This window comes from Choloepus didactylus, chromosome 2 (assembly GCF_015220235.1).
Source record: "Choloepus didactylus isolate mChoDid1 chromosome 2, mChoDid1.pri, whole genome shotgun sequence".
Lineage (NCBI taxonomy): Eukaryota > Metazoa > Chordata > Mammalia > Pilosa > Megalonychidae > Choloepus > Choloepus didactylus.
This window is the reverse complement of record NC_051308.1, coordinates 1,416,117-1,473,727: the sequence shown is the minus strand read 5'-3', so window position 1 is coordinate 1,473,727 and position 57,611 is coordinate 1,416,117. Positions and strand designations below refer to the sequence as shown.

Below are 57,611 nucleotides of genomic sequence, written 5' to 3'. Positions count from 1 at the left end.
GGGTAGAATTGACATCTTAATGACATTTAGCCTTCCTATCCATGAACATGGAATATTTTTCCATCTTTTAAGGTCCCCTTCTATTTCTTTTAGTAGAGTTATGTAGTTTTCTTTGTATAGGTCTTTTACATCTTTGGTTAAGTTTATTCCTAGGTACTTGATTTTTTTAGTTGCTATTGAAAATGGTATCTTTTTCTTGAGTGTCTCTTCAGTTTGTTCATTTCTAGCATATAGAAACATTACTGACTTATGTGCATTAATCTTGTATCTCGCTACTTTGCTAAATTTGTTTATTAGCTCTAGTAGGTGTATCGTTGATTTCTCAGGGTTTTCTAGATATAAGATCATATCATCTGCAAACAATGACAGTTTTACTTCTTCTTTTCCAATTTGGATGCCTTTTATTTCTTTGTCTTCCCAGATTGCCCTGGCTAGCACTTCCAGCACAATGTTGAATAACAGTGGTGACAGCGGGCATCCTTGTCTTGTTCCTGATCTTAGAGGGAAGGCTTTCAGTCTCTCACCATTGAGTACTATGCTGGCTGTGGGTTTTTCATATATGCTCTTTATCATGTTGAGGAAGTTTCCTTCAATTCCTACCTTTTGAAGTGTTTTTATCAAAAAGGGATGTTGGATTTTGTCAAATGCTTTTTCAGCATCTATTGAGATGATCAATTGATTTTTCCCTTTCGAGTTTTTAATGTGTTGTAATACATTGATTGTTTTTCTTATGTTGAACCATCCTTGCATGCCTGGAATGAACCCCACTTGGTCATGGTGTATGATTTTTTTAATGTGTCTTTGGATTCGATTTGCAAGTATTTTGTTGAGGATTTTTGCATCTATATTCATTAGGGAGATTGGCCGGTAGTTTTCCTTTTTTGTAGCATCTTTGCCTGGTTTGGGTATTAGATTGATGTTAGCTTCATAAAATGAGTTAGGTAGTGTTCCATTTTCTTCAATGTTTTGAAAGAGTTTGAGTAAGATTGGTGTCAGTTCTTTCTGGAAAGTTTGGTAGAATTCCCCTGTGAAGCCATCTGGCCCTGGGCATTTATTTGTGGGAAGATTTTTGATGACTGATTGGATCTCTTTGCTTGTGATGGGTTGGTTGAGGTCTTCTATTTCTTCTCTGGTCAGTCTAGGTTGTTCATATGTTTCCAGGAAATTGTCCATTTCTTCTACATTATCCAGTTTGTTGCCATACAGTTGTTCATAATATCCTCTTATAATTTTTTTAATTTCTTCAGGATCTGCAGTTATGTCACCTTTTTCATTCATTATTTTGTTTATATGGGTCTTCTCTCTTTTTGATTTTGTCAGTCTAGCTAGGGGCTTGTCAATCTTGTTGATCTTCTCAAAGAACCAACTTTTGGTGATATTTATCCTTTCTATTGTTTTTTTGTTCTCTATGTCATTTATTTCTGCTTTAATCCTTGTTATTTCTTTTCTTGTACTTGGTTTAGGATTGGTTTGCTGTTCATTTTCTAGCTTCTTCAGTTGATCCATTAGTTCTTTGATTTTGGCTCTTTCTTCCTTTTTAATATATGCGTTTAGTGCTATAAATTTCCCCCTTAGCACTGCTTTTGCTGCATCCCATAGGTTTTGGTATGTTGTGTTCTCATTTTCATTCGTCTCTATATATTTAGCAATTTCTCTTGCTATTTCTTCTTTAACCCACTGATTGTTTAGGAGTGTGTTGTTTAACCTCCAGGTATTTGTGAATTTTCTAAGTCTCTGATGGTTATTGACTTCTAATTGTATTCCATTGTGGTCAGAGAATGTGCTTTGAATAATTTCAATCTTTTTAAATTTATTGAGGCTTGTTTTATGTCCCAGCATATGATCTATTCTGGAGAAAGTTCCGTGAGCACTAGAAAAGTATGTGTATCCTGGTGATTTGGGATGTAATGTCCTGTAGATGTCTGTTAAATCTAATTCATTGATCAGATTGTTTAGGTTTTCAATTTCCTTATTGGTCTTCTGTCTGGTTGATCTATCTATAGGAGAGAGTGATGTGTTGAAGTCTCCCACAATTATTGTGGAAACATCAATTGCTTCCTTTAGTTTTGCCAATGTTTCTCTCATGTATTTTGTGGCACCTTGATTGGGTGCATAGACATTTACGATTGTTATTTCTTCTTGCTGAATTGCCCCTTTTATTAGTATGTAGTGGCCTTCTTTGTCTCTCAAAACATCCCTGCATTTGAAGTCTATTTTATCTGAGATTAATATTGCTACACCTGCTTTCTTTTGGCTGTGGCTTGCATGAAATATTTTTTTCCATCCTTTCACTTTCAGTTTCTTTGTGTCCCTGTGTCTAAGATGAGTCTCTTGTATGCAACATATTGATGGTTCATTTTTTTTGATCCATTCTGCGAATCTATATCTTTTAATTGGGGAGTTTAATCCATTTACATTCAACGTTAAAACCGTGAAGGCATTTCTTGAATCGGCCATCTTATCCTTTGGATTATGTTTGCCATATTTTTCCCTCTCTCTATTAATATCCTTTATTGTACCCATACCGAATCTCTTTAGTACTGAACCTTTCTCCAAGTCTCTCTGTCCTGTCTTTGTTTCTCTGTCTGTAGGGCTCCCTTTAGTATCTCCAGTAGGGCAGGTCTCTTGTTAGCAAATTCTCTCAGCATTTCTTTGTCTGTGAAAAATTTAAGCTCTCCCTCAAATTTGAAGGAGAGCTTTGCTGGATAAAGTATTCTTGGCTGGAAATTCCTCTCACTGAGAATTTTAAATATATCGTGCCACTGCTTTCTCGCCTCCATGGTGGCTGCTGAGTAGTCACTACTTAGTCTTATGCTGTTTCCTTTGTATGTGGTGAATTGCTTTCTCTTGCTGCTTTCAGAACTTGCTCCTTCTCTTCTATGTTTGACAGTGTGATCAGTATATGTCTCGGAGTGGGTTTTTTTGGATTTATTCTATTTGGAGTTCGCTGAGCATTTATGATTTGTGTATTTATGTTGTTTAGAAGATTTGGGAAGTTTTCCCCAACAATTTCTTTGAATACTCTTCCTAGACCTTTACCCTTTTCTTCCCCTTCTGGGACACCAATGAGTCTTATATTCGGACGTTTCATATTATCTATCATATCCCTGAGGTCCATTTCGAGTTTTTCAATTTTTTTCCCCATTCTTTCTTTTATGCTTTCATTTTCCATTCTGTCATCTTCCAGGCCACTGATTCGTTGTTCAACTTCCTCTAGTCTTGTACTATGAGTGTCCAGAATCTTTTTAATTTGGTCAACAGTTTCTTTAATTTCCATAAGATCATCCATTTTTTTATTTAGTCTTGCAATGTCTTCTTTATGCTCTTCTAGGGTCTTCTTGATTTCCTTCATATCCCGTACTAGGGTCTCATTGTTCATCTTTAGTTCTTTGAGTAGCTGCTCTAGGTGGTGTGTCTCTTCTGGTCTTTTGATTTGGGTGCTTGGGCTTGGGTTATCCATATCGTCTGGTTTTTTCATATGCTTTATAATTTTCTGTTGTTTTTGGCCTCGTGGCATTTGCTGAACTTGATAGGGTTCTTTTAGGGTTTGTAGACCAGTTGAAGTCCTTATCTCTAATTTATCAGATCTACAGCTTCGTGGAGTACACTTTCTCTAACTAACCAGCAGATGGCGTCCACGAGCCACCTGTTCTCCACAAGCCAGATCTCCCCTGCTTAGCCTTTTTGGTGAGTGGGGGAGTGAGTCTTGTGGGGCCCAATTGGTGTACCAAGCTTGCGTGTGTAGTTGGTGTTGCCTGCCCTGTATGTGGGGCGTGTTTCTGGGCAGTCGGGGAGGGGGGGTGGCCCTAACAATCAAATCTCCCTGATGATCCTAGAGTTTTAAAGCTGCTGCAATAGTCTAATCCTTCAGTTCAGTCCTGCCACAGTTTGTCTCTGCCACTGACCCCCAAGTCTTTGGTATTGGCGTATGGCTCCTGAGACTTGCAAGTGGGCCCCTCTTCCAGGCTGTGCACCCCGGGTCCTCTGTTGAGGGATGACTGTGCTATGTCACAGGTGAGTGCCGTCCCCCCAGGGCAGTTCTGGGCTGCTGGGCTGTGTTGGGAGGCTCCCAGTCTGCTCAAATGATGGCTGAATGGGGCTCTGTTAATTCACACTGCTCCCCCTTCCCAGCTCTGGGACATTCAGCTGAGGTTGCAGGGAAGGCTAATGTCCACGCCCAGTTTTGTGGTGTGTGCCTGTTATTTGAAGCACTTCCGTCACACTGGGTTGTCTGGGGCAGCTCTGGGCTATGGGGCTGGCGATGGGCAGGAGTGTTTCCTGTCCACCAGGATGGTGGCTGTGAGCGGACACCCCCCTTTTCTTGGGAAGTTGTGTTGTTTAGTGAATTTTCTCAGCCACTGGAATATTGCCTTTTGTCTCAGAGCTCTCTTAGTTCTGCTCTTGACTTGACGTGCCCAAATTTCAATTCTTTGAAGCTTTCTGTATTGAGCTTCTTAGAGTAATTGTTTTAGAAAAAGCAAAAAGGATTTAAAAAAAAAAAAAAAAAAAAAAACGGCCCTCCTCAGAGATCTAATGGGTTATTGAGATGCTAATAGACAAAGCAACCAGGGCCATTAAGGAAAGGTGTACAGGGCAGAGAGATCAGCTTTGCTTCGGGATTTGCATATGCGCCTCAAGGCCTGATCTCCGCCCTTCCCCTTTCTGTGTTCACCAGAACTCGAAAAATCCTCTGCTTTTATTTTGGAGTTTTTCGTGTTGTTTTTTTTCTATGTCTGTCTCCTCTCTGCTGGGCTGGCTGCTCTCAGAGTCTCTGGTGTCTGGTCTCAGTCTATCTATGGTTGGAGATTGAATCAGTAGAATGAGTTTCCGATAAGAGCAGTCACTGCAATTCTCCCTTCTCCTTCCCGGAGCTGACAGCCCCTCCTCCCCCGGGACTGAGCCTGGCAGGGAGGGGCGCGGGTCCCCTGGCCGCAAAAACTTACAGATTTCGCTGATCTCAGCAGTTCCACGTTTTCATGAGTGTTGTATGAAGTATGCCCAAAGACAGATTGCTCTGTGGTGTCCAGTCCACGCAGTTCCTGGCTTTTTACCTACTTTCCTGGAGGAGTAACTAAAACATACAGCTCACCAGTCTGCCATCTTGCCCCGCCTCCCCCTTTATCTCTTTTGTCATACTCTCTCTCACCTCGTTGATTCAGTTTAAAAGATTTGTTTGAACATCTATACTTAGTTGTTTCAACTCCTGAATCTCAGTTGAAATGTTAGTTTCTTCCTTTGACTGGGCCATATCTTCCCATTTCCTGATATGGCTTGTGATTTTCTGCTGTCTTGGCATGTGGTTTTCTTGATCGGTTTATTTTGGAGGTTGTTTTATCTCTTGCATAAAGTTTTCTTGTTAGTTGACTTTCATTTCTATCTTTTCTTTGTTTTTCTCTCTGGCCCATTGTCAGATTGGCTCTGCCCCCCAGTCTTCTCCCCAAAGTCAGGTGCCCACCATGGCCTGCCACAGGGATGAGAGACAGGCACTGGGCACCCCAGCAAGTCCACTGTGTGTGATAATACAAATCTGCTGGCTTCTAATGGTGCTCTATTTTGCACCAGCTGGAAAGACCTGGGTTTGCTCTGGAGCCCTGCTTTAACAGTTGGGTCTTCCCTTTTTCTCACCCAAGACAGGGCTGGGTTTCCTTACTCTTTCTCAGCACTTTGAAGATACTATTCTTTTGACTTCTGTTGTTGCTGTGGAGAAGTCTGTTGTCAATCCACATGTCATTCCTTTGGAGGTAATGTTTTTTTTTTTTTGTTTCTTTTTTCTTTTTGGCTGCTTTTGCTGCTAGTGGCGGCAATTAAATTTTTAGTTTTAAAAATAACTTAATTTTTGTGCTGCAACCTGTAGATGCACATGGAGTTTTAAAAAATAATACAGAGATCCTATATATCCTTTATCAAGTTTCCGCCAGTGGTAAAATCTTGCAAAATTATAGTGTAATATCACAACCAGGATATTGACACAGTGAAGACACAGAACATTTCCATCACCACAAGGATGTTGCCCTTTTATAGCCACATCCACTTCCCTCCTACCCTCACTGCCCTCATAACCCCTGGCAACCACTAATCTCCGTTCCAATAATTTTGTCATTTTAAGTATGTTACATAAATGGAATCATTCAGTGTGTAACCTTTTGAGATTGGCTTTTTTCACTCACCATAATTCTCAGGTGATTTATCTGGGTTGTTTTATATATCGATAGTTCATTCCTTTTTATGACTAAGTAGTATTCCACAGTGTAGATTACCACAGTTTGTTTAATCATTCATCTATTGAAGAACATACAGGTTGTTTCGAGATTGGGGCTATAATGAATAAAGCTTCTATAGGTTTTTGTGTGAATGTAAGTCTTTATTGCTCTTGGATAAACACCCAGGAGTACAGTTACTGGGACGTATAATAATTACATTTTTGTATTTTTAAGAAACTGCCAAACTGTTTTCCTGCGTGGCTGTTTTAGTTTCCTAGGCTACTTAAAGCAAATACCGTGAAATGGGTCCAGCTAGACAATGGGAAATTATTAGCTTACAGTTTTGAGGCTGGGAAAATGTCCGAATCAAGGCATCATCAAGGTGACGCTTTCTTCCCAAAGGCCAGCTGCCAGCGATCCTTGTCTCCTCTGTCACATGGCAAGGCCCATGGTGGCATCTCGTCGTCCTCCTCCCAGTTTCATTGTCTTCAGCTTCCTGCTCCCATGGCTTTCTTTTTTCCTCTCTCTATTAATTACATTTACAAAGGACTCCAGTAAGAGAATTAAGACCCAGCCTGAATGAGGTGGGTCATACCTTGACTGAAGTAGCCTTGTCAAAGGGTCCTGCTTAAAATGGGTCCACACCTACAGGAATGAATTAAACTTAAGAACATGCTTTTCTGGGGTACATACAGCTTCAAACCACCATAGTGCCTGTAATAGTTTACATTCCCACCAGCAATTCACGAGTGATCTAGTTTCTCTAAGTTCTTGCCAGTATTTGGTGTTGCTGCTAATTTTTTCCCTTGAGTTCATTCTTTGTGTTGTCGAGTTCTGTGGTTTTTGTTTTTGTTTTTTTTCTGGTAACTTACGTGCAATCTAAAATTCCCCATTTTTCCACTTTTAGATATACAATTCAGTGATGTTAATTACATTCACAGAGCTATGCCTCCATCATCATCCATTGCCAAAACTTCCATCCCAAACAAACTCTATATCAATTAAATATTAGCTCCCCACTTCCCACCCCCACATTACCATTTTTTATTTCACCTATTCTGTTAGGTGTATAGTGGTATCTCATTGGGGTTTCATTTTGCATTTTCCTAATTGTAATGATGTTAAACAACATCTCACTTATTTGCCAACTGCATATCCTATTCAGTGAAATGTCTCCATGTCTTTGGCCACTTTCTAATTATATTGTTTAGTTTTTTGTGCTGTTGAGAGTTGGACCATGCTTTTGGTGACAAGGGTAAGAACTCTGCCTAACCTTAGATCCTGAACTTTTTCTCTCTTTCTTTTTTTTCTAAAAGGTTTAGAATTTCACATTTAAATCTGTGATTCATTTTGAGTTGTTTTTGAGTAACGTGTGATACTTAGGTTGAAGGTCTTTTCTTTTTTTCCTTCCCTCTATGGATGTCCACTTGCTCTAACACCATTTGTTGAAAAAGCTTTGGCTCCTTTTAAGGTTTTTCTTTGTCTTTGGTGTTCCAGAGCTTCATTATGACTTGTCTAGATTTGAATTTCCTGTTACTACTTTCACTTGGTTTAGCATTTCCTGTGTTTGATGATGGCTTCGTGTTTTTTTATTCTGCTGGAAGCTTCTCTGCCATTTTCTCTTCAAATATTGCCCCATCCCTGTTCTTTCCTTTACAACTCCAGTCAGTTTTATAGTAGGCCTCCTCCTTCAGTTCTTTGTATCTTAACTTTCATATTTTCCAGCTAGTGCATTCTGAGTAATTGCTTCAGTTCCGTATCCCAGGCTACCTATTTTTTCTTTCTTCATCTGACCCTAATCTGCTATTTAACCCATCCACTGATCTTTTTTTTTTCAAATTTTCTGGTTATTTTGGTTTTCTATTGTTCCTTGCTCATTTACTTCCATTCTGTCTTATTTAATAGTTATTTCATATTGTTTTTTATAATTCCAATATCTTAAGATATTGAGAACTTAAAATCTTTTTTTTTTTTTTTTCCTGCTGACTGGTGCATAGTAGCTTCTTTCCTTGTGTGTTTATGTTTTTTTTTTTTTAATTGGGAGTACATAATTTGGGACTCCTAAGGTCCTAAATTGAGGCTGCTTTTCTCCAGAGAGGATTTATATTTACCTCTGCCAGTCTCCAGGTGATGCTGCCTGTGGCTACTTTGTTGTCTTGACTTGGAGTTCCCATTCATGCGTGCTTAGTGTACTTCTGAACCCTAGGCCTTTGTGAGAGTTGACTATGTATCAGGGTAGACAAATCTGTTAATAAAGTTTGCCATCCCACCCCCACTATTGCAGAGCCAGTAAACATGCCTGCAGATTTTTTTTTTTCCTAGCCTAGCCTTTCTCTAGTGGTGAGCCCTTCTAGTATCTTGCCTTATGTGGAGATCTTAAATGCTGCTCCCCAACTCTCTTTCAGGCCCAAACTAGTCTCCATCGGCACCCCTCATCCCTGTAGGCTGAGGCCCTTAGTTACCAAATTTTACATTCAGGGCCATTCTAGCTGGTAGAATTTGCTTACCATTCTGTTAATAATATATTTTTGTTCTTGAGGAATTTCTGTGTCTTGCAATCTCAACAGTGCATTTAAATGATTGCTGTAATTTATCTGGCATGTCTGCAATTCAAGACACCCATCCACCATACTGCTAAGAACAGAGATCTCTCCATTATTGTACATAATTCTTGACCACCAAAGAAAAAAATTTTAGTGACATTACATAACAGAAAAATAAATATTGTCCACACAAAAGTTTCTAAAATGTGGTCTGAAAGACTGAATAAGCAAGAGAGAAATGATGTTTGTTTGTGATAGGAGCGTTGAGAAGAACTAACTACTGACAACTGAAATTTGAATTCAATAGTTTCCATGGGAAAAATAAAAGTAGTAAAAATTTCTGAGCATAGACTTTCAAGGAAAAACTGATATTTTAGTTGAGAAACTAATTTTAACAACGATGTGTATATAGAGAAACAATGATATATATTAATGAGGAAGTGATTCTAGTTAAGTGTTCATCAGGTATCCTTGATTGGATACAGGGCAGTTTTGGCTCTAGGTTACTCTTATCTTGGAGAAAGTGACCATGTTTCCTGTTTCTTCTGTTTTGCCTCTCTGGCTTTTAGGTGAACTTTTAAAATCAGGCTCCAGTGGTACATCCCTCCGAGTTTTTCTAAAACTGAACAAAATTGAGTGAGCTATTGATAGTCACATTTTTTGTTGTTGTTGTTAAATGGTTGTTTTCAGACTAACACTGTTCATTAGTTATAACTTTGCTGTCAAGTTTCAGGTTGATCTCTCTTACCAGTTGAATTTTCAAAGATTTTGATCAGAACTATTAAAGGCTAAAAGTGGAGAAACTTTAAATAAGCTCAGCAATTATACTCACACTAATGTCTTTTAATAAATTGGGTTGATTTTTAGTTACTGAAAGGTATATTTTATATGTGTTTTCCACTCATAAAAATTTTTACTCTCAAGTTAAACATTTCTTGCCCATCTAGATTGAGTTGCAAAAAATGCATTATTGATAGTAAAATCGAAATCACAGAAGCCTTACCTTCTGGTTGCTGTTGCTATGAAACCATGTTTTGATGGGAAATTTTAGAGAAGCTTATTCTTCCTGTTGTTAAATGATAGAATATGGAGATCCCCTTACTTTTCAAAAATGTCTTTTTTCTTTTTTAAAGCAAGTAATCTCAATTATTATTCTTACCAATGGGACAATCTTTATTCCTACCCTATCTCACCTACACAGGACTGCTAATTAAGGTTAATTAATTTTGCTATGGGCTATACCAAGAATTAAAAGTTTTATGTTTTGCCTTTTTCCTTATTCCCAGTTCTTTGAATGGGTGGATGAGCAGGGCTTTTGAGAGATGTTCTATGTGCAGTTAAAATGTTGTATTGCTGCTATTTATTTTGCCTAGGACATTAGGAAAAAGGATTGCAAATAGGTTAACACACTAGCAAGAAAGCTTAAATAAAAGGAGCAGTTAGGAAAGTGCCGCTTCTGTGCTTTGTTGCCATGAATCTAGAAAAAGACTGCAACAGCCTTTGGTTCCTGAAAAGGGGCAAAGTTTTGCTTTGTTTCCTTCAAAGACAGCTCAGTCTGGTGGAAAGAGAGCTTGGGATTCTGAGTCAAGAAACTTGAGTTCAAGATCTGGTTCAGCCTGATACCATCTGGGTTAGCTCAGAAAGTCGCCAAACCTCTGTCTTGGTTTCTTTTCTATAGAATGGAGTAATGCTTCCTCCACCTGTCTCAGAGGGCTGTTGTGAAAGTCAAATGAAAAAATATGAGAGTAATTTAAAAATGTAAAAAACAAATCCTCACATTTAGCCTCACTGGTAGAGAAGATAGAAATTGGAATTAGTACCTTCAGAATAGGGCATTTACCTAACTTTCCACTGTGGACTCAAGAAAGACTGAAATGCTGGTGACATTGGTATCTCTGTCTCAGTCACCAGCTGTATGTACACCAGACTCTGGCTGGGTAGATGAAAGAGCAAAAATTCCATAAAAATGCACAGATCTTCTGCTATGCTGGTTGATATGTTAGTTAAAAAGATAATTAAGAAACCGTCTTATGAGGAGACGGCCTTGCACAGGAACCTGAATACTTCCCTGAGCATACAGTGAGATGGGGTGATGCAGGAAAGAAATACACAGGTAGAAATAGGTTCCAAAACTACTTCATCAAATAATTGCCAAATGGTATTTAGACCATGTGTATTAGTGTCCTGTGGCTACCATAACAAATTACCACATACTTGGTGGTTTAAAACAACAGAAACTTATTCTACCACGATTCTGGAGGCCAGAAATCCAAAATCATTGCTGGGCCCTACTGTGTCATCAGGGCTGCTCTTCTTCCAGAAGCCCTAGGGAAGAGTCCATTCCTCGGCTCTTCCAGCTTCTGGTGGCTGCCAACATTTCTTGGCTTGTGGCTACATCACTCCAGTCTCTGCCTCCATGGTCACATCAGCTTCTCCTTCATGTCTGTGTTAAATCTCCCTCTGCCTCCATATTGTAAGGATAAATGTGATGGCACTTAGGGCCCACCCAGATAATCCAGGACAGCCTTCCCGTCTCAAGATCCTTAATCACATCTGCAAAGTTCCTTTTGCCGTATGAGGTAACATTCACAGGTTCCAGGGATTAGGATGTGGTTATCTTTTGGGGAGCCATTTTCAGCCTACCCTTTGGCTCTCAAAGATTCACATCCATCCCAACAACCCCCAAAGTCTCAATCCATTATGGCATCAGCTCAGGTCCAAAATCTCATCTAAATATCATCAGCACACAAGTCCAAATTCTCATCATCTGTGCTGGTTTGTATATATATTATGTCCCCCAATAAATAAGCTAGCAAGAAACCATATTCCTTGGTGTCGTCTTTTGGGGGCAGACATATTGGTGTTTATTAAGTTGGAACATTTGGATTGGGTTGTTTCCATGGAGATGCACCCCACCCAACTGTGGGTGATAACTCTGGTTGGATGGTTTCCATGGAGGTGTGGCCCCGCCCATTCAGCATGGGCCTTGATGAGTTCACTGGAGCACTATATAAGCTCAGACAGAAGGAGCGAGCTTGCTACAGCCAAGAGGGACACTTGGAAGAACACACAGGAGCTGAGAGAGGAGCTTCAGCTTACAGAGACATTTTGGAGATGGCCTTTGAAAGCAGACTTTTGCTCTGGAGAAGCTAAGAGAGGACAAATGCCCCAAGAGCAACTAAGAGTGACGTTTTTGAGGAGCTAAAGCCTAGGGAGGAAGGTCCTGGGAGGAAGCCATTTTGAAACCAGAACTCCAGAGCAAATGCCAGCCACGTGCCTTCCCAGCTAGCAGAGGTTTTCTGGACACCACTGGCCATCCCCCAGTGAAGCATTAGCAAACTGGAACATCATCTAAATCAGGTACAGGTGAGAGACACTTGGTGTGATCCCTTCTGGGGCAAAATTCCTCTGTATATGTGGAGCTGTGAAACTAGAAAACAAGTTGTCTGCTTCTGAAATATAATGGTGAAACGGGCATAGGATAACAGTTAGTGACATTCCTATTCCAAAAGGGAGAAAATGGAAGGAGGAAAGGAGTCACCAGTCCCAAACAATTTTGAAATCCAGCAGGGCAAATTCCATTAGGTTTCAAGGCCTGGAAATAATCCTCTACACCCACATCTCCTGCCCCTGTGCCTGCTGCTGTGCCCTTGGAGACATCCTTCCTTTTTCTTGGAGGGTAACATATTTGTAGCTGAGTAGTTTTATCAGCCTGTTTCCTGCTTGTAGAATTTTGGAAGTTTGACAGCTTTCTTTCATTTCATCCCATCTCTGTCCCTTTCAGTCCAAGCTAGCAGTGTTTATGCTGATATAACATTCTCAAAAACTTCGTAGGTCTCCCGGGTATGTCTCAGGAATCTAGACTATTAGACAATATGTTGTTTTAGTTTCCTGGCTGCTAAAGCATATAACATGCAAAGGGTTGGCTTAAACAATGGGAATTTATTGGCTCATGGTTTGAGGCTAGAAGTCCAAAATCAAGGTGTCATCAAAGTGATACTTTCTCCCAGAAAACTGGCATTCTGTGTCTGGCTGCTGGCAACGCTTGGTTCTTGGCTTTTCTGTCACATGGTGCTGCATATAGTGGCCTCTCCTGGCTTCTCTAGGTTCTGTTGACTTCCAGCTCTTTCCCATGGCTTTCTCTCTGTGTGCCTGAATTATATTCTGCTTATAAAGGACTCTAATAATAGGATTAAGACCCATTCTGATTCAGTTAGGCCAAACCTTAACTGAAGTAACCTCATCAAAAGGTCCTATTTACGATGGGTTCACTCCCACAGGAATGGAGTAAGCTTAAGAACATGTTTTTCTGGGGTACATAGCTCAAGCCACCACAGTGGTCCTCCACTGATCTTTCCTGGATAATCCCAGCTCTCTTCCTGGCTTCGGCTGAGATGGTTAAGGGTATCCATGAGTCATATGCTTAATCTCTTTGGCACTAGCAAAAGGTTGTCCAGCCACACCCTTGACTTTTTCTCTGGAGCACACTTTCCTAAAGGTGAATCTCCAAATTTTAGCATGTTTTCAGTCTGAGTAGGCTGAAACTTCCCAAATCTTCAAATCCTGACTCCTTTTTGCCTAAAACTCCTTCCCTCAATTTATTTCTTTTCTCTTACACTTTACTATAAGCAGCGAGAAGAAACCAGACCACACCTTCAACACTTCACACAAAATCTCGGCTAAATATTCAGGTTCATTGCTTACAAGTTCTGCTGTCTGCACAGCTATAGGACACAATTCAGCTAAGTTTTCTACCACCATATAACAAGGATCTCCTTTCCTCCAGTTTCCAATAACATGCTCATCATCCCTTCCGAGCCCACACCAGCCACACCTTTAACACCTGTATTTATACAACAGTCAGTTTAAGGCAGTCTAAGCTGCGCCTATCATGAGTCTCCGAATTCTTCCAGCCTCTACTCATTATCCAACTCCAAAGCCACTTCCACAATTTTTAGGTATTCTTTTGTAACAGCACCCCATTTCCTGGTACCAAAATTTGCATCAGCATTTCAACCAGAGAAACAGACCTGGTAAGCCATATATTAAGAGATTTATTGCAAGGAATTGGCTTGTGCAATTGTGGCGACTGGCGAGGCAAGTATGAAATCCTTAGACAAGGCCACCAAGAAGGGCAGGTGGCAGCTCTCAAACCACTATCCACAGGCAGAATTTCTTCTTCAGTTCTGCTCGTAAGGCCTTTCAATGGACTGAATCCAGTTTACCCAGGTTATCTAGGATAATCTCCTTTAACGTCAATTGACCATAGCCATCAATCAAATCTTCAAAAATACCTTCACAGCAACTCTTAAGATTAGTGTTTGATTGAATAACTAAGGTCTATAACCTAGCTAAGTTGATACATAAAATTGATTATCTCACTCATAGCTGAGAGACTATGGAATAATGAGGTTAGGAAATATATTTTTAAGAGATCATTCTTGATTTGTGCCCTAAAAAGAACAATGGGCAAAGGGCTTGGTGGAGGTGTCAACAGCAAAGGCATTTTGCTCTTGAAGATGACCCAAGCAAGCAGTAGAGGGGAGGGCAATATGATGGTCTGACTAAAGCAAAGAGCAGTGAAGAGTAATGAGGGTAGAAAGGGAGGAGGACATTGAGGACAGGGGGCATGGAATGTGAAATTGGGAAGATTGGGTTTGGTTTGCTGGGCAGTAGAAAATGAGAGCCTGGAAGGTGGTGGCCAGGCTCTCCCCATTCCTCGGGAAATGTGCTCCACCCTCTCTGAGGCCTGGGGTAGCAGCATTCTTCCTGAGCATCTAGGTGGAAGGCCCACCCTCTGCCTCTGGGGCAAACTTGCCCTTTCCATGTGCATGGGTTGCTCTGCTCTCCTTGCCCGAGATTTCTTGGCTTCAGATCTTGGCTCCCATGGTTCTGCCTTCTCTGAAGAAATTTTTCCTTCAATCTGTCCCTTTTCTGTTCCTTTTAGTCCAGACTGGCAGTGGTTCTGTCTATACAGATCTCACAAAAATTTGTTGGCTTGGCATGCAGCACACAGGGGTCAAAACTATCAGACAATAGGACTTTCCACAAATCCTTTCTGGATAACTCCATCTCTGATCCTGGCTTGTACTGAAATGGCTGGCTGGTTCCAGGGTTCATTAAATCCTCACATGAGGCTGTAGCCTCTGGGGTTTCACTTTCTGGAAGCCCAGAGTTTTCCAGACCATCAATTTCTGATTTCTTTGAATGCAAGAGTTCAGTTCTCAGTTTATCTCTTTTCTCTTGAATTTTGCTAAAAGCTGCAAGAAGCCAGGCTACATTTTTGATATTTAGTTTGGAGATCTCTTCAGCTAAGTATCCCAGCTCATCACTTTCAAATTCTGCCTTCCATCCGACACCAGGACTCAATTTTGCCAAATTCTCTGCCACTTTAAAACAAGGATTGCCTTCCTTCCAGTTGGCAATGACACATTCATCATTTATGTTTGAGCCCTCATCAGAAGTATTTTTAGAGTCCATATTTCTACCACAGTCTCTTCAAAGCAATCTAGGCCTTTTCTATCAAGCTCCTCACAATTCTTCCAGAATCATCCCCTTATCCATTTAAAACGCCGTTCCAACATGTTTGGTATTTGCAAACTGAGCAGTACCGCACTCCTGGTACCAAAATCTGTTTCAGTTTGCTAATGTGCTGTTATGCAAATTACCAAAAATTGTTGGGGACGATTAAGGTAGCATGTATAAAATCCACCCTCAGCGATGCCGGGGATATGCAACATGGCCTCTGGGGCTGATGCAATAACGGCTTAAGTTGCCCTCAGCCTTCTTTACGGAAGTGATAGCCGTTCGTGCCTAAGATTCGCGCCTAGAGTGCTAGCTTTACTACCTGCCTTCTACCCCAGCAACAGTAGCCACCAATCCTGTGCTAGCCTTACATCTGCCATACGCCCTAGCAACAGCAGCCACCAATCCTAGACCGCCACCCGCCCTTGCTAGCCACTCCCCCTCTCTCCTAGAGTATATATGCTCTGCCCCCTCAATAAAGATTTGCAGCTTGATCAGAAACCTGTCTTGCTGTCATTCCTCGTGTCTCTTGTCCCATACCATTCCTCCCTCACAGGACTCGGAGCCTCTGATGAATGTCCCGCGGGCCGGGACAAAAAATTGATTGGCTTTTATAAAGGGGGTTTATTAGGTTACAAATTTGCAGTTCTAAGGCCATGAAAGTGTTCAAAGTAAGGCATCAAAAGAAGATAACTTCATTGAAGAATGGCCAATGCTGTCTGGAATACCTTTGTCAGCTGGGAAGGCATGTGGCTGGCGTCTGCTGATTCCAGGTTGTGTTTCAGCTCCTCTCTCAGCTCCTGTGTGTCCTTAGCTTAGCATCTCCAAACATCTCCAAGCATCTCCAAGTGTCCACTCTCAAGCTTCTCTCCAAAATTCTCTCTCACCTGCTCTTGGGGTGTTTTGTCCTCTCTTCGCATCTCCAGAGCAAACTCTGGGCCAGCATCTCAAAGCATCTCTCTCAGCTGCTCTCTGTGTGAGCTCCCTTTGAAGGACTCCAGTAAACTAATCAAGACCTACCATGATGGGCGGGGTCAAATCTCCATGGAGACATTCAGTCAAGAGGTCAAACCCTAATCAAAAAGATTAATAAATCTGCCCCACACAAGATTGTATTAAAGAACATGGCTTTTCCTGGGGGACATAATATAGGCAAACTGGCACAGGCACCAAATTCCTCAGGTGGCACTGCATGCAATTCATCCAACACCCTTTCCACATGTAATCCCCAACCAGATTTCCCTCAGAGCAGGCTTTCCAGAGGAGATGCTGTAAAAGCTGCATTTGCCTCCCAGCTGGGTACAGTGCTAGAACACAGCTGGGTGTCAACAACAATACAAGATTTCAAAGCCATACAGTCTTTGCTCCATAACCACTCATTTGGCATGATAAAAAATAGTTAAGATATATTTGGAATGATCATGGATGGACCTGCTTCTAGTAGAACTTCTTTGATATGGTGACATGGTTGGCGGGAGCTCACCTTGGCCACGTGAGTGGGTGAGCAGCAGAGGGTAATTCTGGAAGCACCTTGATGACAGGCCCTGTTCTTGTCTGGTGTGCAGGAGATGCCTCACCCATGGCAGGAAACTGGCCTTGCAGATTCTGCAAGCTCAGCGGGGGGCAGTAGTATACATATTTTTAACTTCATTGTAAGTAATGTTTCATTATTACATGGATAACACTTTTATAGACTACTCATTCTCTGAAAACAAGCACAAAACATACTCATGACCTTTCTCCCTAGCAAATGCTTATGGGAAATAACACGAAGGGCTTCACCATAAAACTTGCTTAATTTTCAGGTCCATCCTCAATGTCCTTCTCACTGCACAGCCCCCATTGTGTGCCAGCATAGCCAATGCTCTGTCACATGCAACCTTCAGGCACAGCATTCGCCCAAAAGTTCCTCAGCCTCCCTTCCTGTCGCCCCACTATGTAGTAAGAGTGTGCTTATTGGAGGGGAAAGTGTTACCAGAACCAGAGGGTGTTCAAAGAGCTCTGAAGGAAAGGTGTTTGGGGGTTGCAGGGTGAGCTGTTTGCAGAACTGAGAGAAGCCTGAGTCCAGCCTGACTGGCGGGCAGAATGCTGAGCTGAGCCTTAGAACTGCATTTCTAAACCTAGACTCTGCGAGGGGTCAAGTGTGACCACTTAGAATTTGGCCCAGGAGTAGGTCCAGATCATATCACGTGTATCAGCACCCATCCTTTTTCTTTGCCCTCAACCTAGATTCCTCTCCCTGTTTCCCATAGCCCTCATGTCTTTTGATTCATAATCTCTTTTCCTATGAATAGATATAGACCATCCCATCTCCCCCTTGGGGCTTTTGTGAGAGAACTGCAGAAAAGCCGGGTCCCCCAGCATCCATTTCCCATAGGGACTGTGCGTGGGAGCAGCTTTGGGGATATGGTCCCAGGTGCCAACTTATTTAGTTTCTGCCAACACAGGGTCACGAAGTAGAGAAGTCTGCCTGGCCAAATACAAAGCAGGCATTTGAGCCCTAGTCTCCAAATCAGACACTAAGTAATAGGCAGTGGTGATGGTGTACACAAATAAACATGAATTGTATACTTGAAATGGTTATAGATGGCAAATTTTAAGGGATATATGTTACCACAAAATTTTTTTAAAATTAAAAACTTTAAAACATGAAAGAAAATGTAGGAAAATATCTTTACAACTTCAGCATAAGAATTTCTTAAACAAGACACAAAAAGTAAAAAGAATGAAGAGATTTACCATTTTGACTACCCAAAAGTCAAAACATCCATAGGCCCAAAGACCTCATAAACAAAGTTAAAAGGCAAGTGTTAGATGGGAAGAAGCTATTTGCCTCATATATGAAAGACAAAGGATTAATAGGTATTGGTAAAAGGTTTCTACAAATCAATAAGGAAAAGGCCACACAGGAAAATGGGCAATGGATTTGAAGAGGAAAATTGCACAGCCAATAAGGAAGATCCTCAAGATACCTATGCAGGGAAATAAAAATGAAATAATTGTGATCTACCATTTCTCACACAGCAGATTGGAAAAAAGCAACGTCTCAAAGTCCCAAATTTCAGTGAGGTTATGGAGTGATGGGAACTCTCATGGTCCACTGGTGGGAGAGTAAATTAGAGAGCAGTTTGGCAGTAGCTGGTCAGGCTGAACACGTGCATATCCATGGGGTACTGCGAGTGATGGGTGTCTTAGTGTGCCACAGCTGCTGTAACAAAGACCACACACTGGTTTCACTTAAACAGCATGAATGTATTGTCTCACGGTTTTGGAAGCTAGAAGTCCAACATCAAGGTGTCGGCAGGATCAGGCTTTCTCTGAAGTCTGTAGCGTTCGGGTGGGGGTTTGCAGGCAATCTGTAACAGCCTCTGTCTCCATCACATGGCACACGGCTGCCTGTCTCCCAGACTGTCTCCTACTACTGTGTCCAACTTTGCTTACAGTGATTCCAGTCATAATGAGTTAAGGCCTTCCCTGATTCGGTTTGGCCTCATCTTAACTAACAACATCTTCAAAGATCCTACTTACAGATGGATTCACACTCACAGGACCAGGGGTTAGGACATGCCTCAGTCCAAAACAACTCTACCGTTTTATCTTATTTGTTGAGAACATGGAACAGACAACCTAAGACTGTTTGTGTTTCTTCCTGTTGCTGCAGATGGAGGGGAGGACACTAGGCCAGGGGTTCCTAACTGGGTCCGTGGACAGGCTCCCAGGCCTCCATGACCACTGAGACACGGTATGTTTGGGCATCTCTCCATGATGAGACGTTTGGGGTCCACAGTCTCGACAGCTCCCACACTTCTTCCTCAAAGCACAGACCACAAGGGCCGGAATGGGCAGAGAGCTGAGGGGCAGATCCAATGCTCAGTCTAGACAGCGCAGAAGAAGAAGGGTGCTGGGCTGTTGTCCCACTCCCTTCAAGTATTCTGATAGCTTTTAGTTATATGTAGACATGACCCAATCACCATGCAACTAGCAAGCTGCTGCCTTCTCCAAGGTCTCAGGGACAGTGGCAGTTTCAGGTCAGCGAGGTTGTAACTAAAATTGTTGCCTGTAGCAGACTTTATTTCTTTTTGAGTGGGCAATAAATAGCCTAAAGAGTGGTTCAATTCTTTTGGCTTCTGAGTTATGGCTGCAAATCAAGACGAGGTTACTCTACAGACACTTGTACACCAATGTTTATAGCAGCACTATTCACAGTAGCCAAAGGTTGAAACAACCCAAGTGTCTATGGACAAATGAATGGGTAAACAAAATGTGGTACATATGCAAAATGGAATATTATTCAGCTATAAAGAAGAATAAAGTCCTGATACCTGCTACAACATGGGCGAACCTTGAAGACATCATGCTGACTAAAATAAGTCAGACACAGAGGGACAGATAGTGTATGATTCCACTTATATGAAATAGCTAAAATAAGCAAATTCGTGGAGACAAATAGTAGATTACAGGTTGCCAAGGGACAGCAGGGTGGGGTAGTGGGGAAGGAGGGAATAGTTACTTAACAGGTGCAGAGTTTCTGTTTGAGATGAAAATGTTTGGGTAATGGATGTTGGTGATAGTAGCACAATATTTGGAATGGAATTAATACCACTGAATTGCACATGTGAAAGTGGTTAAAATGGGAAGTACAGAAATTTGGAATTGTATATATGTTACAACAATAAAAAGTCCCCCCCCCCGAAAAAAAGATGAGGTTACTCTAAATCAGATGTCTTAAAGGGACTGTACCAGTTTGTATGTATTATGTCCCCCAGAGAAAGCTATGTTCTTTTTTTTTTTTTTTTAATTCAGTTTTATTGAAATACATTCACACACCATACAATCATCCATGGTATACAATCCACTGTCCACAGTATGATAACATAGTTATGCGTTCATCACCACAATCTATCTCTGAACATTTTCCTTACATCAGAAAGAACCAGAACAAGAATAAAAAATAAAAGTGAAAAAAAAAACACCCAAATCATCCCCCCATCCCACCCCATTTGTCCTTTAGTTTTATCCCCATTCCTCCACTCATCCATACACTAGATAAAGGGGGTGTGATCCACAAGGTCTTCACAATCACACTGTCACCCCTTGTAATCTACATTATTATATAATTGTCTTCAGGAGTCCAGGCTGCTGGGTTGGAGTTTGGTAGTGTCAGGTATTTACTTCTAGCTATTCCAATACATTAAAGCCTAAGAGGTGTTATCTATATAGTGCATAAGAATGTCCACCAGAGTGACCTCTCGACTCCATTTGGAATCTCTCAGCCACTGAAACTATTTCGTCTCATTTTGCATCCCCCTTTTGGTCAAGAAGGTACTCTCAGTCCCACGATGCCGGGTCTACATTCATAAAGCTATGTTCTTTAATGTAATCTTGTGGGGCCAGAGGTATTAATGTTGATTGGGTTGGAACTTACTGAGTATTTCCATGGAGATGTGAATCAATCAACTGTGGGCAAGGCTTTGATTGGATAATTTCCATGGAGGTGTTACTCCGCCCATTTGGGGTAAGTCTGAATTAAATGATGGAGCCATATGAACGAGCTGACAGAGAGCTGCAGCTGAGAGACACATTTTGAAGACAGCTGTTGTAAGCTGACACTGACATTTTGGAGATTTTGAAACTAGAACTCTGGAGCAGACACAAGTCATGTGCCTTCCCAGCTAACAGGGGTTTTCCGGGTGCCACTCACCTTTCTCCAGTGAAGGTACCGGATTGTTGATGCCTTACCTTGGACACTTGATGGTCTTAAGACTGTAACTGTGTAACCAAATAAACCCCCTTTATAAAAGCCAATCCATTTCTGGTGTTTTGCATAATGGCAGCATTAGCAAACCGGAACAGACACCTTTTTTACATATCTTTTTCTTATGGAAATAACCAGATAATGATTTTTCTGGTCTAAATAATGTCTCCAAGATTTAAGACACCCCAGAGTTCTGAGGCCTCCCCTCCCTCCACCGTCCCTTTCCCTTCCCTCCTCTTCTATTTTGTTAAGCCACTTCTAACTCTGGGCTCAAATTGAGCTCCTCTCCCGGCTACCTTGTCTCCTAACCACAGCGAAGTGGTAGCAGTGCAGTGACCAGTTTTGTTGAAATTGTAAGAACTTGGGAGGAGACTTGGAAGATTTTCAGTGTCACTAATCATCTGTGCTATTTGTGACTTCCAGTCAAGATTGAGGAAGAAAATGGAAATGAAATTATTCACACTTTCAGGTCTTAAAAATAGAAAGAAAAAAGAAGCTGCCAGCAGCCCCAAAGCCTTTGTATCTGAAAGGGAGGGTGTGACCCGGGGCTGGGAGGCCCTTGTTTCTCCCTTATTTAGAAGACTTCTAAAAGGAAATGAAGTTGAGTTTAAAATCTCTGAAGTAGGTGCATTCTTCAGTTAATTTTTTTGTAAAAACAGCCCTTCTGTCCCACACACAACCTTTCAAAAGTCTCAGAAAGGGAACTCTGAGCTGTAACTTGAGGGTTCTGCAGAAAGCTGAGTGGACAAGGGCACCAGCAGGTCGCGGAAAGCCACCCTCCTTCCCAACCCCAGGTAAAATCCCAATGTGTTTTCATTTTGAAAACGTCCATGCGCGCCCTGCCAGAAGGCAAAGCTACAAAATAAGTGCAGATTCTTTTGTGACCAAAGAGAAGTCACCTGACCCATTTATACATTGGTTTTTCCATTTCTGCAGTCACAAGATGCTGCCTCTCTCCTCAGTTCGTGAAAAAACTCAAATCGAATTATCGTAAACACTTACTCTGCGTCAGCCTCCGCCATGTATGAGCTGTGTAACCTGTTCGAGCCGACCAGACTCTCTGAGCCTCAGTGCGTCACCTGTGAAAGGGGAATAATTCTGTCCCATCACCAGGGCTAACGGGAAGTTACAACAAGAGTCTCTACATGAAAGCCAAGAACCCTGTGAACATGAGCTTTTATTCTCATGTCGTCTGTTACTGTCGTTCTTTTCTTCCCTTCTTGGGAAGACATGGCATCTTTGGGGAAACACGGGGTTTTTGAGGCAATGTGGGCTCTTTCGTCAATGCGGTAGCATGATTGCAGTTGTTGTTCTGAAATTCCTGGGTGGGAGTGGGGTGGAAGGACAGCAGTGGGAGACATGAGGGCTGTCTGGAAGCCATCACTGGATGGACAGGTGCAACGCGGGGCTGGAGGGTGGGGGTCACCATCTGGCAAAAGCCAGCTCTGTGAGGTGTTTTCTGGCCCTTTCTGTCCCCTCGAAGGAAGATAAGGCATTCCTTCACCTGTATTTTGAGAGCACATTTTGCAAATCAAAAGTATTGAACTTATCATCATGATTTATCATTTGTTGCTGACATTGTTTGGCCTGTTGTCCTGAATTTATTGTGAACAAACTGAAATTGGACTGAGTATTATTGATTTTTTATAAAACTGCATCCAGCATAGTACCTGGTGCAGTAAATGTTTAAGTGAATGAATGAATGAATGAACTAGATAGTGGTGATGTGAATGTACAGGAAAGGGAGGTTATGGAAAATGTCCAGGAAATAGAATTAAGGGAAGCAGAGGAGTCGAGGGTGAGATTCCTGATTTGAGCTCCCAGGTGAGGCCATTCAATGAGATCAGGCACCTAAGAAAAAGTATTTGAAGGGAGAGAGAACTTCAGATTTGGACATTTATTAAAGCAGAACGTTTTAACCCCCTCCTACATCCTAGGCACCATGCCCAGTGTTGGATAGTAGGAGGCAAAGAGGTCAGAATGCTGGAGTAATTCAGTCTCATGAGAAATAGAAAAAGGACAATTCCACATGCATACCAGGCTGTGAGCACAGTGGTGTGGTAGCTGAGAGGACAAAGCCACACTTTCTGTCCATGGGGACAGGGATGGCCACTTTGAGTGGACTTGGAGTCAAATCTTGAAGTTTGCCAGGCCAAAAAGAACATTCCAGGTAGAGTGGAAAGTGTATGGAGAAGCACAACCATGAGAAAGTTCTAGAATGCTTAGGGAACAGCAGGAGATTCAGCGTGGCTTTAGAGGAAGAGCTGGGTGGCTGGTGGTGGGTGGCGAGGGGAGCCGAGTCAGAACCACACTGTAGCACAGCTTGGCAGCTGCTCAGGAATTTGGCTTAGAAGGGCAGAGGAGATTTCTAAGCAAGTGGGTGACATGGTGTTCCAGTTTGCTAATGCTGCCAGAATGCAAAACACCAGAAATGGATTGGCTTTTAAAAAAGGGAGTTTATTTGGTTACACAGTTACAGTCTTAAGGCCATGAGGTGTTCAAGGTAACGCATTAACTTTCGGGTACCTTCACTGGAGGATGGCCAAAGCATCTGGAAAACCTCTGTTAGCTCAGAAGGCACATGGCTGGCATCTCCTTGCTCCCAGGTTGCATTTCAAAACAGCATTCTCCAAAATGTTGCTTTTGGGGCATTTGTCCTCTCTTATCTTCTCCAGAGCAAAAGTCTGCTTTCTACGGCCATCTTCAAACTGTCTCTCATCTGCAGCTCCTCTCTCAGCTCCTGTGTGTTCTTCAAAGTGTCCCTCTTGGCTGTAGCAAGCTCACTCCTTCTGTCTAAACCTATATAGTGCTCTAGTAATTTAATTCAGACCCACGCTGAATGGGCAGGGCCACACCTCCGTGGAAATTATGTAATCAGAGTTATCACTTACAGTTGGGTGGGTTGCATCTCCATGGAAACAATCAAAGAATTACAATCTAATCAACACCAATATGTCCACCCACACAAGATGGCATCAAAGATAATGGTGTTTTGGGGGACATGATACATTCAAACTGGCACACATGGTCAGACTTGTTTTTAGAAAGACAGGTGCGGGAAGGTACAGGGGAGAGTAAGGAAGCGAGATCCCTTCAAAGCTTCTGCAATGAATTAGATGTGGAACTGAGGAATGGGTGGGCAGTAGGAGAGGGGCTTGAGAGGGGCTGGGCGGAAGGAAGGAGGACACTGGGAGCTATTGGCTGTGGACATTGACATACCTGCTAGAAAAGCTCTGGTAAGTCCTGGAGTTAAGAAAAAACGTTTTGGTCTCAGTACTTTTTTAAACTCCCAAAATTTATTGAGGACCCCAAAGAGCTTTTGTTTATGAGGGTTATAGCTATCCATCCATATCCAAATATCCATCCATCCATATTTCTGATTAGAAATTAAAACTAAGACATTAAAAATTTAGATATTAATTTATTTTAAAATAATAAATTAATTACCTTAACACAAACAACATTTTTTTTTAGTGAAAAATAACTATATTTTTCCAAAACAAAAAAATAGCTAGATGCAGTTGTAGGCTGTGGAGGGCTTGAGGGTGGGGAGAAGAGGCCAGGACCCAATACTGGGGAGGGGACAGAGGCCAAGGAAAGAGATGGAAAGACTTAGGAGCAGAATCTGGCTAAGCAGAGTGTTCCAAGAAGGGGGCTGTCCCAAATGTTTGGATTTAAAATGACAAGGGAGTGGTCTAGTGCCCAAAGCTGCAGGGAGGTTGTATAAGGCAAAGAATGCAAAAGGCTATTGGGTTTGGCAGCTCCAAAGCTGCTCGCATCCTTGGTGGAAGTTTCCATATTTCTGTTGCACTCCAGGTCACCTGTGCTCTGGGCCACCTGGGGAAGGAAGGGAGGTGTGTCTGTGCAGGAGGTGGATGCCAAGGGACCTTCCCCAGCCGGACCTCCTTGTGGTAACTGCTCCCACCCCAGCACCACAGGGAGAGGCCCTGCAAGAGAGTGAGAAGCCAAACCGGGAGACTAGAAGCAAGACGTGGACCCTGTGGAGGACCCAGATAGGAGAATAAAGAACCTAAAATACTGAGATGACAGATAAAAAGGCAGGTGTGCAAGAATGCTAGTTGAGCATTATTTGTAGCAGTGAAAAATGGGAAACAGCTTGAATTCCCATGGTTTGGCGTGTGGCTAACCACTGGAGAACACTATTATCCACCCATCCATCCGTCCCTCCATCCTTTCATCCCCCCCACCTACCTATCCATCCATTCATTCATTTATCCACCCCCATCCATCCATCCATCCATCCATCCACCCACCCACCCCCATCCAACCACCTATCCATCCATCCATCCATCCATCCATTCATCAATATGTGCCAAGTTCCAACTGTGTCAGGCCCTGTTTTCGGGGCTGATGATACAGTGGGCAGGAGACAGATAACCAGGCATTTTAAATATGAAAAGCAAGTTGCTGGAAAATACAGATAGTTTGACACCATTTATGTAAAATCCAAACCAGAAAAGCCAAACCATGAAACAGTCTATGTGGGAAACTTTTGGACAAGCCAGTAAATGAGCAGGGAAAACGCTGGCAGCCGTGAACAAGTAGCAGGGGAGGCAGGTGGGATTTGGGCTGTGGAAGAGGAGGCATTTTATCTGTTTATTCTTTATACTTCTGCATTGTTTGCATTTTTCACAGCTCCTCTTCATGATTCTTTCTGTTTTCTAAAACGTTTAATGAAAAGATGGGGGTCGTTGCGGGCAGAAAGGAAAGAGGGTCCTAAGCGCGCCTGCTGGGTTCATTGCCCCCTTTCTTTTGGAAGCGGGTCCGGCTGTCTCGCCCACCGCCACCAGGCAGTGTCGCCCGCTGGAAAGGACCAGATGCAGAGAGGCCCTGGAGTGTAGAGGTTGGGTGCCGTCTGAGTTACCTGGAGGAGGGGGTGCTGGGGAGCTCAGGCGCATTTGGGGGATGGGGGTGGGTGGGAGGGAAGCTGTGTCTCTGGCGGCTCCCGCGGGGTGCGGGGCACGCCCCCCAGATGCTCTAGGGACAATCGCGAGCTTGCCTCTGCAGCACCCCGGCCCCACTGAGCCCCAAAAATCCCCGGGCCCGACCGCGACGTGATTTCCTGCCCTCGGATGGGGCGGGCGGGAGCGGGCGCGGCGCGGGGCCCTGCTGGGGGCCCTTCCTCTTTGGCTGCTCGGAGGAGGAAGCCGGGCCGGCCGGTGCGCCATGGAGCGCCCGGGCGGCAGGGCCGAGCTCTTCCAGAAGCTGGGCTACGGCCCCGAGGACGTGGCCAGGGCTCTGGGGAAGCTGGGCGAGGGCGCACTGGTCAACGACGTGCTGCAGGAGCTGCTGCTGACGGGCCGTCCCCGGGCCCCAGGCGACCCCGCGCCCGTGCTCGTCCCCCGGGGCTCCTGCGGCCTCCTGGGCGCGGCTCCAGACCCCCAGGAGGAGGACGCTGGCCCCGCCGGCTCCCTGAGACCCATTGTGATCGACGGCAGCAACGTGGCCATGAGGTAGCTTACCTTCACCCTGGGGCCCGGGGTCGCGCATCAAGAGTCGGGGGTCTGTCTCGCTCTGCCGGCGACCAAAAAGCTCTGGGGCGCGTGGGTCGGGTTGGAATCCCTCTTGGTAGTTAGCTGTGTGGCCTTAAGTAAGTCCCTTAGCCTCTCTGAGTCTCGCTTTCCCCAGCTGGGAAGGGGGCATGAAGACTCCCCTGCAGACGGTAAGCTCAGGGCCCAGGGCAGTGCCTGACAGCCTGGGGCTTTAACAATTTGTAGCTATTACTGTATTAAGCCCAGAGAAATGCCCCTCTGGGGGAAGGTAACTGGGAAGGAGCCCAGGCTGGCCGTTTGCAGAAAAGCCCCTTGTCTGCAGTCTGTCCCTGGCCGGTGGCACGACCCTGGGAAAGTCGCAGCATCTCAACTTGCTTTCCTGTGAGACCCTCTTCTCCCCTCTTCCCAACTTTGAGAATTGGATAGGAAATGAACTTGAACTCCGCTGGGGGTTGTGGGGGGTGGACTGCGGTTCCCTAGTTAGGTGTGCCGAGGCTTCGGCTGTTAATATTTATCTGGCATCTTGGCGCGTTTTGTGCCGGGAGCTCCCTGCACCGTTGCCCTCTCCCCGACTGGTCACACCCGGCCGGTGCAAAGCGCAAAGCCATGGCGAATTGTTCCCTCGCAGATGTAAATATGCAAAGGCCGAACGCCATGGGGGAACGCAGCAAGTGTAGCAGAGCATCTGGAATACTGGCTGTCCTGTGTTCCCTGGGGACTTGGGCGCGCTGCGGGTTTGGCGAAGCACGTCCGAGTTCAGAATGGCTCAACCAGCATCGCCGGTTTGAGGGTTCTCCCTAGCCCACCGCGTGGGTTACACCGCGAGTGCTCACCCCGACTTCAGCCTCTCTTCTCACCGTAGCGGGCGGTAGCTTCCCCGGGGCCCTGGGGCTCTCACACTTGCTCCCAGGTGGCTCCAGATAGGGAGCCTTTGAAATCCGGACTGAGTGAAGATCCCTGCGGAGTTAAAGGGATTTTAAAGAACCCAGTAGGTTCTGACACATTCATTGCTTGTGGGAAGGTAAAATGGTGCAGCCGCTGTGGAAGACAGTTTGGTGGTTCTTCAGAAAGCTAAGTATAGAATTGCCATATGACCCGGCAATCCAGCTTCTAGGTGTATACTTAGAAGAAGCAATTGAAAGCAGGGACTCAAAGAGATTCTTGCACAACCGTGTTCATAGCAGCCTTATTCACAAATGTGGAAGCAACCCAAGACTCCATTAACAGATGAATGAATAAACAAAATGAGGTAGATACACGCAATGGAATATTATTCAGCCATGAAAAGGAACGAAGTTCTGAAACATCAGTGAACCTTGAAGACATCATGTTGAGTGAAACAAGTCAGGCACAAAAGGGCAAGTATTGTATGATTCCACTTAAATGAAATGTCTAGAATAAACAAATTCGTAGAGACAGAAAGTAGATTAGAGGCAACCAGGGGCTGGGGTTAGGATAGGAAATGGGGAGTTATTGCTTAAGTGGTACAGAATTTCTGTTTAGGATGTTGGATAAGTTTTGGTAATGGATGGTAGTGACAGTAACATAACATTGTGAATGTAATCAACACCACTGAATTATATATTTGAATGTGGTTCAAAGGGGAAATTTTAGGTTGTATATATATTACTAGAGTAATATATATACTCTCTCTATATATTATATATATATAATATATATAGAGTAATATATATATACCTTTCATTTGAAAGGTGAAATCACTGCCCTCCCCACTATGTGGGATCAGACACCCAGGGGAGTGAATCTCCCTGGCAACGTGGAATATGACTCCCGGGGAGGAATGTAGACCTGGCATCGTGGGACGGAGAACATCTTCTTGACCAAAAGGGGGATGTGAAAGGAAATGAAATAAGCTTCAGTGGCAGAGAGAATCCAAAAGGAGCCGAGAGGTCACTCTGGTGGGCACTCTTACGCACAATTTAGACAACCCTTTTTAGGTTCTAAAGAATTGGGGTAGCTGGTGGTGGATACCTGAAACTATCAAACTACAACCCAGAACCCATGAATCTCGAGGACAATTGTATAAAAATGTAGCTTATGAGGGGTGACAGTGGGATTGGGAAAGCCATGAGGACCACACTCCACTTTGTCTAGTTTATGGATGGATGAGTAGAAAAATAGGGGAAGGAAACAAACAAACAAACAGGCAAAGGTACCCAGTGTTCTTTTTTACTTCAATTGCTCTTATTCACTTTAATTATTATTCTTGTTATTTTTGTGTGTGTGCTAATGAAGGTGTCAGGGATTGATTTAGGTGATGAATGTACAACTATTTAATGGTACTGTGAACAATCAAATGTATGATTCGTTTTGTATGACTGCATGGTATGTGAATATATCGCAATAAAATGAAGATTAAAAAAAATAGAACTGTACAACACATACAGTGGACCCTAATGTAAACCATGGACTACGGTTAATAGTATAATTATAATAATATTCTTTCATCAATTTTAACAAAGTTACCACGCTAGTGCAAGGTATTAATAATAGGGTGGTGGAGCAGGGGGCAAATGGGAACTCTGTACTTTCTGCACGATCTTTCTATAAACCTACAACTTCTTAATACAAGAAAAAAAAATATATTTTAAAAACCCAGAAGGTTCCAAGGGTCCTGGAGAAAAGGTCTGAGACGAATTGTGACAGATGGGCGAGGTGCTTCTCTCTCTGGGCATCCGTAAAGAGAGGGCTTTGAATTTAAGATGGCATTGCTTGAATCACAGACCTTTCCAGCATTATAGGAGCATTGTGATTCCAAATCAGACAGCAGAATGGCTGTGTAGGGTTAAAAGACTACTTTCAGGGGCACCAGGACAATGCCTTGGAGATCAGGGGGCATGCAGTCCCCAGGCTACCTGAGAGTGTTCCTGGCTCTGAGTCTTCTGTGTGAGAAGGGAGAAAGCTTATAAGCTAATGGGTGGAACACCAGGGACAAAAACGAGCCTCAGGGAAGACAAAATTCCATTGTGGGGTGTATGTGGGTGGTGGGGTGGGGGGTACATCCCAGCAGATATCTCTTCACCCAGAGGCGGGTAGGGGGCATGCCATCTCCTCTTAACCTTTTGGGGGTCAACGCTCCCTTTGATAATCTGACAAAAGACCCTGTGGTGGACTGATGGGTGGCCCCAAGGATATCAGGTCGTAAGCCCTGGGATGTGTGAGTGGAAACTCAAGTTTGCAAAATCTTTGCAGATGTGATAAAATGATATGATTTCATCTTGAGATGAGGTGATCATCTTGGGATCCCTGGTTGGGGCCCTAAATGCCATCACAAGTGTCCTTATAGGAGAGAGGCACAGGGAGATTTCACACACACCCTGGGGAGATAGAGGCAGGGAAGTGTGGGACGTGGCCGTGAACCAAAGAACTGCCAGAAGCTGGAACCGGCAAGGAAGGCTTCTCCCCAGAACCTCCCTCCGGAGGGAGCACGGCCCTGCTGACACTTGATTTCAGAGTTCAGGCCTCCAGAACTGTGAGACCATAAATTCCTGTTGTTTTAAGCCACCCAGTGCATGGTAATTTGTTATAGCAGCTCCTGGGAGCTAATATGGCCGTGATCTTCTTCCTGGAAAAGTCCACTGGCATGCAAATCTTCACAGTTTTCCAGGGGGAAACCACTGAAACCCTGATATTGATAATACTTGTAGGGGTTCATGAACTTGGGATTTTATAAAGAATGGGGATAAAAAGGAATTGTTGCAAATGTGGGTGCCCAAACCCTATAGCGAGAACTGCATGCTCTGCTCTAGACCCTTAGAGAGGACATGCTTTCCAGAACTTGCTGCAGGCTCCCATCCCACCTCCAAATGCTTCCTAACAATCAGTGGGCCGTGCTCCCCATGATGGCTGAGTGCTCTAGCTCCTTGGGGTTCTCCTCTGGGCGAGTGACCTTTTCTTCAGGGATCTTACTATTTGGTTTTAGTATTTGCACAAAGGCCCAGTGTTCGGAGACTCTAGAAGGCGTCTCTTGCCTCTAAAATGTTCTGCCGAATTCTAACATGGCTCTCCTTTCTTCAGCATGAGGGTTGCTCATCAGGGTTCTCCCAGAGCATTTTTTTAGGAATTATTATGATAGGGCGCTATCAAAGGGTGGAGGGCTTCCTTTGGATGGAAGTCTTTACTGCTGCTTGGAGTCAAACTGCAGCCACCTCCTCTGAGTGCCCACGACTCTGGTGTATCCTGGATAAATCCATAATGCCCCCATCCCTCTTCAGTTTTTTCTGTTTTTTTAACTTTTAAACTTTTTAAATTTTTTAAACAAATGAATTTTTAAATGCAATTGTATTGAGATATATTCACACACCATATAATCCATCCAAAGTATACAGTGGCTCACAGTATCATCATATAGTTGTACATTCATCACCACAATCAATTTTAGAACATTTTCTCCAGAATAAAGAAAAATAAAATAAAATAAAAAAGAACACCCAACATATCCCATATCCCTTTTCCCCCTATTATTTATATATATATTTGCCTTTATTTTATTACCCATCTGCCCATCTGTAATCAGTTTAATCTTTTCATGCTCAATCTGCCTGGGTTACAAATGGAAAGTCACTCAGACTAAGGAGTACTTTGTCAGGACATAAATGCTGTCACTCACTTGCCACCTACAGTGTGTGTGCTGTATGTGTACATAGAGTATACACACCCATGAATGGCTACACACACCCAAACACCCCTTTCCTGCCCCCTGGGTTACAGTAGTCAGGAAACAGGGTCAGTGCACAAAGACAAGCTGATAGTGGGACTTATTTGTTCCTTTTAAAGGTAAGTTCAGGGGATGGTTGGGGTCTGAGCTTCAGCTCCATCCCTGCCCTTCTTTCTAAGTAAAGGTCTGCTGTGTCCTCCAGGAAGAGTTCCAGTAGGTCCTGTGGCCCTCAGCCCTGCCGGACCCTCAGCTGTGACAGGCAGATCCAAATATGGAGCCCCCCTATGGAGAGGATGCATGGGTGAAACCCAAAGTGGTGCCTAATTAACCTGAAACTTCAATTACCCTCGACACACTGTTTCTGAAAATTCCCCTTCACCGAGGCGTTGCAGTCCCATAAACACTGCTGCTGTCGATGCCACTTTACAAGCTGTCCCATGCTGGAGCTGCCAACAGCCATTGGACACTGAGTCTTCTAAACCCTGAGCAGATGAGAAGCGCATCTTCTGTGGGCAGCTGTAGCATCTGGGGTGCCTGCTTCCCCCGGCCCCATGTGACCCTGTCCCCTGGAGCTGGGGGCAGCCTGAGCCTTGGCGCACTGAGAAGAATGGCTGGGCTTTTCAGCTGCAGCTTTTTTTTCAGTAACTCCTTACAGAGAAAAATCTGTCTTAGTGTCCTGTGGCTGCTGAAACACATTACTACAAACTTGGTGGCTTAAAACCAGCAGGGTTGGTTCATTCTGGAGGCTCCAGGGGAATATCCCTTTCTTTGCCTTTTCCAGCTTCCAGACACTGCCTGAATTCCTTGGCTGGTGGCATCTTTAAAGCCAGCACTGGCCTAAAAAGATGCAAAAGAAAGGATGGGTTTACATATATGCATTTTACTGGGGAGAAGACCCATAGCTTTCATTAGATACTTAAAACATCAGTGATCCCCAAAATGTTAACTGCTGGTGTGCAATGAGAAATTACAGATTTCTTTCTCCGCTGCCTTTCGGAGAGCACAGAGAATGCTCAAGCTGTCCTTAGCTCTGTGCACCTGACATTCTCAGGGGAGACAGGAGGAAGAGCAGAAAGGGTTTGGCCAAGGTCAGCAGCTGGCTTGAGTAGACTCTGGCTGCCATGGTCCTGCTGCAACCACAAGCAGAAGTTCTGTGGGCTTCTGGGATGTTTTGCCTGAGACTGTTTGTAATGGCTGAGCTCGGGACTGCTCTGTGGGAGTTGACAGTGGGGGTCACTGGCCAAGTGATTTTAAAGGAAATGAGAATGTCTTTGTTCAGAGCACATAGGAGTTGGCCTGTTTTATTAAACAATTCTGTCCTCAAGCCATTTAAACAGAGAGAACTAAGTTTGCAGAGCTACCATGAAATGAACCATTATAACAACACAAGGAGTACATTTGGATGGCATAAGCAGAATGAATGGCTTCTGTGGTGCTTTGAAGTTGTATTTACCCCAGAAAAGCATGTTCCTAAAGTTAATCCATTCCTATGGGTGTGGACCCATTGTAAGTACAATCTTTTGATGAGGCTGCTTCAGTTGAAGAATGAATCACCTTGTTCAGGATGGGTCTCGATTCTTTTACTGGAATCCTTTATGAATGGAATAAATACAGAGATAGAAAGCCACGGAAGCAAGAAGCTGAAATCAACAAAACTGGAAGAGAAGGGACAGACCAGCAGATGCTGCCACTTGCCTTGCCATGTGACAGAGGAGCCAAGGATCACCGACAGCCAGTCTTCGGCAAGAAAGCATCGCCCTGATGATGCCTTGATTTGGAAATGTTTTTGGCCTCAAACTGTAAACTAATAAATTTCCATTGTTAAAAGCCCAACCTATTTTGTGGCATCTACTTTCCACAGCCTAACAAACTAAAACAGCTTCCTTTATCATTTCATAAGCACTGGGTCAACATTAGTAAGAATTATTAGATGTAATGTGGGGAGTGCATGTGAAAGGGAGCTGAAGACCCATGGCATAACTGCTGGATATTTTTTTGTGAGGTAGGAGCAGGGGACAGAACATGGGGCTTAGAGCATGAAGATCTGAATTCCAAGCCCCAACCCAGGGCTACCCAACAGAACACTCTGTGATGATGAGAATGTCCTAGAATTTTCTAGGGTGGTCTGTGACAGCAGCCACTCACCACATGAGGCGCCTGAGCACTTGAAATGGTGAAGGAACCAAATAATTAATTGTACTTAATTTTCATTAATTCACATTTAAATGTAGATAGCCACGTGTGGCAAATTGACCACAATGGGCCAATCAGCCGTGTGAGGTTATGCCAGTCACCAGTCTCTTTTGAGCCCTATTTATACAATTAGGCAGTTGGAATAAAAATCTTGAGTGGCTTTTCCATCTCTAGAAGTTGAGGTGATTATTTGATGCATGCTCAAAAGAAATAAATGCATTGTTTTTCCTGTAAAGGAATCTCTCTTCTTGCCCAGAGGTCCAAGGAAAGAATGGAACTTGCCCAGCGTCCTCGACAGTGAGTGCCGTGCTCCAGATTCAGCACTCTTGTCCATGCCCATGTTTTCCCCTGCAGTTCCCAAACCTTGTACCTGCCCAAGTCTCACCCTGGAAAGGGTGGCAGAGGGGAGACCCTGACCTCACAGGCCTCCGTCCTGGGGCCAGTGCCTGCTGGTGCTGAGCATAGGCCTCCCCAAGCAGGATGAGCCCTGGACTTGCTCACTCCCTCTCCTGGGCCCTCCTGGGCTCTCTGCCACACAGGTGCCCAGGACCCATCTGTGGGAGCCCATCAGGGGGACGCATGAGCCCTGCAAGCCTGCTCAACTCTGATTTTTGAGTAGCACAGACACTGATTTCCAAGCCGAATCCCCAAACTTTCCAGATGTGTATGTGTATGTGCAAGAGAGAAAGATGGGTGCTTGGTTCACTCTGTACTCCTGGCCCTTAGAAAAATGTCCAGCAGGTTTTCAAAAGACCAAGGCTTTCACTGAAAGTTAAAAGTTGTCTTGTGGTGTCTGGGAAAAACATGAACCCTCACATGCCAGCTGCCACCAGCATTTCCTTGCCTGGAGCAGGCAAATGCAGAAGTAAATTTAGAAAATGCGTGATTTGGAGTGCTTAAGCTTGGGGGAAAACCACCTGGTAATTTCACATCCTCTTACGGCCCCAGACAAGAGTTCCAGTTAATTGTGTCCTCATTTTGCGGGTGTACAGAGTTTTGTTTGTTTGTTTGTTTTGATTGTTGCAGTATATGTTTTTAAACTTGGAAAAAACTCAGCAGAATCTGCTTTATTCTGGAGTAACAGATTTTCAGTAGAGATAGCTCAGGATTGAGGAGGGTTTTAGTACTAAAAATTTTTTTTTTTTTATTTTATTGTGGTAAAATATACATAAAACATAGAATGTGCCACTTTAACCATTTTTAAGTGTACACTTCAGTGGCATTAGTTACATTTGCAATATTGTGCTGCTGTCACCACCACCCATTACCAAAACTCTTTCATCTCGCCAGACAGAAACTTGGTACCCATTAAGCAGTAATTCCTCATTCCCGTCTCCTCCTGACCCTGGTAACCGGTACTCCACTTTCTGTCTCTGAATTTGCATTTTCTCACTATTCCGTATAAGCGGAATCATACAATATTTGTTCTTTCGTGTCTGGCTTATTTCACTCAACATGATGTCTTCAAGGTCCATCCATGTTGTAGCATGTATCAGAACTTCATTCCTTTCTAAGGCTGACTAGTATTCCATCATATGTATATACCACATTTTGTTTATCTATCATCGGCTGGTGGACACTGGGCTGCTTCCACCTTCTGGCTACTGTGGATAAGGCTGCTGTGAATATCGGTTTGCAGGTGAGAGGTCTTTATCCTGGCCCTCCCAGTAGGCAGTAAGGAGGAGGGGTTTACATCTGTCTGGGGGGTCTGCCCTGCCCCAGAGCCCCTGAGTCTGCTCCAACCCACTAGGGCCTGAGCCCCAGCCTCAGTCAGTCCTCTGCCGAGACCAGTGTGCCTCAAGCAGCCGCTCACCCTCCCGCTTCCCCTGGCTGGAGCTGCGGAGGCGTCTCTGGGTGAGAAGGGCTATAAACTCTAGATTCAGAGTTCTCACCCTTGAACCCAAACAAGAATCAGTCCAAACCGTGGCATCGCTTGGCATCTCCTTGCCCTCCTGTCCCCCCAGCCCACAGCTGCTGTCCGTGAGCCCCTAATTTCTGCAGAGACCTCTGGGAACCAGTCAGCGGTGCAGAGGCCTTCCGGGTAGGCAGGCTGGCTGACGTATACTGTGGCTGCGCAGGCACAACTGTCACCGAGGCAAATTAGCCTTAGGCACGACCCACTTCCTCTCCATCCTCCTATGTCCTTTCCGCCCCTGCACGCTGCTCGCAGAGCCCGTTAACAGCGCTGAAGTCTTCGCCCAGGGCCGCGGGACATCTATGGCAGGAAACCCTGCTGCCGAGGAGCTGCGTGGAGGCCGGGACTGGGGTCCAAGATCAAAGATCTCTGGAGCGGGGGAGGCAGGGAGGGAGATCTGACAGCCCGATGAATGAGCTTTGGGATCTGCACCTCGATGCCTGCGCTGGGTACTTATCTCTGCTTAGGTCTCTTCAAGGGTGCAATGGGGCAGAGGTAACTTCCTCCAGGGATCGTATGATGATGAAATGAGCCCTGCCCCTCCCGCTCCCTGCAAATACTAACCAGGTGCTCCAAAAAGCGGGCGGGGTCCTGCTCTCGGCCCCTTTCCCAGCACCCAGCTTTTCTAGCAGCTGCTTGTAAATTGATGTTGAGTTGATGAAGGAACCCGCGAATGAATGAATGCTCAACTTCTGTAGTTTTCTACTGCAGGCCTGCGGGGCGCTCCCAGGGGGGCTGAGCCTTTCTTGCTTTCTTTCTTTCTTTTTACTATTGTTATTATTAGAGAAGTTGTGGGTTTACAGAAAATCATTCAGAAAATACAGATTTCCCGTGTACCACCCTATTATCAACACCTTGCATTAGTGTGGTATATTTGTTACAATTCATGAAACAACATTTTTGTAATTGTACTAGAACTACTGTTCATCATGTACAACAGAGTTCACTGTTTGTGTTGTACAGACTTCTGTTTTTTTCCCTTTATTTTTTTATCTTCATTTTATTGAGATATATTCACATATCACACAGTCATACAAAACAAATCGTACATTCGATTGTTCACAGTACCATTACATAGTTGTACATTCATCACCTAAATCAATCCCTGACACCTTCATTAGCAGACACCCAAAAATAACAAGAATAATAATTAAAGTGAAAAAGAGCAATTGAAGTAAAAAAGAACACTGGGTACCTTTGTCTGTTTGTTTCCTTCCCCTATTTTTCTACTCATCCATCCATAAACTAGACAAAGTGGAGTGTGGTCCTTATGGCTTTCCCAATCCCACTGTCACCCCTCATAAGCTACATTTTTATACAACTGTCTTCGAGATTCATGGGTTCTGGGTTGTAGCTTGATAGTTTCAGGTATCCACCACCAGCTACCCCAATTCTTTAGAACCTAAAAAGGGTTGTCTAAAGTGTGCATAAGAGTGCCCACCAGAGTGACCTCTCGGCTCCTTTTGGATTCTCTCTGCCACTGAAGCTTATTTCATTTCCTTTCACATCCCCCTTTTGGTCAAGAAGATGTTCTCCGTCCCACGATGCCAGGTCTACATTCCTCCCCGGGAGTCATATTCCATGTTGCCAGGGAGATTCACTCCCCTGGGTGTCTGATCCCACGTAGGGGGGAGGGCAGTGATTTCACCTTTCAAGTTGGCTTAGCTAGAGAGACAGGGCCACATCTGAGCAACAAAGAGGCATTCGGGAGGAGGCTCTTAGGCACAATTATAGGGAGGCCTAGTCTCTCCTTTGCAGCAACTGTCTTGCCAAGGGTAAATCCTATGGTAGAGAGTTCAACCCATCAAACCACCAGTCCCCTATGTCTGTGGTCATGTTAACAACCATTGAGGTGGGGTAGGCCAATACCCCTGCATTCTCCACAGGCTCCTCAAGGGGGCTCTACATATTTTTTCCTTGTCTTTTTTAACTTTTTTTTTTTTAAATCAACTGTATGAAAAAAAAATTAAAAAAAAAAACATACAATAAAAGAACATTTCAAAGAGACCATAACAAGGGAGTAAGAAAAAGACAACTAACCTAAGATAACTGCTTTACTTCCAACATGTTCCTATTTTTAATTTTTTAAATTTATTTTTGTAGCATATATACAGCCTAAATTTCCCTCTTTAACCTCATTCACCTATATGATTTGGTGTTGTTAATTGTGTTCACAGTGCTGTGCTACCTTCGCCACCATCCATCACCAAAACTTTACCATCAATCCCAAGAGAAACTGTACAATTTAAGCATTAGCTCCCCATTCCCAAACCCCAAGTCCTGCCTTGGTGAACTTTATTCTAATTTTGACTCTAAGGGTTTGCATCTTCTAACTATTTCATATCAGTGAGGTCATGTAGTATTTGTCCTTTTGTGTCTCGCTTATTTCACTCGACATGATGTCTTCAAGGTTCACCCTCACGACCCTCTCTTGCCTGACGGGGGCTTTGTGGCTCCTACAGATAGTCCTGCCAATGCCCATGGCTTTCTTTGGTCAGAATGAGGCTTTGAAGTTGGCAAAAAATGACTGAAAAGTAGCAAACCTTCACATCTCAAAAGAGACCAGAAGGCTCATGAGGAGAGGCTGGGCTTGGGGTGGGATGTGTGGGAATCCAGTCCTGCAAAACATAGGCTTGAGTGAAAATCCTCCCTTCCAGGGACTCTAGCTTGGGAGTTCTGGGGGTCAGGCCTCGACCTCCCTCTGCCTGGAAATGAAACTGGAAGGAAGGGGACTTCTTAGGGAGAGAGGGGAGGTCCTGGTTGCCTTGATGTGCTGTGGGGAGGGTGGATGTACTCTTGCCCTGTCTTCCCTGGCTTTAGTGGGTCCATGTCTGCCATTTGGAGCCACTGGCTGAGGGTCCTGACATCTTAGAGTCTGTGTCAGGGGCTGGATTGGTTTTTTTTGTTTGTTTTTATGAGACTGATGCTGCCATCATTCTTCAGACTTCCCTTTCCTGGACCCCTGAATGGCCAGTCTGCTCCCTTCCAGGTGCCCAGGCCAGAGTCACTGCAGGCTTCAGGGGTTACCACCTGCTCAGACTCAATAGCTCATGCCTGCTTTCCCCGCCCCTCATGGGGATTGCATTCACTTTCACTCCCTCTCCATCTCCACAGAATGCTCCCCCGTAGCTGAGATCTGAAGGAGGAGGAGGAGTCAATTGGGCTTCCAATTTATTCTCCTCTCTGTTCCCAGATAGAGGTTTTTAAAACAAAAATTTGATCATATCACACATGCCTCCAACTTAAAATCTTTCCATGTCTTCTCATTCTTCTGGTCTTCAGCTCCCTTTTTCTCCCCTGACTGCCTCCATTCATGTCTTCAGTGGAATCTGTGATGAGGCACATTGGCCTCCTTGCTTGGACTTGGGAAACCCAATAACACATTTACACGCCGTCTCTTAGGGTGTGTGCAGATGGCTACTCTCTTCCATTTTAGGCTGATCCTTATTAGTTTCAGTTAATGAGTGGATCTTTATTAATTGCAGGAATGCACTCCACTTGAAGTCTGAAACCCTGTCCATACTCATCACAAACTGTGGTTCTAGTTAAGGGATATATTTTGTGCAAAGTATAAAACTATTTTTAAAATGCAGATTTATCTGCTTCCCTCTTGATTATATGATTGTGGTCCAGATATTCCTAGGGGAAATCACTTTTTTAAAAATTCAGTTTTATTGAGATATATTCATATACCATGCAATCACCATGGTGTACAATCAACTGTTCACAGTACCATCATATAGTTGTGCATTCATCACCCCAATCTATTTTTGAACATTTTCCTTATACCAGAAAGAATCAGAATAAGAATAAAAAATAAAAATAAAAAGGAACGCCCAAATCATCCAACACACCCTATTTTCCATTTAGTTTTTGTCCCCATTTTTCTACTCATCCATCCATACACTGGATAAAGGGAGTGCGATCTACAAGGTTTTCACAATCACACTATCACCCCTTGTAGTCTATATTGTTACACAATCATCTTCAAGAGTCAAGGCTACTGGATTGGAGTTTGGTAGTTTTAGATATTTACTTCTAGCTATTCTAATATATTAAAACCTAAAAAGTGTTATCTATATGTGTGTAAGAATGTCCACCAGAGTGACCTCTCGACTCCATTTGAAATCTCTCAGCCACTAAAGCTTTATTTTGTTTCATTTCACATCCCCCTTTTGGTCAAGAAGATGTTCTCAACCCCACGATGCCAGGTCCAGATTCAACCCTGGGAGTCATATCCTGCATTGCCAGGGAGATTCATGCCACTGGGAGTCAGGTCCTACATAGTGGGGAGGGCAGTGAGTTCACCTGCTGTGGTGGCTTAGCTAGAGAGAGAGAGGGCCACATCTGAGCAACAAAGAGGCACTCAGGGGGAGACTCTTAAGCACAACTATAAGCAGATTTAGCCTCTCCTTTACAGCAACAAGCCTCATGAGGGCAATCCCCAAGGCAGAGGGCTCAGTATGTCAAGTCTTCAGTCCCCAATGTTTGTAAGAACATCAGCAATCATAGGGGAAATCACTTTTAAGAGTCCTCTCTGTGTCTCTACAGATTTCTTTGTTTTCCCATTGTAGCCATGGAAATAAAGAAGTCTTCTCTTGCCGGGGAATCCAGCTGGCTGTGGACTGGTTCAGGGACAGAGGACACACCTACATCAAGGTTTTTGTCCCATCCTGGAGGAAAGACCCGCCAAGAGCTGATACCCCCATTCGAGGTATGCCAGAGCAGATAGATGCTCAAATAAGACTGTACGCTTTTCCTTGTGTATTAGCCAGGGTTCTCCAGAGAAACAGATTTATTATGAGGAATTGGCTCATGTAAACATGGGAGCTGGCAAGTCTGAACTCCAGAGGGCAGGCTGCAAGCTGGAAATATCCATAAAGGTGATGGTGAAGTTCTAGGTATTTCTTCCCCAGGGGAAGCCAGATGGCTGGAAATTTCAGCGAGAACCAATGTTGAAGTTGAGTCCAAATTCCCCTTCTGACTTATGAGATCCTCAGTTCTGGCTATTAAGACCTCCCACCATTGCTGAGGACAGTCTCCTTTGTGGATCTTAGAAGTGATCAACTGATTACAGATGCAAATCCCATCTTGAAATACTCTGGCATTAAAAAGTAGGCCAGTGCTTGACCAAACAACTGGACCCTATAGTCTAAGCCCAGTTGACCCATGAAATGAGCCCTCACACCTTGTTAGGACTCCTCATGATTATAAGTCAATTATCTACTTATTTATTTGTTTAATGGTGTCTGTCTTCCTCACTGGACCATAAGTTTCATGAAAGCACTGACTATGAATGTGCACTGCTATGGCCCTAGCACCTAGTATAATACTTGGCATATAGTAGGTGCTCAATACACAGTCGTTGAATAGAAGAATGAACAAATTATTCCATTACTCCATCTTTTAGTGTCAACAATTAAGTTCCAAAAATAATTGTGGGTTGCAACTTTTAATACTCTGCTAAAAGATCTGTTCTCACCCTAATAGAAAATAGAATTTGAAAGAGACATTTCTTCAGTCAGGTAATATTTATTTACTGAATATCAAGTCCAATCTCCTCATTAAAAAAAAAAAAAAGGAAACCAAGATGCAAGGAATTATTTATTTTAAATTTTGCATCAGTTAGGAATATTTTAAGCTACAAATAATAGAAAACTGAGGTTTAAACAAACAGGGTTTTGTTTTTGTTTTGTTTGGCTTTCGCATAACAAGAAGTCACAGGCTAAGTCATAATTGGTATTGCTTCAACAAATTAATGATGGTAAGACTGCCCCTTTGGGATTCTGGAAGATTTCCTTGCCTTTTTCTTTTCTTTTTTTATTTACTTTTTATAGTGCTAACATAGATATAACACAAAATTTCCCATTTTGACTACTTTCATGTTTACAATTCAGTGATATTAATTACATTCATACAGTGTGCTTTCATCATCACCATCCATTACCAAAGCTTTTTCCTCACCCCAAACAGAAACTCTGTACCCATTTAGCAATAACTCCCCACTACCCCTCCCCCCAATCCCTGGTAACTTCTAATCTACTTTCTGTCTCTATGAATTTGCTTATTCTAGACATTTCGTATAAGTGGAATCATATACTATTTGTCCTTTTGTGTCTGGCCTATTTCACTTGGTAAGTCTTCAAGTTTCATCCATGTTGTCGCATGAACAGAACTTCATTCCTTTTTATGGCTAAATAATATTCCATTCTGTGTATATACCATGATCTGTTTATCCACTTATCTGTTGATAGGATACTTGGCTTCCACCTTTTGGCTCTTGAGATTGATGCTGCTATAAACATTGATGTAACTTACAGCCTTTTTACCAAAGGTTTTTGTTGTTGCTGTTGTTGTTTTATTATTTTAACAATGGTTAACAATGGCTTCTTCTTTTCTCTCTGTCTCTCTTTCTTTTCTAAATAAAATACTATTCTTGTTTTATGGATGTAGTCTATTCCTGAATACTTCTATACTAATATAGACGGTTTTAAAAAGTTCTCAAGTTCCATGAAGCACATCTATTTTTCCTGCAGTCAGTTCTCTTTATTTATAAAAAGTCCCTCTTTTTTTGTGCTGTTAGGTCTCCCTCTCAAAAGTCTGGTGATCTCAGATGTCAGTTGTTTTGTGTGAATAAAGAACCAGGCTGCTTTCTCGCTAGCAGGCAGACCTCTCCCTGGCGGCAGCCCCTCGGTGTCCACTGCAGATTCCCTTCAGCACAGCCCGCCTGGAACAGCACGTGCTGGGCACCGCTGCCTGCCACATGTTCTACCGCCAAACCATGATGATCTTATTCCTGCACATCAGCAGCCCCACTAGCAGGCTTCCTCCTTCTTAGTTAGAGCTTCCCTTTCTGCACAGAGTTTGGGAAAAGCTTGGTGGTCCAGCCGCTTGGACGCAGCTACCCACGGAACCCCGTCAGCTCAGGGTCCTCGTTTCGCCCCACCATTCCCTCTCCCAGCGCTCAGTGGCCTCCGAGGCTTTCCTGGAAAAGGTCACCGACCTCCGCTTCAGCCTTCTGCGCATGTCCCGGGCCCGCGGCTCTCTCCCGCAGAGGTATCTATCGATCTCATCCTACCTGCCCTTCGTCCTCCTAAACTTTATCAAAATCCTGGGTTTGCCATGGCCCCAAGCCCATTTTTAATGTGATCATGGATTTTGCCCCCTTTGTACTTCTTTCCTGTCATTTCAATGGGAGTTTGAGAGGGAGGCGAGTTCTTGGGTTCCTTTCTCCACCATGAACTGACTGCCTCAAAGGATTCTTTATGGCCTCTGCATGGAGAAGGGTGGCGTTCAACATTTGTGCAGTATTTAACTATAACAAGGAAGAAAGAATAGGGAGTTCATTTTTGGAAAGGGCAGGAATTTTTAAACAAACCACAAGCCTCTAGGTAACAGATGAATAAATTTGACTACATTAAAACAAAAACTTCTATTCATTAATGGATGCCATAAACACCAAAATAAATAAATAAATAAATAAATAAATAAATAAATAAATAACAGAAAGAAAGAAAGAAAAGAAAAAACGAGTCTCACATTGGGAAAGGCTATGCATCATATATTACTGACAAAGGATTCCTGCCCCTAATCTGTAGAGAACTCCTCCAAATTAAAAGACAAAGCCCAATGGAAAGATATGTCAAAGCAAGAATAGGCTTTCACAAAAGAGAAAACATAAATGGTCAACAAACATATGCAAAGATGTCCAATCTTGTTCGTAACCAGACATGGACAAACGAAAACCACAATAAGAGATTTTATACTCTCCAGATGGGCAACAACTCAAAAATCTGAAAATGCCAAGTGTTGGCAAGGTTGTCTTCTATGTAAATTGGGACAACAATATTGGAAAAAAATTTGCAAGTCAGCAAGATCCACTCCTAGAGAAACCCTTGCCCCTCGGTACCAGGAGAATTACATGCAAAACCCTACAGCAGTGAACACATTGACAAGGCCAAATTTTACAAACACAAGTGTAAATGAAAAGAGCAAGCTGTGTAAGAATACAATAAGATTCCATTTATAAAAGGCCACATTGAAATGGTCCTTTCTGAGGATACATACATACATATTTTAAAGTAAAAGCAAATGAATTATGAACACAGAGTTTTTAAAACCTGGTTATCTTTAGGGCAACAGGGAGGGATTCAAACTGGGAGTGGTGGTGGGGTCTTCAAGAGCACAGGCTGTGTTCTGTTTTCAAGTGGCCTTCTTTTTAATTATTTGTGGCCTTTTTAATTGTTTGTGGCCTTATTTTCAATTATTCTCAGAACTATAAATACATTGTGCACTTTAAAAACCATGTTATATAGGAAAGGACCTAGACTTAAGAGAAGAAATGATTTATGAAGAATATGCAGTACTCTTCCAAGTTATACCAACTCTTCCATGTAGAAGGGGTTTTCTTTTGCATGTCTCCACGAGCAAAACTTAAACTAAAGAGTAGACCTTGCAGAGGTTTCAGCTCCTGACAAGAAAGCCCTTGTGATATTTACATCACCTGCTACATGCCTGCCTCCTTAAAGATTTGCTGAGATCTCTCACACCCACTGTGGGGTGGGTACAGGAGGTGTTAGCACCCTCATTTATAAAGGGACCACCTGAGGCTAGATGAGTTCTTGGGTTAAGTGTCCAAGAGCTGGGGTAAGACCAGAGTTCAGGTTGGTCTTAATCCTGGACTCCTCCTGTGCACCTTTCTGTCTCTCAAAGCTGTCAGTTATGGAATGCCCCACCTCTGAAGGGGTCCCCAGCAGGTTTTAGCAGTTCCAAGGACCCCATCAGGGGCCTACAGGCAGATGTGAGGCCCCTAATAATTCCTGGGGCAGTACCAGAATTCCAGTATCAATATGAATGTCTTGCTCCAGAAGACGTCCTTCTGTGTCCACTGTGGGGGTAAGGGGTGGGGGTCCGGCATTTTGGTAGGGGATGTCACCATCAAAAGTGCAAGCATGGTGGCTTACCCTTCTAAGTTACTCTGCCTCAGTTTCCTGGGCTGCCATAATGAAGTACCACAGCCTGGGTGGCTTAAAACAGCAGAAATCTATTGTCTCACAGTTCTGAGGCCAGAGGTCCAAAATCTGTAGGGAGAATCCTTCCTTGCCTCTCTCCTAGTGTTGCCCGGCCATCCCTGGGCTTCAATCTCTGCTTCAGTCACCACCTGGCCTCTCCCTGGTATCTGTCCATCTGTCTGTGTCCAATTCTCCCCTTCTTATCACAACAGTTAAAATGGATTTAGAGCCTCATTTTTAATTTTATTATTTTTATTGTCGGGGGTTTCTCAACACTTACTAATCTTAAAAAACTTTTTTGTTGCACTATCATATTTAATGAATATGTATATATGTTTTTATTGCAGTATCATTTATTGATTATGTCTATATATATACACAAACGGAGTTTCTGTTTGAAGGGATGAAAATGTTTAGGTAATGGATGTTGGTAATGGTAGCATAATATTGTGAATGAAATTAATATTACTGAATTGTACTCCTGAAAGTGGTTAAAATGGGAGATTCTGAGACATGCATATATGTCTCTGCACCCATTCAGCACTAATTCCTCCTTCTCCTCACCCCATCCCTGTAATCTACTTTCTGTCTCTGTGACTTTGTCTATTCTAGATATTTCATGTAAGTGACATCAAAAAGGAATATTATCCTTTCATATCTGGCTTCTTTCACTTCGCTTAATGCTTTCAGGGCTCACCCATGTTGTAGCATGTGTCAGAACTTCATTCCTTTTTGCGGCTAAATAATATTCCATTGTGTGTATATACCACATTTTGTTCTCTTTGACCTTATATTACCTAATCACATCTTCAAATATCCCACTTCCAAAGAAGTTCACTTTCATAGGTCAGGAGAGGGGTGAGGACTTAAACATGCCTGTCTGGGGACACAGTTCAACCTGTAACACCCCCTTGTTGGGGACCATACTGGACCCTGTCTTTACATAGGTGGGTCAGAATCTATGAGCCCTTTGACCTCCAGGCTGCTGGATTTCAGTGAAATTCAGTGAAAAAAGTGAACATTGTGGTGAGGGAAGCTGGGGTTCCCTCCCTCCTCTCAAAACCTCCCTGCCTTCCTGGGTGGGGTGCTGGAGGCTGTGGTTCAGAGGGGACCCCCGGACCGCTGCGCTTGGAGATGGCAGCCGTCTCTCGGGGCTGGGGCCCGCGGAGAAGGCCGGTCCCCAAGACCCCGTCCGCCCTGTGGCCCCAGAACAGCGCGTGCTGGAGGCGCTGGAGAGGCAGGGCGTGCTGGTGTACACGCCGTCTCGGATGGTGAGCGGCCGGCGCGTGGTCTGCTACGACGACCGCTACATCGTGAAGGTGGCCTACGAGCAGGACGGCGTCATTGTCTCCAACGACAACTACCGCGACCTGCAGAGCGAGAGCCCTGCGTGGAAGTCGTTCATCGAGCAGAGGCTGCTCATGTTCTCCTTCGTCAACGACAGGTGTGGACGCCGCGGGGAACCTGCCAGGGTTCCGACGGGCAGGGCTGGGGACGAGCGCGCAGAAGCCCCTCCGAGCAGCCTCAGGGAGGCAGCTGGGGTCCCGAGCACAAGCAGGGAACCACGTCCCCTCCTGGACGGGCCCAAGTCACAGTCCCTCCTTCCTCAAGCCCTCCACCCCCTGCTCTGTGGGCACTTTCTCCATCAAGGCTGTTTGTCCCAACTGTCCCCATGTCCACCATCGCCTAACAAGAGTCTGTACGGAGTTGCCCAACAGGTGGGCCAACTACCCAGTTTAGGACACTGTAAGTTTATTTATTTGGAAAGAATTTCATATTTCAAATAAGAGCATTGAAATTGTCATTGTGGGAAACAAAATCTCAATTTTGTTGCACTTCCTTTCACTTATTTTGTTTAGTGTTTTTATTTTTTTTTTTTTTTAAGTTTTGAATAATATTTGGGGACTGTCAGTATAATCTTTCTTGTGGGTGGGACTCAGCGAGATTGCCGGGATGCCAACCCACAAAGCAGACCCCGCCCCATTTATAGGACCCACAGCCCCTCAGAGAAGGACACGTCCAGAGTTAGGGCAGCTGGGAGCCCAGACCCACTCAGAGCCCCCCGGGACAGCGGAGGGGAGGGGCTCCTGGAACGCGGCTCCGTGTGCCCTGGGGCCGCCCTGTCACCGATTTCCTTCCCGGAAGTTCACGCTGGCTGTTAACTTTCACCGTGTATGCCCAGAGACACGACAGCTATGGGGTCCGAGCCCCATAGCTATGGGACCCCGAGCTATGGGGCCCGGAGCCGTCCAGGAGCCTTGCAGGAGCTGCCTATAAGCTCCGCGGAGCTTTCCGCGCTTTTGCCGCTGCCGACGGGAAGGAGCCCAGGACGGCTTCAGGGCAACCCCCCTTCCTTTTTAGCTAGAAAGGCACCCGGGAAGTTGCAGGTGCAGTCTCCTGATGAACTTGAGGTTCTGGCTCGGCCGGTCCGATGAAGGCCTGAGCCTACAATTTTCAGCAAATTCCTGGGAGGTTCTGACACTCTGCACTGAACGCGGCGTGAGGGACACGCGGGGAACGGGGACTGGGCACGGCAGGCCGCAGGCCGGGGTCCGCACGGGTGCAGAGGGAAGGCGGCTCGCTGCTGTAGTTGCCCACAGCACCCTCGGGCGGTGGGTGGAGTCCTGGATCGAGAGCCCCCAGCGGTGGGAGGAGCCCTGTACGCCCTAGTGGGAGCCCTGTACCGCGGGCCCCTGGCCTGACCTAGGCTGCCGCGAGGACCGGGTGGCTTGGGCCCGCTCGCCGCATTCGGGGTCTGCAGCTTGTCCCTTCGGTCTTGCAGTCGCCTCCCTGTGCTTATTTTCCAGGTTCATGCCTCCTGACGACCCCCTGGGCCGTCGCGGACCCACCCTGAGCACCTTCCTGAGCAGGCAGCCCGAGCCCCCAGAGCAGTCCTGGCAGCGCTGCCCCTACGGTGGGTGGTGCCCGTGCCTGGGAAGCCTTCCGGGGCCTGGGTGGTGGACAGTGGGGCCCAGACCGGGTTCTGACCTTGCCCCACTGGGTGCCCTGGAGAGGTAACCTAGCCTCTCCGGCCACGATATCCTGATGGGTTGTTGGGTGAATGAATGGCATGAATGGGTACTGTGGGGTCTGTTGTCTGGGAGCGGCAGTGAGGCCCCAGCAGGGGCGACACACAGGGCAGGACTGTCTCGGAGCAGGGAGGCTAGGGGTACTCAGCTGCCCCTCCTCAGTCCCTTCACCTGGCACTTGATCCTGAACCCCCTCCTCTCTTAGGACTCTGATCGGTGATGTCCATGGAGGGAAGGATTTTATCCCACGTCCCCCAGGACCGCACCTTCTCACTACCTTGCTCTCGCACTAACTTTGGCCAGTTATTTAATGTCTATGGCAGTTCAATAAAGCCTCAGGTGTATGTAAAGTCCTTTTGCTGGAAGCATTAGGGTGATCATCTGTACTTACATCCTGGTCACTCCGGCTTGGATGATTAATTATTGGATCATCTCTGTTAGAACAGTCTGTAGGGAGAGGGCAGGGGTTACGCTAGGGGTGTGGACAGCAGACAATGGTGGAAACTGAGGCAGCACTGGGAGCGCAGTCCTACCTAGACAACCGCTCCTCACCCCCTATCCCCATCCCCTACGCCCTACCCTCAGTCCCCAAGTTTGGTCCTGCCCACAGGGCCCTGGACAGGGGAGGCTGATCGTCCTTGGATCCAGAAGTTTTGGTCTCAGTCCCTGGTCAAAGGGAGTTCTCACCTCTCTGCCGGGGCTGCGGTTGGTGTGCTGGGCCCGAAACCAGTTCTCTCACCTCGGCCCTCGCCGCGACTGTGAGGGAGTGAAAAGGCCCTGGAGGGAACACCAAGTAGGGAGGGAGCTCCACGGGAGAAAGAAGGGGGCTCAGAGGAGGGAAAGAGGGGACTCCGGGGAGGGAGAGAGGGAGTCCCGCGGCCTCTCCCCGAACCTCTCGCCCCTCCCCTTCTAGGCAAGAAGTGCACCTACGGCGCCAAGTGCAAGTTCCATCACCCGGAGCGGCCGCGGCGCGCGCCCCCGGCCGTGGCGGACGAGCTGCGCGCCCACGCGGCGGGCCTGGAGCGCAGCTTCTCGCGGCTCGCCTGCAGCGACTGCCCGGCGCCCCTCGCGTTGCGCCCCCCGGCCCGGCACGGCCTCACCAGCTCCCCGAACCCGCGAGCCTCCGGCACCTCCCCGTTCCCGCGCGGCGCGCAGGCCCTGGTGCGGGGTGGAGGCCTCTGGGACCTGCCCGGCGACCCGCTCGGCCCCCGCCAGCAGCCCGGAGCCCCGCGGGCGCCCGCGCAAGTGCTGGGCGGGTCCCCAGGTGACCCAGTGTGCTCCGAGCTGGGCTGGGCCGCCCGCGCCTCCGGGGGAGCGCACGGACCGGGAGATCAGGACCGGCTCCGCGCGCTGCCGTCTCCTCCCGTCGGCCCGGGGGAACCCTGCGAGGGCCTCGCTCCCCGCGCCCGTCCACCTCGCCCGGCCCCTTCTTCTCCTCCCGGGATCCAGACACTCGGGGGCGACGCGGAGGACCCCTAAAGAGCCGGCCCGGAGGCCGCGGAGTGCTGTCGCGATCTCGCTGACAGTCCCGCGCCTGAGCCGGAGCCGCCCGCTCTTGGAGACCCTTTTTTCTTGAATGAGTCTTCGGTATCGGGAGATTTACTTGTTAATCTGTTCTAACCTCATCCGGTGTGCAGTCACTGAGACTGAGGGCCTGGGCTGCCCAAGTGAGGCAGGACACTGTACTGAGCGGTGGCGCTTGGCCTGAATGCACACCTTCACACACACACACACACACACACCACTCACAACTGCACATACACCAAAGAACACATACCACATACTGACCCCCTGCATATACCACTACATGTTCCTATCACATACAACCATCCACACATACCCCCCACTTATCACACTCACTGCACACATGCACACACCACTCACATACATACTGCATAATGTACTGCACAAAAGTCACACACACACACACACACACAACTCCAGTCCTACCCCCACTCTTGGCCGAGGGCTCAGCATCCTGTTTTCGGGCCATCCATCCTGGCAGTTTCTGGCCAGTACCTTCTGCCCTCTGAGCCTTCTAAGCCACCCCTCACAGTTGAGCTGAGGCCAGTGGGCCCAGCTCTTTGCTCAGAAACCTCCAGGTGGGGCCACAGAGAGCAGGGATGAGCCTCGGTTCTGAGGTTTATCTCCCCCTCCCACCAGCTCCTACTTTGAGTTTTGGGGTACAGGGAGAAGGGCCCCACCCGTTCCCAGTGGATAAGAAATGGGGACAATGCCACCAGGCCAGGCACCCTGTGTCCTCAGGACCCTCACCCCTCTGGTGGCCCCCACGCATTCCTGCTTAGATCCCACCTCTCTCAGGTCTCTTGAGGATCCATCTCTGCCATTCCCCGGGTGTGGGAGATGTCTACTAGTGGAAAACCAGCTTTAGGCCCCTTAGCTTCCTTGCTCCATTTATTACTAGGCTGTGTGTCTTGTTGGCTCAGCCAGGGTGCACTGCAAAGGGAGTGCCACCCATTCACAGCAGGAGCCACCCCCTGCTAGACAGTGATCATGTGTCAACCTGGGGTTCCTCTTGTCTTTTTAAACTGTATTCTTAGTGCAGCTTGAGCCAGATGCCCCCTCACCCCCCTTTTCCAAAGAGGACATTGAACCCACATTTCACCTTATTATTTTGGAACTTTGGTCCTCAGGAGGGCCCACTCTTTCTAGATCTCCTCCTGATGCTTTTTCACCCCCTTTTGACAAGACAAGGCTTCTATTAGGGCTGCTTTTTATTGCTTGTGTCTGGCTCCTGATGTAAAATTGTTGCATTGCTGATTTAAAGTTGGAAATGTTTAAACTGCTTCCTTGGAGGACAAGTTTGAGTTTTTGTAAGCTGTAAAGCTGTTTTATTTGGTTCTCTGTGATTAAGACAAGCATAAAAACAAGTGAAGAAATAACACACTTCGAGTTAATCCCCTTTGGAATCTTTTCCAAAGCCTTTGTATGTCTTTGAGACACAAAACATAGAAGGGACTGGGGAATGATGTTTTCCTGGTTGCCAGCTATTACCATGCTCAGAAATAAATCCATTTTGCCCACATCTGGACTCTTTGTTGTCAAACTGCATTTCCAGTTTCTTCTACCTCCACTTTCCCCCACATTGCTTTTTCACGATCTCTATTGTGTGTGTGAGGATCAAAGCTATGGCCAGTTTCTGCAGCTGCTGCTTCTTGCCATCCCACCCCTGGGGGATGGGGGTGAGAGGCCAGAGCCCACCTTCCCAGGAGAAGCTGTGAACCCAAAGCAAGGACGTCCCTTTGTTGGATGTCCAGCAGGTTGTTCCCAAGGACCCAGCAGCCTGCCTGCTTCCTAGATATTGGAAAACTCACCTTGGAACTTTGAAGCGGTCCCATCAGCACTGCTCCTTGGTTGAAACCTGTCACCTCAGGTGAGTCCTCGGTTGCTCAAATCAGAGGAGCCCTGAGCCACGCTGTTTGCCTCCTAGGCAGGTTCCCAGAGGCCGCTCCTGGAAGGTGGTTTACACAGAGTTGCACAACCTCAGAGAGAGGATGGTGAGCCCAAGGGAATCCCAGCTCCTGATATTAGGTAGAACTTGGAAGGGGAACAATGAGCTGGCTGCCAGCTACCCCACAGAGCCTGCCCTCCCCTTGGAGAAAAGCCCACCTATGGAGTGGGGGAAGAGTATGGGAGTAGGGAGAGCAATAGGGGAAACATCATGGCAGGGGGAGCAGGGGAGGAGAAGCATTAAAGAATGGGAGAGATACGAGATAGAGGCGATGAGGAGTAGGGTATTAGAGTAATTCATTGGAACCACAAAGACCCAACACGAGAGAATACATGGAGCCACGACTAGCTACGTAGTTTGTGGAGGTGGCAGGGGGTGGGGTGTGTGTGTAGTGGTAGTGCACCATGAAACTGTGAGGACGTTCAAAATTGACTCAAATTTCAAGACGGTAACAGTAGGGCATTAAACCATGTGTGGGGCCTTTCTGAGCAAAGGTGCCAGTGAGAAATATACCCCACCCCCCAGCTCCCAACCCATGAGGCCAGCCCTGCCTGGAGTTACAGGAAAGACAGCATGAGAACGTTCTCCACCCCCAGAGTGTGTTTATAACCAAGTGCTGAGTGAAAGCAGCCAGATCCCAAGATAAAATGCCATCGCTTTATAGCTAGAGAAGGCCTTGAGCATCCAGGGTGTTTTGGGATTGAATTGAGTCCCCCCAAAAGACATGTTCAAGTCCTAACCCTTGGTTTCATGACCGCAATCCCATTTGGAAATAGGGTCTTTGAAAATATGACTAGTTAAGATGAGATCCAACTGGATCAGGGCAGGCCCTTTCCAACATAACTGGTGTCCTTCCCCGAAGAGGGAAATTTGCCCACAGACAGACAGATGGGGGGAGAACACAGTGTGATGATTGAGGCAAGATCAGAATGATGCTGCCACAAGCCAAGGAATGCTGGCAAAAAAAAAAAAAAAAAAAAAAAAAAAAAAAGCTAGGAAGAGGCAAAGAAAGCTACCACCCCCTCCGCCCCCCACCGAGCCTTCTGAGGGAGCACAGCCTTCCAACACCTCGGTCCCAGACTTCTGGTCCCCAGAACCAGGGAAAATAAGTTTCTGTTTTATGCCACATGGATCGTGGTGCTTGGTTATGGAAGCCCCAGGAAACTGAGACAGAGGGCAGGTACTGCTCCCCCTTTTCCCCTTTCCCCCAGCTCAGGCCCACACCCCACCTTCTACCTGGAGCACCTGGGGCTGTGGGTGGTGGAAGGGGTGCTTCCAAGTCTAGGGTGACCCCAATCCTTTTGTCCCACTTGAGATGACTCCAGAAGGGCCTGAGTCACTGCAGCTGAGTGGAAAATGTGAGGATAGCTGTCTGTGCTCAGGGCCACTGGATTCCTAGGTATTCACCCAAGAGAGATGAAAGCCCGTGTCCATACAAAGGCTTTTCGATAAGTGTTCATAGAAGCTTTATTTGTAACAGTCCAAGGTCCATCCACGGGTGACTGGATAAACAAAGCATGGTGTCCGCATACAATGGCATGACTCTCCGCAGGACGAAGGAAGGAACTATTTGGTTCATGCGACGATGTGAATGAATCTCAAAATAATTATGCTGAGTGAAAGGAGCGTGTCAAAAAAGCATACATCTCAAAAAGAACAAAAAAAATTTTTTTAAAAGCCTACATCTGTATGATTGCATTTATATAACACTCTAGAAAATGCAAACTAATATCTAGTGACAGATCAATGGTTACTGGAAAGGGGAGAGTGGGGAGGCATGGGAGGGTCACCCAGGAGCAGGGGGGATGCTTTTTGGGGTGATGGGTGTATTATTATCTTGATTATAGTCATGGTTTCACAGGTGTACATAAATCAAATGTATCACTCATATACTTCAGATATGAGTAGCTTTGTCACCAGAAGGACTAACTTTCCAGGGTTTACTGTGAGCCTCATGAACGGGGTCCCCAGCTTCTCCCCGTCATTTCCGTGCCTGACCCGTGCCCAGCAGGAGGTACCTTGGCCCTGTGGGTCTTGGCTGCTGGGGGGCCCCCAGTGGCGTGGCCCCTTTGGGCAGGTGGGTGGTGGGGTCTGCGGGGAAACCGTGGTGGCCTCTCCATCTTTGGGGGGAGAGGGGTCCTCTCACGGCTGACTTCAGAGTTGGATCAGCACCCAGAGCTCCCTGCTGACCCCCTCCAGGGGCTGCCCTGTCCCAAGCCTTATTCCCTGGGCAAATCCCTGAGAGGGGGAGGGCAGTTCCTCCAGTTTCAGGCCCAGATTCCTGGGAAAACCAGCCCCAGAGGCCACCAGAGCAGATTTGGTGGTGAGACAAGGAGGGGAGCACAAGGCAGCCTTCTACATAAGTGCCCCAGGACAAATGAAAAAATGAGAGAAGGCAGAAGGGAGGGAAGCGCCAGTGGAGAAAGGGAAAGCGCAAGAAAAATCAGCTTGCCACTTGCCATTCCCACACCAAGTACTAGTGGAAACTTGGCATTTTCCCTTAACTGCTTTCTCTCCACCCACTTTTTTTTTTTTAACCACAGTTTTATTCACACACCATACAAACCATCCAAAGTGTACAATCAATGGCTCTCGGTATAATCATAGAGCTGTGCATTCACCACCACAATTTCAGAAAATTCTCATTGCTCTGAGAAAACAAAATCCCATACCCCTTATAACCCCCTATTACTGACACTTAGCTTTGGTCTATGCCTTTGTTACAATTGATGAAAGAATATTACAATGTTACTGTTAACTACAGTCCATAGTTGGCACTAGTTGTATTTTCCCCCGTGTATCACCCTATTATATTATTAACACCTGGTAATAGTCATGTACATTTGTTCATGGAAGAATATTCTTACATCTGTACAGTTAACTGCAGCCATCGTCTACAACAGGGTTCACTGTGACAAAGTCCCATGTTTTATCCTCTAGCTTTCCTTCTAACCCTGCACTTCCCCTTTCAACCACAATCACACTCATATTTCAGTGCTATTACCTTACAGAAATGTGCTACCATCACCTCTATTCATTTCCATACATTTACCATCAACCTTATTAAAAATCCTATTCAAATAAAGTATCAACTCCTTATTCTCTACCCTCTTCCTATCTCCTGGTAACCTACACTCTAGATTTTAGCTCAGAGAGTTTGATCATTATAATTAGTTCCTATATCCTCCCACCCACTTTTATCTAGCATTTTTCTAAGCAATAATATCTGTGACATCCCAGGATGATGTGCTAGCTATATATTTTTTGCAGTGCACGTGAAAAGTAGTGCATCACTATTAAAAAGAAAGTGACTTCTATAAAGACAGAAAGTCAGTCAGGGGTTGCCAGGGGCTAGGGGACTGACAGGGGAAGTGTGAAGTGACTGCTGATGTCACCACTGCTGATAAGTGACAAGATTTCTTTTGGGGATGATGAAAATGTTCTAAAATCGACTGTGGCAATGGTTGCACCGCTTTGTGAATGTACTAAAAACTAGTGAATTGCACACTTGGAAGGGGTGGATTGTATGGCAGGTGAATTATAGCTCAAGAAAGCTGTTCTACAAAAACAAAAAAGAAAGCAGGTGTTTGTGTAACACCCCGACTCTCCATGCATCTGTCATCTGTCTGTGGGGTGAGGACCCCATCTTGGAAATGCTTGGTTTCTTGAGCCCACGGCCCTTGCTGGCGTTAACATCCTGGGGTTCATGTTAAACCTGTGCCATGAGCAGATGTTAATGGGGCTGGTGTGTGGACTCTGGCATGCAGCCCATTGCCCTGTAGTTTCCAGATGAGGGAGCAGCAGTGGATCAAGAGGGCAGAAGAGGGCACAGCCTCACCCAGGAGGGGCCATACTGGTGTCGATAGCACATGGGGGTGGCAGAAGGAGTGACCCAAAGCAGTTGCCCACACATCCATCCTGAGTGCACTACAGAGAAAGCATCTGGGACCCAAGATGCAGCTGAGCCCTGCTGCAGGTTCAGTGGCCACGAGACCACTGGGCACTCATGTTGGCCCAAGGCTGCCATGGTACTTATATTGAGGAAAGCAGAACTGGAGCCCCTTGAACCTCAGGTAGGTGGGGATTCTGGGTGACCCTGTATGCTGGTTTGGAACTGTTATGCACCCCAGAAAATGCCATGTTCTTTTAATCCCTTCTTGTGGATACAGACCTATTGTGGGTGGGACTTTTGATTCCGTTGTTTCAGTTGGGATGTGACCCACCCCATTGGAGGTAGGTCTTATCCTTTATTGGAGTCCTTTATGAGAGGACAGAGAGGCAGAGACATTTGGGGAGGGAGAGAGAGAGACAGAGAGAGAGAGAGAGAGAGAGAGAGAGAGAGAGAGAGAGAGAGAGAGAGAGAGAGAAACACCCAGAGAAGACAAGAAGGAGCCACAGGAGCTTAGAGAGAGAGCCATTTTGAAACCAAAACCCAGGAGAGAAGGACAAGCAGATGTCGCCATGTGCCTTCCCATGTGACAGAGGAACCCTGGATGCCAGCAGCCTCTTCTCAGAGAAGGTATCTTCCTCTTGATGCATTAATTTAGATATTTTCATGAATTTAGAACTGTAAATTTGTAAACTAATAAATCCCCATTGATAAAGTCAACTCATTTCTGATACATTACATTCCGGCAGCTTTAGCAAACTGCCCTTCATTCCAGTTTGCCAGAGACTGTCCCAATTTCAACACTTAAAAGATCCCCATCCCCAGGAGCCCCTACGGCCTGGGCAAACTAGACGACTGGTCACCCCAATTCTTCACCAGTCCAGGAACCCTGAAAGGGAATGGCCTGAACATAAGGCTCCTGAAATGCTGCAAGAGCAACCTTCACTCTCCATCCATGCCAACTTTCATAACAACTGGAGCATCTCCTGGGGAAGGGAGGGGTGGGGTCTTGATAGAAGACTCTCAGCCATGTTCCAGTAAGGAGCCAGGGGCCAGCTCTGTGCAGGAGCTGACCTCAGGGATGGGGCCTTGGCAGGACAGCTTGGTCACGCCACAGTCTGGGGAGGGGTCCCCTAAGCCAGGACCCTCCACCCCAGCCCCACCTCCCTCAACTCTGACCCTCATCCTCTGTCAGGGATGAAGTTAGCTTTCTCACTGCATGGGTCACTTCATGATGAATTATATGGGTAAACTGTTGAGGGCTAGATCACCTCCTGTCCCGGGGGAGAAAGTGACACTGAAAGCACTTTGGACCCCTTAGCTGACCTTAGCCTCTCTGTCCTTGTGTGTCCTTGTCAAAATCCACTCTAAGACACTGACACTTGTTCACCTGAGGGATGGTGGGAGGGGGCAGTTTCATTCTGAAACATCCAAATCTTAAAATACAGGAATGGAGCTTTCTGCAGGGTCAAGTATTGACAGAGGGTGGTTGTGGGTGCTGGTTCTGGGGCAAGGAGCTGTCTTTGAGTCTGGCACCACACTGCTTGGTGAGTGGCTATCTGCTCATCCCTGTAAGTTTTTTGGGGAGCTCAGGTCTGAGTACCTTCTTGCCCTGTGCAATGTGGGAAAACTTCTCCCAGGTCAAAACAGAGAAAATGCAGCAGCAGCAACAAAAGGAATAATGTTTCAAAAAGATTGAACACTGTATTGATTTCTAAAATGATGGACATGATTTCATCTGCTGTGACAAAGGCTGTCCATGCCCAAGCCCACTTTCGTGGGCCAATGGCACTGACTTGTTCAGTAATGGATCTAGTTAATTGTATTTTTCTACAAAAGAGGTTTGTTCTAGTTTGCTAATGCTGCCAGAATGCAAAACACCAGAAATGAATTGGCTTTTATAAAAGGGTTTTATTTGGTTACACAGTCACAGTCTTAAGGCTGTAAAGTGCCCAAAGTAACACATCAGCAATTGGGTACCTTCACTGGAGGATGGCCAATGGTGTCCGGAAAACCTCTGTTAGCTGGGAAGGCATGTGGCCAGTGTCTGCTCCAAAGTTCTGGTTCCAAAATGGCTTTCTCCCAGGATGTTCCTCTCTAGGCTGCAGTTCCTCAAAAATGTCACTCTTGGTTGTTCTTGGGGTGTTTGTCCTCTCTTAGCTTCTCTGGAGCAAGAGTCTGCTTTCAACAGCTGTCTTCAAACGGCTGCAGCTCATTTGCAGCTCCTCTGCTTTCTTCAAAGTGTCCCTCTTGGCTGTAGCTCCTCTTCATAATGTCACTCTCAGCTGCACTGAGTTCCTTCTGTTTGTCAGCTCATTTATATGGCTCCAGTGATTTAATTTAGACTCACCCTGAATGGGTGGGTTGACACCTCCATGGAAATTATCCAATTAGAGTCATCACCCACAGTTGAGTGGGGCACATCTCCATGGAAACACTCAAAGAATTCCACTCTACTTAACACTGATAGGTCTGCCCACACAAGATTACATCAAAGATAATGGTGTTTAGGGGGACACAACACATACAAATTGGCACAGGGTTTACTGAAAAGACTCTCAGACATTAATAGGAAAAAGAAGAAACAAGGCTCTGGAAGCTTCCAAGAATTCCCCCCACCTTAGCCTGGCTCTGTGACACCCAGCACCCATCCAAAGGTGGCTCACAAAACTAAGAGCCAGAGTGGACATTTCTTTGCAACATTGTATTTGGTTAAAACGAGTCCAGAAGGACAGATGTTTTAGATGATCACATAGCTGACACCAAAAACAAGCCAAATTTCAGAAGAGTTTTCCTGAGTGAAGACAGTCATTGCTAATTTAAAGAAGTTTCTGAAAATGGTTTACCAAACTCCCGGGGTGGGGGCGGGGTGCACTGTGACACAGGCA

General features: G+C 45.5%; 1 protein-coding gene across 1 annotated transcript; it reads left to right on the top strand.

Annotated features, from left to right (window-relative positions):
- The first annotated feature begins 26,129 nt into the window (after window positions 1–26,129).
- ZC3H12D (zinc finger CCCH-type containing 12D) lies at window positions 26,130–50,692 on the top strand. The gene is made up of 5 exons (XM_037819228.1): window positions 26,130–26,497; window positions 39,897–40,036; window positions 45,543–45,777; window positions 47,141–47,247; window positions 48,276–50,692. Exons 1-5 carry the CDS (start codon window positions 26,211–26,213, stop codon window positions 48,839–48,841), a joined length of 1,335 nt encoding a protein of 444 aa, XP_037675156.1. The 5' UTR covers window positions 26,130–26,210; the 3' UTR covers window positions 48,842–50,692.
- The last annotated feature ends 6,919 nt before the right edge of the window (window positions 50,693–57,611 follow it).

What these genes read in the sequence shown, in the direction of transcription:
- ZC3H12D (XM_037819228.1), top strand. Translation starts at nt 26,211, where the DNA reads ATGGAGCGCCCGGGCGGCAGGGCCGAGCTCTTCCAGAAGCTGGGCTAC. An exon ending in GGCAGCAACGTGGCCATGAG is followed by an intron (nt 26,498 to 39,896) that starts GTAGCTTACCTT and finishes TTCCCATTGTAG; the next exon opens with CCATGGAAATAAAGAAGTCT. An exon ending in TTCTCCTTCGTCAACGACAG is followed by an intron (nt 45,778 to 47,140) that starts GTGTGGACGCCG and finishes CTTATTTTCCAG; the next exon opens with GTTCATGCCTCCTGACGACC.